The sequence below is a fragment of the Anoplophora glabripennis genome, unplaced genomic scaffold (assembly GCF_000390285.2).
Source record: "Anoplophora glabripennis isolate ALB-LARVAE unplaced genomic scaffold, Agla_2.0 scaffold133, whole genome shotgun sequence".
Taxonomy (NCBI): Eukaryota; Metazoa; Arthropoda; class Insecta; order Coleoptera; family Cerambycidae; genus Anoplophora; species Anoplophora glabripennis.
In genome coordinates, this window is record NW_019416244.1 from 558,466 (window position 1) to 614,281 (window position 55,816).

Sequence of the window (55,816 nt, forward strand, 5' to 3'; positions counted from 1 at the left end):
TAGTGGAACAAAAATTTTTTTTCTAGAAATTTTGGTGGGGGGTGCTTTGCCCCCGGGCCCCCATAATTATTATCGAGGATTTCATATTATCATCCAAAGCAGCTTCAAAAATTATAGATCCAGCCAAAAAATTTTCAAAATTTATTGAAAAATACAAAAGTTACAGCAAAAAAAACATTTTTAATTCTCAACTTCAAGAGCTAATAACTCTACAGGGTGAGCCCGGAGGAAAAAATTTTATATGAACTTGTGACATTATTTTCTCATTATCTATCCATATCCGAGAGATTGCCCACCATTTCCGGGACACCCTGTATTTCGACCTACGTTTATATGAACTTTTTTTCACAAAATAACTTCGGCAACCACGCCCTAAAATATTTCGAACTTATTTACAAACACCATGTATATTAAAAGTACAATTATTCAAATTTGAATAGTTAACAACACGAACTTTATTCAAATTTACTTGTTCTTTCTGAAAACTATTATAATTCTCTATCTGCATTCCTGAATTATCTTGAGGTGCCACTAGTTCTTGCTGATGAAATATACTTTTTGAAATTTGTAACTTATTGGCGATACTTTCCTCGATATACCCTTCAGCCACACTAGTTGACTGCCATCTTCCATGTCTTTAAAGTGTTTGAGTATCAGCAGTATCAGCTCCAATGTCAGCGAGAAAGGCGGCAGATGTCCTCCTCAAGCAATAACCAGTGTAACTGGTTGCATCTGGAAGTTGTAAATATTGTGCAAGTCTTTGGGGAACTTTTGCAAAACTGTTGATGCCAACTGACTGTATTGTACACTTACCGTGATTCTAGTAAATGAAACATCTATTGTGTTTTACATGTTTAGGCTTCAATTGTAAATACTTATGATAAATTTCATAGCCGTTGCACTCTGATCTAGCGGTAAATACAAATCTTTTATACCTATCTATCACTATTTACTTATAATTACCTACTAACACAAAATGCGAAAAAATAATAAACTTCAACAAATCTCGTAAAAAACGTAGTTTTACTAAACTCATATAGTTTTTCAATTCGAGCAAGCATAGCGAGTGTTTAATATACTATTGACGTAATATGTTTGCCAAAGTGTGGTATGGTCCCGCGCGGTTTGTTGAACTCGGCATGGCCACGTACATGCATATTTATAAACCCTGACCGTAGTATATAGACGCGTACAGAAGAAATATTTTATACGTTTTATTTTTCCCTTATTTCGTTATCCGAAAGGGTCCTGTAAGGCCCGATTATCGTCCCAAAATGCGTGAGTGGATGGAATCCGCTGAAACTTTTCGACTGTACGTATTTTCCATTTGGACTAAATCCAATTTTTAGGCGTCCATTATTCAAATACGTAGATTTATAGTCGACGCGGGGATATAAATCCACCGAAAATACGAGAAAATGGTTTGACTCGATTCTAATTTATTACCGCAACGCTTGGGTGCCAACCAAATTGTTACAAAACTCGATGTAAACTCACAAAGACACGATCGAGTCCATTTCAGTTTACTACCGACTCTTTTCAGCCGAATTTATAAGTTATTGGGTTTATTCTCCCCTACAAATTGTCACAAATAAATTTCGAGTCCGACGTTAATTATTGGTGAACTTTATTTGCAGGCATGGCCGTAGGGAAGGGTTATTTAAAAGGTAATAATACTGCAATATATTTACAACTTGTTTATTAGTACTGAAAAAATAGCAGGACATAGGAATTATTAAAATTATAGTTAATATAGTCACTGTTTTAGAAAATATAAGCCAATCACTTATAGTAATTATTAATTACGTTCAGATGCCTATCAAATATTTTTTTAATCAAATTAACATGGCTTTTTTTAAACAATTGCTTTAAAATTTAACAGTTTTCGATTATTCCAAATGCTTCAATACACATGCAATTTTCGACCATCTTGTTGAGATTGCTTGCCACGACCTATTGAAACGACATTTTAGGTTAGGTTTCATGTTATATTTACATTTGCAGAAAAAATACGAGCTTCCTTTGAGACTGTTTTGTAACAATAATTTTACATTTAATGAATAAAAGCTCTGGCAATAATGATGAGTTATAAAAAGACCTTAGTCTTAGCTTATCCGTAACATTGCTCTAATCTTAACCTTAGGTACTCTTAATCAGGTATTTTTACTTTGTTTATAAAAATTTGATTAACCTAATAATAAGAACTATTCATTCAAAGACAGTCTTTTGCGTATACGTATTTATCGTAGTATTTAGTATAAGTAGCTATAAGATAAGAACTTTCAGGGTCAGTTCTTAATACTTCCTTAATCTAGGTTATTATTTTTATAAACGTGCATATTGGAATCTGTAGGTTTGACTTTTTAGGGCAAAAGCTACGACTAAGTTAGGACTAAATTAAAACTAAGACTTTTTTATTAATTCGCGATAAGGTTTATAGAACCTATCTACTTTAATAAAGCATAATTTATAAAGAAACAATATTTAGGGATAAAAAGAGCTGACTTTAGCACAGTTAAGTACTTTTTTCTCGAAAATAATGAACTTTCATAATATTTTTTGTATAAAACAAAATTTTACATTATAGCATGTGTCCTACCCACCACAAAAATCTCAAAAAATATATATTCTGAATTGTTCCTATAGGAAAGATTGTAACTAATGACATCTACAAGATAGCTGAAAACTAACACCTCGTCAAAAACTTAACTGTAGGACAGCAAGCATCAATGCAATATATTATTTTTTTTTGGTCGAATTTGATTCATTATTGACACTCTGTATCTAGAAAACAAAAGACGACAATATAGTTTTTTCCCAAAAAGACTTAATTTCCATCTTTATTGGACAGAGTTTGCATGTTAAGTGTAGTCAGGTTATGTTAGCTTATTGTAGAATATTCTAATAATATTATATCTTCATATACAAAAGATACGTTTAACTGAAACGATTGGTTATGAAATTCATGGACTTTTAAATGAACCTCAAATCATGACTGCACGATCGCATTTTTATGGTTGTGCTTTCCATAATTCCGTCCCAAAAACCTTCTTTATCCCCTTTGACAGTCGATACATCAGCATTACAGAATTATCCCATAACCGCTAGAATTTTTCACGGAGCCGATTTAGCATCAAAATTTAACATTAATGTAAACGATAAGCCGCAAGAGTGGCCGCACGTGCCTGATCCTACGTCGAGCTAATGTCTCCCAATTCCCAATGCCAGAGCCGGATGTGATCATAGAAGCTCCTTATATACGAACATACATATATGTAGCAGTCTTAAAAGCATAAGGATTTTATGAATTTGTAAAATATATTTCACTAAAAACCATTTGACTACTAACCATTACAAACTTCTAAAATGTATGTTTACAGGATGTTTGAAAAAAAGCGTGAATAAATTGTTAAGTGATCTATACCGACTCCAGAAATTGTATCGATTGTTTTAAGCAATCACATTTATGTAAAGTCAGGGTGCAACTAAATTTTGACCAAAAAAATTCCCTGATATTTATAAACTCTCCTAGACCCTAAAAATTGACAGTTTGTGAAGACAAAGCTTGATACCAGTAATAATTTTCAATAATCAAAATTTCCTATTTTTTTTTATTCAATATCAGATAAAGGTGTAATCTGCATAAGGAGATTTTGGAAAAAGTTTGCAAAAACTCAAGCTAAAAATAAAAGCTCCACGATTAAAAAGAATAAATACAAAACTGGCATTTTCCATTTCAATGTTGTATATTTGTGTTAATGTATAAGTTGTTATATGTGTATTGTATTTGGAAATTGGCTGAAATTGTAAGTTGTTGGTATTGTGTTACTGACCAAAAGTCTATATAGTACTTAGGTCCGAAAATCAATTCCTTCCTACTTATAGCGACCTAATTGTAAGTCAGTTCTGCTGATGATGGATGCAAAGTAGTATGAGTAAAATATTGGAATAAAAACAGTAACTTTTGTAATTTGTTTAAAGAAAAATCGGATGATTAATTCGAAATTTGCTTTATTTGGTCAAAATAAATGAGAGCTATTAGAAATTGCCCAAGAAATTATCTTTTTTTAATGTAGGTATTACATTAGTAATTTTGGCAAATTAAAATAATGCCATTTTCTTCTAAATTAAAAATTGACCAATATTATTAAGGTGGCTCTCATTTAGTATTCAGACAAGTAAAAATTACTATAACCAACATTTTTCTCGAAAATGTTGGTTATAATAACTTAATTTTTCCGTATGGTGGCCATGTGGGATTTTGTTTATAGAGAAATAATTATTAATGTGATGTCAAAATACACGATATTTAAAGAAGAGGCTCAAGGTTAGGTTAGATTCAAGAATGTTTTCAATGGAACTGCAAATAACGAAATTACAACTGATTTTTAAAAATAGATATTTTCAATTTGTTCTGAATGAAATCCAAATGAATAGGAAATAAATGTTTTCCTTTTGTGTTAAATGTGTTAAAAATATTAAGTTTGCTACGCCAATTTAAACATTTCTGTATATCTAATAGTTTCCAAGATCTCTGTCATGCAGTGATATTCAAAACGAAATTGTGACGTACATTAAAAATTAATTCAATAAAATTTAAAAAAAAACTGAAATAAGAATATTAATAGCATCAAATAATTCTTAATGGCAGTCAACCAACAACTTGTAAATGATGGCCAATTACAACTGAAATGTGAGAGAATTGATATTTTCCTGACATTTCTAGATCTATGAAGTTTCATTATAATTCCTGTTTTTCTATATTGATTATGTAGGTACCCTGAAAAATGGGAGAAATCTATAACGCCGATAATACGCATTAAAAAAAATTGTACTTTTTAAAATGCATTTTAAATAAGATGGGCATTTACAAATGCAATCGTCATTAATTATTACACTGAATTTTACTTTAAAATTTAAACAAACTATAATTTTTATTTTATCATTTCATCGGTAGAATCGAGTCCTGCCCTGGACAATCAGGAGCAATTGATTAAGACCATAAGAAGTGCATGAAAGGCATCGGTTGTGTGTTCGAGTGTTTCAGTTGAATGGGATTGTGGGAATTAGCGACACATTAGCCCTCCATTAGGACCGATGTCGCTGCCCTTTTGGGGGATAGGTTACGGCTTTTTGTCCCCGCACCGCTCAGTCCATGATTGATGTCGTCTAATTCGCCCCTTGTTGTTTGTATCCTGCCAAATTCGTGGATTCACGAGTCATAACGAGGCATTTAAAAACGCCGGTAAATGTGTTTTTGAAAACATTGAACATTTAAATATTTTGTATCTACCTACTATTAGAATGCTCCTGAACTAACTTAATTTTTGGCCATTTCTCTCTAACAAACCAATTTTTTTATAAAAACTTTATTTGAATAATTCCTGTTCAATACTAATCAGTTTTAATATTCATAGAATCATTTTTATTTTTAATAACGTTTGTATTAAATTAATAAGTAGTATGTAATTCAAATAGGACAAACATTTTATGTTAATTTCGACAAAGCTACTAATTATTTTTCGAGGTAAATTAAATTAATATATGTATTCTAACATCCAGAAATTGTCGGTAGAGATATTTAAATTTTGAATAAACCATTAAAAATATTTTATATCTCTACTTACATAACATTATAATGCAGAAAATTTCATATTATCAGTGACAGTAACAAGAATCACTTCTTGTTATAGTCACTGATATTATCTAAATTATCCAGCCACATTTTATCCAAGAAAGTATAATTTATCTACAGTTTTGAATATCAATACCGGTTAATTAGCTGCAACGTAAAAAGGAGACTATTTCAGGGAATTTACTTGTGTTGGACAAAGAAATATGAGTTCTAACATGTGCTGTCCTTTTTTGCTGTAGTAGGCACATTCTTCCGTAGTTCAATATTCAATGTTCAGTGGATCTGTCAGTGGGGAAACGTGCGTGCTTGTCTAACCTAAGAAATTTAAATGTTATGTTTTTAAATATAAAATGAAACAAATCACTTAGTGTTTTATCTGTATTACTAATATTACTATATTAAGCAGCAAAAAGTGTATTGTAAGAATCTGTTGTGATACCTGTGTCAATATCTGCATACAGAAATATATTAAAACGCCCCCCAATAAAACCATGTCTACATTCAATTTCACGTGGAATAGTGACAATAAAACACCCAAAGGAAAAGTGTTTGCCAGAAAACGCAAGCCAACAGATGAAGCAACTAAAACTACAAGTAAACCCTCACTCCTAACGGGTATTAAAAATAATAACCCTAATAAAAATGATTCTACACCGTTCCGAATTACGAAAACTTCTGCTAATACAAATGCAAATTTAAAATCTAAAGACATTTTGTCAATAGATGCAACGGCACATCAGAAAATTAAATCCTCAAAAAATTTAATAAACACTAAGAAGACTTCACCTTTTACCCCAAGATTTCAAGAAAAAACCTTTGAGGGTTCTGCAAAATTAGTAAAAAGGAAACGAAAGAAAGATAAAACTGCAGCAAAAACAGATGCTGAAGAAGGCACCATCAACAACCCGAAGCAAAACCAAACCGTTCAAACTACACAACGCAGTCAAACGCATTCCTTATTTGCTGTTGGACACAAAGACGTTTATATAAACACTAATATAAAAGGAAAGTCTATTGTTGAGAAAGTATTTAGCACTGGGAAAAAATTTGGTGACCTAGAGATTCACAAGTATTTAGTGTCAAATCTCGAAAAAATTCATTATACTAGTCTGACGAATGTACAGGAAAAGTCTATACCTGAAATTATGTCAGGTAAAAATGTACTGGTGAGTAAAGTTAGAAAATATTAACCTTTGACCTATATTTAAAAATAATTATTTATAGATTCGTTCCCAGACTGGTTCGGGAAAAACTTTAGCCTACGCTGTACCCATAATAGATGCCCTACAAAGTATAAATCCACGAATTCAGAGAAATAACGGTGTACAAGCCATTGTAGTGGTGCCCACTAGGGAACTAGCTTTACAAACTCATGAACTATTTGGGAAAATAAATGTAAGTGTAGCGGTTGGAAATCAGTTTCTTTGTACATTTCTTTGCCTTTCAGACGTTTCAATGGATTGTTGTGGGACATTTGTGTGGTGGCGAGAATCGAAACACGGAAAAAACAAGACTTAGGAAAGGTATACATGTTTTAATAGCAACGCCAGGAAGATTGTTGGATCATATACTACATACAGCAGCTTTTAAGACAAATAATATTAGGTGCTTAGTTCTCGATGAAGCAGATCGACTTTTGGATATGGGTTTTAAGCGAGACATTATTAGGTGAGGTTACATGTATTTTAATTACTTAATTTGATAGTTGTTTTTTTAAAAAAAATTTTGTTTTGGTTTAAAACCCCTGTACATATTTTTTTATAGAATTGTAGAAGAACTGGATAAAGCAAAGACTAATTCTGAATATGACCCAATATCTTTATTGAAAGGTAAAACGGGCGGTGCCAAATCAGAAGTTACAATAAGATCTGAAGAAACTTTTCCCCTTCGAGACCCGTCAAGCAATTCCCGCCAGACAGTTTTGCTCTCGGCAACGTTAACCAAAGGCATTGCTGAATTAGCAGATTTTGCGATGAAGGATCACATTTATGTCGACGCACTAGATGAATCCGCTACGGTAAATCCAGAACATATGGTGATACCAAACACAGTAAAACAAAAGTTCATTGTAACGCACGTTAAACATAGGCTTTTTACACTTTCAGCTTTACTGATCAGTAAGGCTCAGCAATCGTCAAAGGTGTTCGTTTTCATGGCTACTAGTCAAATGGTGGACTACCATTATGAGTTGTTTACGAGATGCTTGGTGAAAATGCCAAAAAATAGAGGGAAGTTAAAAAGCGGGGACATAGTTTTGTTAGACGATGTCGTGCAAGAAAGTGACGATGATGACGAAGTGGTATTGGATATTGAATTTTTCAAATTACACGGCTCGATGGACCAAGCATCCAGGAAAGATGTTTTTACGAGATTTAGAAGTGCCAAGAAAGGAGTTTTGCTGTGTACGGTAAGTGATTAACTCTATTTTGGTAGTAGTTTTTGATACACATTTATTGTTGTGTAGAGGATGTCACAAAGGAAAAAAACGAATGACCCAAATATTTTTTATTAAAAATACCTTAAATGTGGGAGTTTTAAACTTTTGGCGATGAGAAGCGGCATGAGTCTGGTTATCAATTAAGCAGCATTGTATGAAAATTTTAATATTCCCTATTCATCACCTTTCCATACATATTCGAAACAATATCTCGTCAAAACGCTAAATACTAAAATACGGTCGGAGATTGTTCGTATTTATTATTGCCGCTGCAACATGCCGCTATAAATCCTACACATATGTATTTGAAAACTGTAACTTTCTTAAAACTTTTGGTGGTAATTTATGAAAATTCATATAAGCGATTTTTTATCGAAATTGTTAGTTTTTAAGATATAGCAACATTTCTGAAAAAACTTTTATTAATTTATAGAATATATACCACAAATAAATATTAACCAATAAAATTAACTCAAAATGGAATGATAAATTATAAACTGACAAGTTGACACAAAGACAGTTTTTTCCAAAGCCATTTCGTGCGGCCAAAAATATTAAAAATTAATTTTTCCAGAAATGTTGTTAGGTATATCTTAAAAATTAACAACTTTAGGTATAGATCATACTTCATAAAAGTTGAAGTGGACTGATATGTGAATAAAATAGAACAATAAAATACATGGTGTCCCATTTGAAAAATTTTTGAAAATCAAATTTGAACTTTCTAAAAATGATCGTATTACAAAAAAATGCCCTGTATAAATTATCGATATTAACTAATATAAGAGTCTTTGCCTAACATTTGTCTAAAACTCTATCAAATATTTTTGCTCCACAAAAAACATCATTTTATCAGATATTAAATAAAAAATACTGTTTTTCAAAAATTACGTTTTGGGGCATGCTTTCTTAGATCCCCTAAATTATTTTAATTATTTCAAAATAAATAAGGATTTATGTATTAACAAGTAGAACAACATAAGATAATAAAATTTGAAAAAAATTCCCCTAGAATTTTTTTGCAATATTTCGTTCATATGTTTAGGAACGCTATTTTTTTATCCTACAAATCGGTACACCCTGTGTGTAAAAAAGTTTGTTTATTGATACCACTTACATAAAATCTTTTCATCTTGACATTTTATTTTGACATTTCATAAAATCTACACAAATCAAGGAAATTAAATTTACATTACGTTCAAACAATGCCAAATTAGAAATATTTCAGTTACTGTAATAATAATTATTGTTACCAGTACTTTTAATATTGGTTTTTATCAGTATCTGATATTTTTGTAGCAATCTGTACCATATAAATATAAAATGAGAAATGACCAGAGACGAAATTATAAATTGTACCCTACATCAACTATTATTTTTTTTGTAAGACACATTTATTTAAACATTCATTATCTATATTTGATTTAGATTGATGAATCTTAAACTAATAATGTAACTAATCGAGTAACTAATAACTAAGAGAAAAAAATTGACTGAATTGGTATATAAACCCTTCAGCCAGTAGAACTTTACTGGAAGGCATTGTCTTTAAGAAACTCAGAGTTTCGATGTTATCAGATAGTTGAATAAATTAAAATTCAACTATTCAACTCGTAAAAAAAATTTAGACATTTTTTGTTCAAGGTACAATTTTTTGTAAGCTGTCAATAGTGAAAAAATCATTTTCAGAAATTTTCATTTTTTTCAAAGCCGTGTCTTGACTGTTTCTTAATCTTGAGGCTATGACTATTTAGTCAAATACAGAATCAATTCTTATAGGCGTGAATAATTTCAATTAATTCATCAACAGAGTGGTTCTTCACTGCAATTAAGTCCAATATATTTCAAATTTACACTTGAGTGACTTCCCACAACATATAGGTCACTGTTGAAACTGTCAAATTACTAAGGAAAATAGATTACAGGAAAATCTTTTGATTTACAGATATTTTGACTTCCTGTCACTAAAATCGATATTACAGACGTCATTGTTCTCCTAATTCCCCTACTTTAATATTATATTAGGTATTGAATTCCAATGAAAATATGAAATAAATAACTAGATTATGTTTATATAACATTTTTAAATGTCATTTCTCTTATGCAAAAGATTCAATTGCCAAATTTTTCGACAGATGTATTTTTTTACATTTTTACATTGTAACGTCATTGCGCAACATTTTTAACGATTCCCACCGACTGGAAGCCTCCAGCATTTAACTGGCCTGAGTCCACTTAAACTTTTCTGGAGATAAGATCGATTTTTTATTTACACACACACGCTCAATAAAAACTCATTAAAAGCTATCAAGTGGTCGTTCGAAGTGACAAAAGAAACCACCGTAATTACCGGACATGTGTTCCTTTGATGGCCCAACGAGATCGAGTCACCTGCGGCGCGGTTAATGTTCGTTTTCTCTTGTAAAGGAAGTGTTGAGAGCATTCTTCTGCGCCGAATGATACACATTTGATGGGTTCGCATTAGTAGTCCGGCAGCTCGACCCGATATATATTCCTCTAACACTTAAATCCAACTACCGATCAAAATAATAGAGCGTTTCGTATGTAAACTTACTCGAGAATATATGTTACACAAAAAAATAACGGATTGACAACATATCACGATCAAATTCGGAACAATCGTTTTGTATTTGAGACCAACTGATAAACTGTATAAACCGAATTGAAATTATATTTGTATGATACTTTATTACTATAATGTTAAAAGAAAGATAAAAAATGATTTTTATTTGTATTAGGTAAGAATTAAAAAAAACCTTGTCCTAACCAAAAATTTGCACAGCAAACTCATTCAACATGCAAAGCAATTTGTATTTAAAAGACAAAATTTTGAAAAACTTGAAATCCTTGGATCATGTTCTCTGGTTTGTATACATAGGACTATAAGCAGAAAAGAAATAGTTTAAATTTTAAATATATCAGCTATCTAAAATATTTCAAAATTCCCGCTTTAATGAATAGTTCTCGGAGCAGTCGATTGAGACGTTACAGGTTATGGTTTTAGTTGTTAGCATTGCAATTCTATTCTAGTGTATTTAATCCATGATTTTAGGGCGTATTTCTCAAAATAATTATATTATTTATGAAATTTTATTTTGACTAAACTATGTTTTTCTAAACTAGTCTGCTTAACATTCTATACACTTTTACATACTTGTTAACCATTTCTGTATAAGTCTAATTCTTCGGGAATGGAGAACCGAGCAATTTATTTTTGCTGTGGGAAACAGAAAAATTTGTATCGTTTAATCTCTGTTATCTCCATAAACTTTTTTCCCTGTGTTCCCGTTTTTGACTGTCTTGAAGCTTTTTGAAAACTTTTTGCAAGTATTTGTGGTGTCCACTGAACAAAAAAAAAAAAAGCAGCAAAATTTTTATGAAAAATTAGTCTACAGAAAAAATTGCTAAATTATCATTGTATTAAGTATAAGTGAAGTGGTAGATTATAGCATAATTACATCAAAATACTGAAAAGAAAATAAAAAATACATCTGAAGATGTGTTACTTACTGGCTTTTTTAAATACGAGGTATGTGAATGTTAAAGTAATATGAATAAAAAATATTCTCAAACTAGTATTCTATTTAAAATATAGAAAAAAGTAGTCACGAGAAAAGTTAAATGGCGATAATCACATCTCAATATCTTGATTAGTTTAAGAGATGCAGAGGGATGCGTTTCATTTAATAAATAATAATTAATAATAATATTAATAATCGTTCTCTATAATGCCCCATAACTTTCTTGTTTGTAAAATTATTTTATTTTTGTAAAGAGGTGCTTTTCATAGTTTACGTAAAGTTCAGACACAATGTTTTTCAATCACTTTCGATTTTTCAGTTATAATACAAACTTATACAGGGTGTTTCAGTCTTAATGTCATTAATTTTAAGGGATGTTAGAAAAAATGTGTAGAATACGAATACGTGATTAACTTTAACACCTATTCTTAACGTTTTTACTGTTTTATAATTGAATAGGAGTTTTTGGTATTACATATATTCAAGTAGGTAATTATTCAGTTTGTAGTACGTATACCTTATTGTGTGACTTATTACTTTTCAGAATTGTGTGGTACCTACTTATTTAAAATGACAAATACGGCTAAAAAACTCACTCATTCGTCCTTAAAGTCTTAATAAAGTTGAAATCCGTTGCACTTTGCTCTTGAAAGCAATTGCAAAACTGGACGAGACGACGACTAGGAAATCAGCTGTTTCGCTACAATGTCCGATCGCTCTGTATTCCTCCGGCTTGCGCGGGGCACCGAGTTAACGGGAGTTAAGGGGTAATTTGCTTATTTTTTAACGGCTAAATTTTTTTCGATTTTCTGTCTTGTAACGGTATGCTACAATTACATTTAGTACCTGCCCCAATAAGTATATTTTGCTTACTGGGAATTTATGAGCCATATAAATTATACTTTGAATTATCCGAGATTATCCCAAATTTATTTAGCAAATGAGATTAGAATAAGTAGGCTGTAAACATAAATTAGTTGTTGTTTATTAGGGTACATAAGCACAAACCGAGCAGGTAATGACCCGGATAAGTGTTAATTAGGATATGGTAATAAAAGTAGGTACCTGGGGACAAGGATAAAAACCGAAACATTTCGAGGCACGAACAAGAAATCTTGAAGTTTAGTTCCTGCTCGGTTGTGTCTCGTGTTACCAGCGAAATCAGTAGAATAAAGTTTTCCATGCTACTTACAGTTTTTCTCCTCACTTGAAGACCAAACCACTATAGTCTTTATTAAGCTATCCGAATATGTACGTGGTCAAAATTAATGATATTATGACGGAAACACCCTGTATATATATTGTTGAATGGATCACCTTATATATTTTTTCAATTTCTGAAATCATTCTGAAAACGCGTCTACTCGATGAGCACGTGTTATCATATTGACACAGACACAACTGTCTGAAGCACGAACATGCTTCGATTTAATCTTTTTCGACAGCGTTGCCAAACTTATGAGCGTTGCCGGACTTATGCCGATTTTTCGAGAGCGTTGCCTGACTTATGCCGACCCCTGTATGAGCAAAAATGATTTTTTTCTAAAATTCAACTGCCAGCCTAAAGATTCGGTGGTTCGGACGCTAAACCGTGCGATTGTCGACGAACAGCTGGATATCACCGTCTTCGGCGGCCACTTAAGAAACCCAATAGCGCTAATAGTTGCTGGTTAATTAACCGAGCGGGCTGAATGGCGGCTCGCTCGCACCGAATCCGAATCTCCCGTTTGGAGATGCCGATGGTGATTATACGCGCCGCAGAAAGTGTAATATCATTGCGTCTAATTCAGGTGCTAACTGGTATTTATCTAGATGAAGGAGAGGTAGCCGAGGAATTTACATTCACGACGATTATGGTATGGGCCTGTATTGTTTGGGTGTTGTAATGATAAACGCTGAGATCTGCTATACACATTTATAGATACGCCTTTGAAAAAAAGATGACAAGAGCAGATCCAGTAGTAATGGGATCTATCAACTTTTTAATACGTACAATAAAAAAGTTATTCTCATTAGAATGTACTTGAGTACAACGTATATTTTTATTTTGGAAGAGAGGAGTTATCGCATTTACTTTAATGATTTAAAAATACACACTGAAAACTGTCCACTGTAAAACCTGGCCTCGCACGGTGCAAAGTGATAAAAAAGGACAAAAACTTTCGCAAGGAAAGGAATAAAAAGAATTTTATAGCACCTATTTTATATCAGCAAATTCAACTGCTTTTGCCGGTATTATTATTATTAATCAATAAAATTAATGTGTGGGTTTAATTAATAAAATAATTTGATATATCTGATGTTATATCACCTGTTCAAAAGTTTGTCCACCGACGTGTAAACACATTTGAGCCCATCTTACTCAGTTTCTACGAACTAACACAAATGTCCTGCTTTACCATAAATTAAAACGATATCCATCAACTCCGAGTTAATTTACACGCAAGCCATTTTTGACACTAACTACTAAAAAACTATTGTAAACACTATCGAAACGACGATCGTAAAATCGGATTTCAGTATTAAAACTCCTCATATCAAATTAGAACAAAATTCCTTAACGTATCTCCGAGATATGCCTGAAAATCGTATTTATTTTTTCAACATCAACACCCTGTATCTCGAAAACAAAGCTTTTAAGTAAATTTATTATGTTGTTTCTGATATATGAATCGTAATATTTTTAATTTCTACATTTCTTGTTACTTCTTCCTTTCAATGTAACGTTCCTACTCTGTAACTGTGTTTTATACAGGGTGGTTCAGAACTTATCCAAAAAAAAATTTAGGATGGACAGGGGACTCTTACAAATACGATTTTGAAAAGAAATAATCCAAAAGGGCAGTTCGAAAATCATTCAAAAATACACTAGTTTTACTTAATAAAATAATTTGACATACCTGATATTGCAACAACTGTTCAAAATTTTGTCCACCGACGTGTAAATACATTTGGACCCGTCTTACACAATTTCTACAAACTAACACAAAAAATGTTGTGTTGCTTCACCATAAATTAAAACGATATTCATCAACTCCGAGTTACTATACACGCAAGCCATTTTTGACACTAACTACTAAAAAACTATTGTAAACACCATCGCAACGACGATTGTAAAATCGGATTTCAGTATTCCGAGTCGCTGAGGCCACGTGGCTCTCCACGCGTATTGCGACTGACGTTAGAGACTACAGTTGTCCAGCGATGTAATGCTTGAAAGTACTATAACTTCATTAATCTTTTCTCGGAAACTATAAGGATTTTGACTCCATTTCTCATGCCGCATCTATTCCCAAATTTTTTTGGATATGTTGTGAATCACCCTGTACAGCGATGATTGAAATAGTACAATACTTCAGTCATAGGGTACTAAAGTTTCCAAAATCCAATTACTGCCATCGAAGCATTCTTGTCCTGTATGTCAAATTTGGATTTCATTGGACAACACTTAGACAACAAAAGTTACACAGGGTATGCAATTTAAAAAAAAACAGCACGTGTTTCAATGAAAAGTGAATTTTCATGTAAATTAATACACAATGAATAAAAAAATCCAAAGACCATTTCAATTCTTATTTTGGGAGGGAGAGGTTAATCGTTATTGTGTGTCACATTTATCCAGCAATTTCCGCTTTAACGTGTTAAATTAGAAATCTCTTGATCCTCTAAACAACCATTTCTTCTTGTAATCCTCGATTTGTGAGTAATTATTAATTATTTTAGTGGAAGTGGAATTTATAAAATGAGTTTTCATTAATTAAATATCGCTTTCAGTTTTCAAAAACTGTTCTAAAAAGGTTTTGCATTTAACATTGTTTGACTAATTGTAATTTGCTATATTAATGGCACCGTGTTGCATACTACACAATTTCATGTTACATAATTTATTGTTCTAATTTAAAGCTTTTTAGAATAAAATTCATTCATTATGTTGCAAAATACAAACATTGCTACACTTATGCCAGACTAATGAACGCAATTACAATAATAACGTATACCAGTAACACATTTTTAAAATACGAGACATATCCGCAAAGTAAGAGTACTCAATTTTTTAAAACTCGAAGCGGCAGTATATTTATGAAAAGTTTACATATTCAGAAAGCTACATAAAACACTATTTTTCAACGTATCGCCTTCAACTGCAATGCTCTGTGAGCCGAAGGATGAGCTTTCTGAAAAATCTCCCGCCGCCTCTCTCATTGTTTAACGGTAAAGTGGACCTCATCCTCGGTAGAAATCCTTTTTCCATCCATAAACACCAGAGAAGAGAAAACATGAAAATTAGAAGGTTGCGATCCCAAAATTAGATGCCATGAGTTTGCGGGTCGAACCAATGGTTTTGAATTTTTTCACTGATTGTGAAGACGAATGTCACCACTGCACGGATTGTCTTTTAGCCTCAGGGGTGTAGTGGGTCAAATACGTTTCGTCGCCAGTCAAGGAATTGTTCTTCAGTTCGAAGCGCTCGCAGCTGGCGGGATTCGGAATAGCGGCATTCATTTCAACACGCCACTACAACAACACTTCTCAGTTGACGTGTTCTGTTCGCAACATCTTGGCCTTGGACGCAGTCTTGTCAACTTTGACGAAGACAAAAGCACAGAGCATCAGAGTCTCAGTACCCTTACTTTGTGGATGTGCCTCGTATTAAAAAGTGTTTAAATTTTAGAATGTAATTGGAATTGGTACTATTTAATAAGTATTAAGTAACTAAACTTCTCAAAAATTGGCAAATAAACTAGAACCAGTCCTTTTATCTCAAGCAAGTTATTAAAGTTTCAACATAAAATAATGTAATGTATAATAAACGATTGGAGGCGAGGGTGTGTTCGTTTTTTCTCGCTTTGAAGCTCGATACATATTACTAAATTACAAAATAACTGTGATCGGGTAATTAATTACCATCAAAACTTAAAATCCACAATAAATCTTAATACCCTCATTTAAGTACACAATTTCGATTAAAAGGATAATAAATCATATAATAACAGCGTATTATGAGCAGTCGAATTACAGTGGCCGTAATAACCACCACGGAGTGGAGCTTTGATGCTATTCAATCGTATAGAAAAAGTAATAACGATCTAATGACTCTAATGGAGGCGATTTTTAAATTGGGTGCCCCCAGAGAGCATGCAAACTGGAATAATTATTGTAGATCAAACCATGATACGAGTTACGGGCCAAAAGTAGCCGAGGAAATAATTGGATTTGTTATAAATGAAGTTTAATTTTCTGACGTTTAATAAATTATAACACTCGTGTAATTATACTTAAACAAATTCTCATTCGATTAAATAACAAGGTGTTCTATCAAAATGGAACGACTCATGGGCGTTTCTAATAAAACGCCTGAAAATTCTTGCCAAGGTGTTAAGCAATAAGATTGACTTTACTATACAGTACGCGCCTAAAGTATGGAATAAATTCAGTAAAAACGAAACAAATTTTTTTTGGGAAAAATCCTCGAACAGGTCGATTTTTAATTTAAAAATACATATTTTGGCATAAAAGGCGATTTTCAACCGTCATTTGTTTTCGAGTAACGACGTCATCGACATTTTTTTAAATAGCACCCCCCTATTCTTTTTCTTGATTCTGAAAGATCGTTTCATTGTCGATCCGACAGTATTAAAATGTTGCCATCTTACATAGGAAAGTTTTAGAGTAAATGATGATTGAATGTTAGAAAAACGTAAATTTTATTCATTAAAAAAATAACAATTCCTATGTCAAGCAAATACAATTAGTTTTCTACCTAAATTAAGTGTTCGAATTACCACCCACCGACTTGACAATACACAACTCTGTGTAGAAATTCTTCTTGCACATTATGAATTATTTCTGAGGTAACTCTGTGTATTTCATCTATAATACAATTTTGGAGTTCTTCTAAATTCTGTGGTCTATTAACATACACTTTGGACTTTAAGTAGCCCCATAAGAAATAGTCCAGGGGTGTAAGATCTGGGGATTTCGCGGGCCATTCCATCGGTCCTCGTCTGCCGATCCAGCTCCTAGGAAAACAATTGTCTAGAAATTCTCGAACAGGGTGCGCATAGTGCGGAGGTGCACCGTCTTTCTGAAACCATATGGTGTCATCAGGAATATCAGGGTCATTATCGTTAGGAAAAAATACTGCAAGCGCTGGAACAAGGTCATTTTGTAAAAACTATAAATATCTTTCTCCTGTAAGCGTTCCTTCAAAGAAGAAAGGCCCTACTATTCTGTTGTCAACTATTCCAGCCCACACATTTAATTTCTGTGGGTGTTGGGTCTGCCATTCAATGAGGATTTTCCCGACTCCAATACCTGCAAGTTTGACGGTTCACTGTACCATTGAGACAAAACGTGGCCTCGTCTGAAAAAAGAATTTGCCGGTGTAAATCTCTATTTACTTGACATAAATCCATCATAATTTCACAAAAGTGTAAGCGGCGATTGGGATCTTCTTCATTGAGTTCCTGCACAAGTTGAATTTTGTAGGGATGATATTTTTCCTTCTTCTGGATACGTAGCACTGTGGTTTGACTAATTTCATTGTTTAATTCAACCAATCGTGAAGTATTATGAGGATTATCTACCATACTTATCAAAATGTTCTGTTTGTGATCTTCACTAACGCTTGGACGTCCAGGTTTTGGAATATCTACAACATTGCCANTGCTGAAACCATATGGTGTCATCAGGAATATCAGGGTCATTATCGTTAGGAAAAAATACTGCAAGCGCTGGAACAAGGTCATTTTGTAAAAACTATAAATATCTTTCTCCTGTAAGCGTTCATTCAAAGAAGAAAGGCCCTACTATTATGTTGTCAACTATTCCAGCCCACACATTTAATTTCTGTGGGTGTTGGTTGGGTATGTGTCTCTGCCATCCAATGAGGATTTTCCCGACTCCAATACCTGCAAGTTTGACGGTTCACTGTACCATTGAGACAAAACGTGGCTTCGCCTGAAAAAAGTATTTGCCGGTGTAAATCTCTATTTACTTGACATAAATCCATCATAATTTCACAAAAGTGTAAGCGGCTGTCGGAATCGTCTTCATTGAGTTCCTGCACAAGTTGAATTTTGTAGGGATGATATTTTTCCTTCTTCAGGATACGTAGCACTGTGGTCTGACTAATTTCATTGTTTAAAGCAACCAATCATGAAGTATTATGAGGATTATCTACCATACTTATCAAAATGTTCTGTTTGTGATCTTCACTAACGCTTGGACGTCCAGGTTTTGGAATATCTACAACATTGCCAGTTTCTCTATTTAGATTCTATCTTACTGACTGTTGATTGGCTGATACGGAGATCTGGATGTTTTTCATTAAATAAATCGCAAACTTCCTGTAGCGTTCTAGTCTTATCCCGGCATCCGATAAGAATTAAAATTTAAATTCTTTGTGTGATAGTTAAATGTGCCATATTACTTTAAATTCAGCAATAATTTTTATATTATACAATAGTTAGAAAGTCGGTATGACAGTGACACTTTGTAAAGATTTACACCTACGTGATCCATTAAAAATCGACCTGTTCGAGGATTTTTCCCAAAAAAAATTTGTTTTTATTGAATTTATTCCATACTTTAGGCGCGTACGGTATAGTATTTTTGTTTCCCAAATAATAGAAGTCCCAACAGATCCTCATGAAATAGTATAGGATAACGATGATCAAGATAATTCGTTGTTTCAAAATATGAACGACATTGGAATGTAAACAAAAAACAACCACTTCTAAAGTCATGGACCATTATATTTCACTCATTTGGTTTTACATAATTAACTCTTCGGTAGTTTAGCGCACTTAAAAAGAAACAAATTAAATGTCATTCGAATAAACACTTGAGTAAAAGTTAACGTTTGTCCGTCTTTATTTTTGTTGACCACTTGAAGATCCCAAGATATTATTTTAGATAAAGCTGCCTAAAAATTAAAAAAAACAACTTAATAACCATAACAAATTTTTTATAGACCTTATCTCTGTATTCCTTAGTATTTGGAAAGTGATTTAAATAACGAATTGTATAAGTATGATGGTACCCACAGTTGAAAAAAGTTATTTATTTGCTTACTAGAAAAATATGCACTGAATGGAAAAACTACTTTATTAATTCATTATTCTAGGACGTCGCTGCTAGAGGCATTGACGTCCCAACAGCAGACTGCATCGTCCAGTACACAGGACCTCAGAGCGACGAGGATTATATCCACAGGGTCGGCAGGACGGGACGAGCAGGAAAATCGGGGTTCTCCTTCATATTCCTCACTCACGAAGAGCAAGACTTTGTTACCAGGCTGCAAGAGCACAAAGTATTGTATGTAATCCACGTGCTTTATCTTCTCGTATTTATCCTTAATTATTTTCATTCAGTTTGCAGCAACATGATCCGGATGACTTCTTGAACCACCTCAGCGTTTTAATGGAAGAACCTGATCACCAGAACGCTGCCACTGCTCTCCAAAGACGTTACGAGAACGCTTTATCGAATGATAAGGACCTTCACAAGTTGGCATGTCTTGGTGAGTACGTGAATGTAATATATGGTAATTTCAGTATGAAATAGCTCGTAGAAGACAAGTTATTTAACGAATTGCGCACAGAAATTTTGTTTTTAAACAATGAAGAGAAGCAAAAAAAAAATCTTTTAAATTTCTTTTGCAATGACATCCAACATTTGAATGATTTGTACACAAAGGAATTTTCATCAACATTGTCATCGACACATCAGGATGTTGGATGCTCCAGCAAAGCTAGTGCTTGTCATCGCAATAAAGACGAGCCTCGTTTAACCTTTATTGGCAGCAAGCACAATAGGTATTGAAAATCCGAGAGCACACTACACCGCATAATCGCAGTACATATATTCAAATATCCAACAGCGTTATTAATCACGTGATAGAATAAAATAATGACATGAACCGAAATGGTCTAACAGACGTTCTAATATTATTATTATTGTTATTATTATGTCACCTGAGGACAGTCGTTTACACATGTTTATAAAGTTATTACACTTTACATTTCCCTTTGTATTGCAACAATGATCTTTATTTAAATTGATTTAATAACAATCATTGATCTTAGCCAATTAGAATATAATGTTAAACTATTTTAAAGTTTAAGAATATAAAAAATTTCCTTCGAATTACCTACTGAGGATATTAAAATAATAAAAAAAAAACTCTACTAAAGTTGCGCATAACAAAACCTAGTACATATTTATAAGGTCAATGTTGTGATATTCTGAAGATGGTCGTTAAAGAAGAGTTGAACATCAAAGGATATTTCCAATTTTTTAAAATTTTTCTGAGCATCGATTTTGTAATTAAATTGAATTTTATCAATTTTTTTTAATATGAGACAACATTGCACTTTTTTTCATATGATGAGCGTAAAGAAGGATGGACAATGCAGGTCAATCGCAATGTCGTTAATGAATGAAATAAATAGCAGAGACCCCAATATCGAACCTTCAGTTACACTCGATAAGTTTAAAAACTTTTGATATATTTCCTATGTTTTGAACAAATTGATTTCTACTACACAAATACGATTGAAGAAAATCAACTAACCGTAAACAAAAACCAAAAGAACAATGTAAGTAATTAAAATTACTCCGTGATCAAAACAGTCAAATACTTTACAAAAAAAAAAAAATCAGTAATAACATCAATTTGACTGTCTTCATCCGTACCCTCAGTCAAATATTCTGGACTGCAGATTAAATTTGAAACGGTTGAATGTTTAATCTGCGAATAGAAAGCTTTATGCAATTACAATTTTAATTTTATCAACATATCAGAAAATTAAGCGGTTTTAACAGATATATTAAACATACCTTGATGTTAAGGTCAAACCACGGCCCTGGGTATTTTTATAGAGACTAAGAGTATTTTTTATTTACATTGTAAAAGTTTACGCCACCACATTTTTTTCCACATGAAATATATAGGGTGTGGCGTGATCTATAAAAATTAAACTACAGCTTCCTGATGATATTTGTAATAGAAAACTCTATACGAAAAAGTTCTATCTTCGCGTTTTTTTCACGCCCCATGTGCAAATACAATCCTACAGTGCGTTCAGTGGCTGCGAGATACGGGAAGTGTTATTCCTCGAGAAGAAGGACGTGGTCAGCAAGTGTACCTTGTGTTAAAGGAGTAGTGTTGGAAAGTCTTGACGAAGACCCCACAATTAGTACTCGACGACTCGCACAGCAAGTAGGAACCTCATCTCGTACCGTACACCGCATCTTAAGGCGCCAGCTGTTGCACCCCTATCATCTGCAACCAGTTCAACAGATTTTACCCTCGGATTGTGATCAACGAATGCGTTTTTGCAGATGGTTTTTAGGGCAATGTGCCAATCAAGTAGACTTTCCTGCTTATGTTTGTGTAACAGATGAGGCGAAATTTACCCGTGATGGAGTGAATATCCATAATATGCACATATGAGCCGATGAAAAACCTCACGCGATTAGGAAAACTCATTTTCAACATCGGTTCTCGGTAAATGTTTGGGCTGGCATAATAGGCGATGTACTTGTGGGTCCCTATTTCTTTGAAGGACGACTAAATGGACCAACATATGCTGACTTTTTGGAGAATCTGTTGTCTGAATTATTGGACGATGTGGCATTACAAGTTCGGGCGCGCATGTTTTGTCTTCAAGATGGGTCTCCTCCACACAGTACTCGAGAAGTAACGACACTTTTGAATTAAATGTTTCCTCAGCGATGGGTTGGACGCTTTGGTTCTGTGCCGTGACCACCTCGGTCACCCGATCTAACTTCAATGGACTTTTATCTTTGGAGTCACTTGAAATCATTGGTTTACAGTACTCCAATTGCTACTGTGGAAGAATGGCGAAACCGTATACTTGAAGCTGCGGACACAATTAGGGGAATACCTGGAATTTGGGTAAATATTAGCCAAAATTGGNTCATATGATGAACGTAAAGAAGGGATGGACAATACAGGTCAGTCGCAATGTCGTTAATGAATGAAATACATAGCAGAGGCCTCAGTATCGAACCTTGAGCTACACCCGACAATTTTAAAAACGTTTGATATATTTTCTAAGTTTTGAACAAATTGTTTTCTACTACAGAACGACGATTGAAGAAAATCAACTAACCGTAAACGAGTAATGACATCAATTTGACTGTCTTCATCGATACCCTCAGTCAAATATTATGAACTGCAAATTAAGTTTGAAACTGTTGAATGTTTAAGCTGCGGATAGATAGATAGATAGCTGCTTCATGCAATTACAATTTTATCAACATATCAGAAAATTAAGCGGTTAGATATATTAAACATACCCCGTAATCCCCACCCGATACAATGCATTTATGTCAACGTTTTTTCCAACTCTCGAAACAGTTTGAATAGTCCCTCAACGCTTTCGTCGATTCGGCTATTTTCTCGATCGAGTCGAAACGGTGTCCACGGAGGGGTCTTTTGAATTTACGAAATAGCCAGAAGTCACTCGGTGCTAAGTAAGGTGAAAACGGTGGTTGCTGGACGATATGAGTTGAAAGAGCACAAGATCTTTGATTTCTGCCTTCTTTAACGTCTCAACAAAATCATACATAGTGAAAATCGATAAACTCACTTTCATATGTTTACAAAAACACGAGTAGCTCTGTATCAATTGAATATATTGACTTGAAACTGTGGTCAGGTATCAAGGAGAGTACTACCAACCTACAAAAAAATGCTTTCATAATACCCGCGAATTTTAAATAATTCACATTATTTTTTGGACAGAGTATAAAATAGCGGCGTGCATAATATGCGAACGCAGTCTTTTTCGAAAACTAGCACATTCTGTCTGTCGGTAAACTTCGGTTCAAAGTTTTCGAATGTTTTTGAGACATCTTCAATTATCAGATTAAGTTATTTATTTTTTATCAGAGTAGAGGTTATCCGACTTTCCGTGAACGGAATTAAATAAATTAGCAAACTCGTTAGCGGTATCTTGGAGTTTATCTGTGACGATGTTAACTAATAACAGATTTAGAAGTTGAGAATTTTTTTTTTTTTTTTCTATAAGCAAAATCCAAAAACCCTTCAGATTAAAGGATGCATTTCTTTCAAGTGAGTGCAAGTAACAGGGCCATGTGGCCTGAGCCAGTGCATACAATAGTATTTTGATCCATTGAATCCGAATCTAAAATCGGAATTCCCGGATTAGTTCGTGTTTTGACCCTAACATCAATAAACTAATCAATGACTGGAAAAACATTGGAATTCATAATCTCGCTGCATCATAACTCCATAAGCCTATAGTCCCATAACTCCGTTAGCCCATAATCCTGTAGCCTGTTATTTAGTTAATCGATTTTTTGATGTTAAGGTCCAACCACGGCTCTGGGTAATTTTTATAGAGACTAAGAGTATTTTTTATTTATATCAGTGTAAAACTTTACACCACCATATTTTTTTCCACATGAAATATACAGGGTGTGGCGTGGATAATCTATAAAAATTAAATTACAGCTTCCTGATAATATTTGTAATAGAAAACTCTATACGAAAAACTTCTATCTTCGCGTTTTTTTCACCCCCCATGTGCAAATACAATCCTACAGTGCGTTCAGTGGCTGCGAGATACGGGAAGTGTTATTCCTCGAGAAGAAGGACGTGGTCAGCAAGTGTACCTTAATGTTGAAGGAGTAGTGTTGGAAAGTCTTGACGAAGACCCCATAATCAGTACTCGACGACTCGACAGCAAGTACGAACCTCATCTCGTACCGTACACCGCATCTTAAGGCGCCAGCTGTTGCACCCCTGTCATCTGCAACCAGTTCAACAGATTTTACCCTCGGATTGTGATCAACGAATGCGTTTTTGCAGATGGTTTTTACGGCAATGTGCCAATCAAATAGACTTTCCTGCTTATGTTTGTGTAACAGATGAGGCGAAATTTACCCGTGATGAAGTAAATATCCATAATATGCATGTATGGGCCGATGAAAAGCCTCATGCGATTAGGGAAACTCATTTTCAACATCAGTTCTCGGTAAATGTTTGGGCTAGCATAATAGGCTATGTACTTGTGGGTCCCTATTTCTTTGAAGGACGACTAAATGGACCAACATATGTTGACTTTTTAGAGAATCTGTTGTCTGAATTATTGGACGATGTGGCATTACAAGTTCGGGCACGCATATTTTGTCTTCAAGGTGGGTCTCCTCCACACAGTACTCGAGAAGTAACGACACTTTTGAATGAAATGTTTCCTCAGCGATGGATTGGTCGCTTTGGTTCTGTGCCGTGACCACCTCGGTCACCCGATCTAACCCCTATGGACTTTTATCTTTGGAGTCACTTGAAATCATTGGTTTACAATACTCCAATTGCTACGGTGGAAGAATTGCGAAACCGTATACTTGAAGCTGCGGACACAATTAGGGGAATACCTGGAATTTGGGTAAATATTAGCCAAAATTGAGTAGCTAATAACGTTTTCCACTAAACGGACAGTTGAGTTTATGTCCTGTTTGTGTTTTCTAAAACCTGAAAAACAAAAATAAAACTGAAACAAACCCAAAACTCTTGTTTCCATCAAGCGGACTACATTTTGTTCGAGTTTTGTTTTTGTTTTCAGTCCTTTTCCACTGGTTGTCGCGAAGAAGTTAGAACACATTTTTCCAATAACCAACCAACATGTTTAGAGAAGATTTTTGTATTCTTAGTTATAGCTGGTTTATACTGAAGTCCTTGGAAAAAAAGTAAGTGTCTACAGAGTGTCCCACCTCGAACTCCATCGATGGATGTCTGGGAAACCGCTCTAACGATTTTTTTGAAATTGTGATGGTGTGATACGGACCGTGGGGCCCACCAAGTTAAAATATTTTCAAGATCATTATACTTCCGGTTATACCGGAAGTCGATACTAACTTTCTTATTTTAAATGGAACCCCCTGCATATTATTGCATTTTTGGAAACATCAGCCATTTTTAAATTGAAAACATATAGCACACTCCATACTTGGGATTGACCGTTTCCGAGATATTTCGATTTTTAAACAAAAATTGACAGATGCAGACTGCCAGCAAAATTTAGTTTTCCCGGTTTATTTTTTTGTGCAAATTGGACATTTTGTAGAGGAAGACCTACTTTATCGAATTTGACATGAAAATTTTCCAGTTTTTATACAGAGTGGTCAAAAAATTTTTATCGAATATGAAGTTCAGAATATGTGTAAAACTCGAAATTTTTTAATGGAAACGCCAAATATTTTTTTGCAATAATATACAAGGGGTTCCATTTATAAATAAGACAGTTAGTATCAACTTCCGGTATAACCGGAAATACGATGACCTTGAAAATATTTTAGCTTGGTAGGCTCCACGGTCCGTATCCCACCATTACAATTTCAAAAAAATCCTTCGAGCAGTTTCCCAGATATCCATCGATGGAGTTCGTGGTATATGTACGGTTAAAGTGTGTACTTGGTTAGTTAGTTACTTTGTATCCTAGCCAAGTAAACACTTTAACCGTACACATATATATTTTTTAATAGCTATAATTCATTAATGATTAAAATATTGTTTTTGGGAAGAAGAAAACGCCAACATAGACATTGGGTTGGATCACTTAAATAGAAAACACAACACGACCGTTTCAACTAAACAGACTTGAGTTTCAAAACACGTCGAAACCTTTTGATGTGACCGCTTTCAAGCGGGACCCGAAAAACAAAACTCCAACTGTCGCAAAACACGCCAGTCTTCAAAAAGTTTGCGAAAAGTTACAGTTCTGTTTTATTCAACACAAGTTTGTGTTTTGTTTTTGTTTTGTCCGTTTAGTGGAAAACCGCCCTAAGACTTTTCTATTACAAATATCGTTAGGAACCATCCTGTATTTTTGACATCTGAATTTTACCGAGTATGTTTCCAAACTGCCTTGATCCCCATCTAATGAAATCTATTGTTTCCGCGACAATTTTGATGACTTGTCCTTTGACGGATAGGCTATTATATCGTCACAGAAACCTTCACATAGACAAACGCCAAGCCTCCACTTACTCTGCTCCACTCGACTTCCATAATACCGGTCATTTTTGTACCATAAATCAAACCGCGATTAATTAAGCGTTCCTCGGATTCCGTACGATCATCATCAATTATTGCACTTAACGGTATTATTTAGCGATATATATTTATCATTTCCGAGAGTGATTAGCCATCATATATTTGCCACCGGGACGTGGGGGTTACTGATCGCCCTCAATGGACACAGAAAGGCACTCGGGGTTGTCAGCGTCGCGGAGCTCAATGGACGCCCGTCAGTTCCGGTGGCTGGATGCCGATGGCGGCACCTTCCCATCGCCGGCCCGCTCTCATTGTGCATCTAAACTCAGTTTTGTATGAGCTGAATGCATCGTTTTACACCGACTATCGATCATCGAGGTGTGGGGCATTTCTTTAAGATGGTCCGGGACTGGCAAAGTGGCGGTTATAATTTTTATCACGCCTGGAAAGGGAACTACGTGTTTTGATGATAAATTTCACTCCCAACAGTCCGTACGATTTCATTCCAATTTTTCATCAGTGAAGATTTTTTTTAGCTTATACTTCTTGGTCTCGTTTCTACAACACCTACTCGTCCAAGATGCGTTCCATTTTCGACTTCAAGAACGTCAATTTGGGACACTACGTCGCCAGTTTTGGATTGAAAGAGACTCCCACTGAAGTCGCGGGGATAATAAGGGGACAAATGGCCAAGGTGGAACGGCCTAGATTGAACAGGAAACTGGCAATACATGAGTGAGTATTTTTTTTCTGTTAGTTACATGTTTTTATTGGTATTGATGCAATTCCACGCTCTTTAAAAGATGTTGATGAGCGAACCTTTATGATTTATGCCATTTGGTGGATGTTTTTTTCTCCAATTCGAAAACTTTTAAGTTATATTCTCAATAAAATCAGTTCAACACAATTTTCTTCCAAGTATTATGTTATATACACTTGTTTGATGAATTCTGGAAACGATTGTAAAGTGAAGATGTAATGTAATCTACTAATTAGACTTCCTCTCAATACCTAACATTAAAGGAATGAATGAAGGAATGGAATGGAGGATAGGAATTGATGATATTGAAATTGCAAACTGGAAAACAAGAGCAATTTTCCTCTGTACCATTAAATTGCAGTGCCACTTTGTCAACATTCAATATCATCGAATATCAACTTGATCTTGATTATCTCTGTTTTACTACAAAAATCTAAAGTGGGTGCAGCTTAAATATGTGACTCATCATATTTAGGACATAAATATCAACTTGATTCAAATCATAGCTAACCAAGGAATGTTTGGGAAATTTACAAATCTAGAAATTTGAACTATTATTTGTTTACTTTATTCCAAATGAAATTTTTGATAATAACCTTCTGGTGTGGGAGAAACATCTACAGTCATTTTTATTAATTCATCACGTAACCTACAAAAAATTACGTATATTGTCAACATTTTGAATGCAACCACTAAAAACTATGGAAAATACCTTTGTAGCATGATAATCATGGTTCGAGGCTTCTGTTTAAAATTTGTTTACTTCTTGTCTAGTACAAACTCTGGATTTATTTGCTTTATATCCCACAGATTTTTTCTTTAAAGATATTAATTTCAAAAATTTGATATCAATACTCCACGTAGTTTAATTTTTCTGCTAATAATCCGGGCGAATTAGACCAAACATGCCTGTTTCAAAAATCGGGCCTAACTCGAATTTTATGAGCTTAAAATTAAGTAAAAAAATATGCAGAATAAAATCCCAAATTTGTGTATTTGTGGAGGTCGAGCGTCATATTGTTTATAACAAAAGAAAAAATAATAATTGCTCTTTTTTCAGTTTTTCACTTATATCTCCGAAAATAAGCCTCTTAATCGACGTGAGGTATACTTATCTATTTTGTTCCTGAGGAAATTTGCTACAAGGATAGGCTTTTGCGAAAGCTCGCAAAATGTTTTTTACATTGCACAATTAGCGGTGAAAAAAAAATGTGCAAAATTTTCAGCATTAAATAAAAAAACGAATTTTACTGAAATTGGATGAAACTACAGAAAAAGATAACTGTTGAAGTGTTCAACAAATACCCGCAATCCGAACCACCAACTTCAAAATGGCGGTCTACTGCAAAGTTATAGAGTCGAAAATGCGAGCGCGTAGATATATCTTCTGCCCAAGTCAAGATATCGAAATTCGGTAAAAAAAAAAAAAAGGATAAAAAAGTTATTAACAAAAAAAAACAAAAAAAAAGCTAACTAGGGTCCTTAACTCTGCGGTTTTTTAATATACAGATTTCAGATTACAATTACATCAAATAGTGCTTAAAAAACCATGAATTTAAAAAAAGAAGTGTCTCAATCCGACCAATAGGTGCCGAGACAATTTTTTTCTTAAAAACGGTATTCTGGCTGTTCTATTTAATATTTTGTAATAAACTTGGGCTCGTTGTAAAGTAGAAGACTTCCTTTATACGCTGTATTTTTTTGAATGGATTCGGCTAAGAAATGACCATGTAAACGTTCATTAAAGGCAGAGTGATACGCGCGGCGGCCCGTGCGGCTGAGCGGTAGCCAGGAGAGGGGAGCGCTGTGACGTCATAGTGCCCATGCTGCGCTCGGCTTCTCAACTCAACTTATTTTTTTCCACTCTTTCGAATGGTGTAAGAAAAAGTATGTGAAAGTTGTCGCCAGACACCGAAAAATACATTTTTATTGACTTTTCACGTTTTCTTTTGTAACTTCATTATGCTTTCGATATTTTAAAAAGTAAGGTCTTTTTACGTATTTAAAATATATAATTTTTCAAGTTAATGGTTTACGTTGTAGAGCGCGTGATTTGAACTTAAAAATCTGAAATTTACGCAAACGCGAGACAATGTAATTACCTTTCCATTCTTTTTTACCGAATTTCGATATCTTGACTTGGACAGAAAATATACGCGCTCGCATTTTCGACTTTATAATTTTGCAGTAGGCCGCTATTTTGAGATTGGGGGTCTGGATTGAGGGTATTTGTTGAAAACCCCAATAGTTTTCTTTTCCTGTAGTTTCATCTAATTTCAGTCAAATTCATTCTTTTTATTTTGCAATGTAAAAAAATGTATGCAAGTTTTCGCTAAAGCCTGTCCTGTAGCAAATTTCTTCAGGAACAAAACCGGTAAGTATACCTCATGTCGATTAGTGGCTTATTTTCGGAGATATAAGCGAAAAACTGAAAAAAGAGCAATTATTTTTTTTTCTTTTGTTATAAACAATATAACGCTCGACCTCTATAAATACACAAATTTGGCCTTTTATTCTGTGTATTTTTTACTTAATTTTAAGCCCATAAAATTTGAGTTAGGCCCGATTTTTGAAAAAAAAAACCTAATTCGCCCGCACTATAAGTAAGCTAACAGAACATATTCATTTATTACCATTACTTTTTCATTACATTTCTTGCCTTTTCCTGAATTTCATTGGTAATAAAGTCATCTCTAGCGGCAGCAGATGCTTCTTTAATAACGAATGTAATATTTTCTTCGTCACTTTCATTGCTATTCATCTTTAAACGACTTAGACAAAAACTTCCGCTGACAGACAACTGCGATACACATCTATTTTGTTTTTAATGCAAGTTTCGACGTAAGAGTTCGATAAAGTTACTTTATTAAGCTCTTATGTCACTTTATCAAGCTCTCACCCCCTTTCCGATCTAGATTAGCATGATGCACTTTCCAAACTAAAAAGAATTCGGAATAAGACATTTTCTAGAGCGGTAGCACAAAAAAATATTTTTCATTAGTTTTTGCTAAACATGTAGTTATGTGTATACAGCGTGATGATGAAGTTTGGAACAGAATTCATAACTTTTATACTAAGTAATTTAAAAAAAAAACGCCGAGACAGGTTGATTTTGTTCTCGAGAGGGGCATTTTTTAATATGATTCAGTTGAATACAGGGTGGCCCAGAAAAACTGAACGGCCAATAAATTTGTTTTATCTTATGGAACACCCTATATATTTTTTCATATTGGGATAAAGCTTTCTCTTGCGAATACAGTGATTATTTGCATTTGTTTCATTTCCAAGTACAATTTCTTTTATGTAATTAAATAATTTTTTGAAATGAATGTCATTTTCTCGCCATATCTCGCTTGTTATTTGAGATAGACCCATCAAACCTTACATCACTGTATTCGTAAGAGAAAGCTTTATCCAAATATGAAAACATGTACAGGGTGTTCTATAAGATAAAACATATTTATTAGCCGTCCAGCTTTTCTGGGTCGCCTTATATACAACTGAATCGTCTTAAAAGATGCCACTCCCGAGAACAAAATCGACCTGTCTCGGCGTTTTTTTAAAAATCACTCTGTATAAAAGTTATGAATATTGTTCCAAACTTTATCATCACGCTGTATTTATTTCTTCTTTTATTTAATATTTTCACCGATGTTTTGATCCATCATTCGAATATTCGGTGCGGTGGCACCACTTGGACTCTTTCTAATACCAAAAGAAGTATGAAATGAGGACCTCTATAATTAAATCATGTATTTGTCATACTGCGTCGGAGACAATGGCGGATTTTGCAAATTGTCCGTGAAAAATGGGCTCGACAAAGTTCCAATGCGAACGTAAAAAACGGCGGCGTTATTTATGCGTTTAGAAAAGCGCTTTGTGGGCTGGCCATGTGGCGGCCCCGGAGCATTAAGCGGAGCGATCCGGTTTAACGCGATAATGACCCCTGCATCAATCAAAATTCGCGCGGCGCTGCCGACCAGACCCGTGAATAAATTAGCAAGGGATTTACCTAAGGCGCGGGGGTCACGGAAATATGGAACTAAAAAAAAAGCTGGTGTTCAATGCGGCAATCAAGTTATACAGTGTGGTCGGTGTTTGTTGGATGATGTTAAAAATTATGAAATTCCTCAAACAGTGTTATATTTTCAGTAGCTGTCACTCAAATTTACGATACAAAATTTTTATTTGCGTATTCACACCGCCAGATGACGCTTTGATATTTTTTTTTGTCTCCCAGAAACATAACCTTTTATTGTTTTTATTGCCTCTGGAAAAAACTTTTCATTTTTAAACTTCTTTCTGTTTAGTTTTTTTTTATATTTTCAACTGTTTTCGAGATACGAGGGCGGGTCAATAAGGCCGTGACTTTTTGAATGAAACACAGGTTTTTATATAAAGTTATTTTATTTTTCAACATAGTCTCCTTTGAGTTCTATACCAACGTTTCTCCAATTTTTTTATCCCTTCCGAAAAATATGATTTGTCGAGGTCATCAAAATAGGCATTTGTTTGTGAGATAATTTCGTCGTTGGAGTAAAATCTCTTTCCGCCGAGACATTTCTTCAAGTTTGGGAACAAGAAATAGTCACTCGGGGCTGAATCTGGAGAATAGGGCGGATGAGGGAACAATTCGTAGCCCAATTAATGGATTTTTGCCATGGAAACTGCACATGTGTGCACCCTTGCATTGTCCTGGTGGAAAAGAACATTTTTCTTGGCCAAATGCGGTCGTTTTTTTTTTTCAATTCCTCATTGAATCGACCCAATAAGTTGGTATAATATTCGTCATTGATTGTTTTCTCCTTTTGAAGGTAGTCAATGTGGATTATAACTCGTGCATCCCAAGAAACGGTCGCCATGACTTTATTGGCTGACAAACCCACCTTTGCCTTCTTTGGCGCCGATTCACCCCGAGAAACCTACTGTTTTGACTGCTGTTTGGTCTCCGGTGTGTTGTGGTGGATCCACGTTTCGTCCACGGTTACAAAACGGCGCAAAAACTCGTCCATATTGCGGTTGAACAACGCCAAACATTCCTGCGAAATTGTCACACGGTTGTGTTTGTGGTCGATTGTGAGCAAACGCGGCACCCATCTTGCGGAAAGCTTTCTCATACCCAAGTGTTCATTCAACATTGAAACCACTGAGCCATGTGAGATGCCTATGGCTTCCACAATCTCTCTCACTTTCAATCTCAGATCGGCTAAAACCATATCGTGAATTTTTTCAATTGTTTCGGATGTAGAGACCTCAACTGGGCGTCCAGAACGTTCGGCATCTTCCGTGCTTGTACGGCCACATCGAAATTCACTTTTTTCCATTTTCTTCTCAAAACTCGCGGTAGTCTGCTATCAACGGCTGCCAAACACCAACTAAATGACGCAGCTTGTTCACATTTAGACAGAAGTCAACTGACAGTTGCCTGTTGACAGGAGCAGTGTTGCTATTTCAATTAAGAGGCGGGAAATTCAAAAAGTCACGGACTTATTGACCCCCCCCTCGTATGAGGTTGACTTTCTTATCCTTGGCCTTGGCTTACAAAATAAAAATATCGTTTTGCAGAGTAAATCTTTGTGAGACAATTTACAACCATATTTGATGAGTAGCTTAATATTTAATTCACATCAATGGTGTTTATAAATCCCAATCATTCTGTAAAATAACTTTAAATACTTTTTCAAGGAAATATTTCTATTAACTATTAACCTTTTTCCGTTTTTGATATATTAAAGTATGTTATATCTTAAATGTCATTGCTACTATATGCCTACTGATACAAAGCACTAGCGATCTACTAATCATAGAACAATGAAAGCACAACTAGTGTACGAATTAAACTTTTTAGCTACTGATATTGTGGGAAACAACTGTGTGGCTAGAGATACCGTACAGTATTGAATACCTGCAGTATTTAATAAACAACTAAAATCGTTCGTAGTAGAGTACTTGCTTGTCACAATATAATTAGTTTGTTTCGCCTAGTGCAACACTTCTCATACTTTCATAACATAGTCTTTCCAAAGTCAGTTGAACATGTATAAAAACGCCTAGCAATAAAATTTAATCAGTTTCATAGGCGTCCTTAAAAAAGTTTTCTGCTAAACGTAAAAAATTATAATAATTTTTATATACTTAATGTGTAGAAAATTTCTATTATATGTTCATTTGGCCAACAACATATTTTAATTATGTCCTCAAGCAATTTTATTATATTGATGGTAAATTTCGTTTTGTTCCGTTTCAAAAGGTCTCCAAAATGCCATGTTGTAAACAAAATATTTCTCTTATTTCTCCCTTTTGCGATGAATGATTAATAGAAGGTGCCTGTAATAAATTAAAATTACCTGAATCACACCAAATTCCGCATTGCTGCACTGCACTGCTAGGCAATTTGTCAACCACTTGTCAGCAGCTGAGGTTTATTACCCAGTTCGGCTGTCTGTTTACGCCGTTTGCCCGCGCGCGCATTCTTCAACTGGGCGACCAGACCTGTATATGGATATGGCTAAGTAAATATGGGAAAAAGTTTTTCAAATATTTCAATACCGAGTTGCTGCGTCAGCGACCGAACCTGGTACATACTGCCAACCTCTTGATTCATCAATTGAGATCGGAAAGACTACACCTGCAGATTATTACTTCGCGTTCTTTGACGGTAGGTACAAAAAAATCCTTTTGTCGGTGGGCCTTAGGTAGTAGTGACAATTAATATATGACACACCTTGTGGGTATAATCTTACACAAAACATGCAGATAGACATTCAAATAGCTAAATTTTCGGTCGTTCAAAATCCGTCTGTTTGGTGATTCTGCTGACTAAAGATCTTAGCTGTTTTCTAGGTATTACGGTTGTAATTCAACGCTGGTCGAGACCTGTAGTCTTCAGAGTAGTTGTTTCCTACAATATCGTTAGTTACTACGATTTTGTTGAGCTATTATGTTTCCATTTGCTGTAAAAAATGCCTTTCCAGAATATGAACAATATTCCGCTACTTTTCCACAATGGAACACATGTTACGTCCCTAGCTACACTTCTTGTAACTTTTATCGTCGTTTAATGAATTCATAATAAACCGAATCGAATATTAAACCATCTTGTTTCACCCGGATCCCATTATTCCCTCGATTGCTCCTCTATTATTAGGCCTAATTTGGTGGACTGCCAAATTTTTTTCATTATTCTGTACGAAACATTAATCTTGAAGCAGTTACACCTGCACTCAATTCACAATTTTAGACGGAAATAAAAATTTGTATATCAAGCTGTTAAACAGTATTAATGGTGGTAATTTAAAGATAATAGATTTGACAGGTATATTTGTAATCTAGAGAATGATTGTCTTAGCACAATCATTATACAACCACACAAACAAGAAGTGGTCTGTTTGTTCGGTCAAACCATGTTTTTGTTAAAATTTTTGGAGAAAATGTCCCCAAATCTTAAAAAAAATAGGTTTCGGAAGATTTTAACCCCCTGATGGAGCTAGTCCATATACTGGATTCCTTAACTCTACGCATGGGCGTCACCAAGAGGGGGCAGGGGGGGAAAGCAGCTCCCCCCCTAGAGATTCGAAAAAAATACACACATTTTCTTAAGCTGAGAAAATATTAGTTTGGAAATTTTTAATAAAATATTTTATTTACTTCAACTTTAATTTTAAAAATTAAAACACTACTGTATTTAAAAAAAAAACAATTTAGTATAAATATTTGTTGACAAAAGAATTTAAAAATTTAGCTCTGGAATTTAAAATTAAAAAAATAAGAATAAAAACCTGGCTGAGAAATGCTATGGTACAAAATCATCTCAATAGCTTAGCAATGATGAGTATAGACAGAAAACTTATTTTTGACAACCATTAAGATTTTATTAATAAAGTGGTCGATACATTTTCAAAAAATCCGAGATTATGTTTTACCTAATTTTCGTAAAATTTCTAATTTTTTTTAGTCATTTATGTATATATTTTTTGTTTTTTTTTTGTATTAAAAAGGTTTTATTAAAAATATTTAAAAAAAAAATAATTCACTGTAGGTACGTACCTATTTCTACTTATAATTTATATTTTTCCCATCATCTCTCTTATCTTGCCCCCCCCCCTCCCTGCCCATTGTCTGACGACGCCCCTTGACTTTACGCCTATATTTTCGAACCCGATGAACACGAATTTGAAGTCAGTTTAGCATCAGCCTCCACTATTTTCGAGAAAATGCACTCAGTTTATGCAAAAGGGCGTTTCACGAAAATACCAGAGAGGTATGCTCTTTAGTGTTCAATGTTTTTTTTTTTTACTTTAACGCTTCCGCGTCCAGCGAACTACTTTGTCTTCAAAACATCCATATAATGTGTCGTAATAATACTAAGTCATCTCCGGCGACCATTGATTCCACAACATGGGCTCGCAACGGAGACGTCGAAATAGGCATACGAGCCTCACATTGGGCGTCATGTCATTATAATACATGATATGTATCGGGGATTTCGCACTCCATGGTATCAGAACGTGGGTCTCGAATGCCTATTTCGACGTCTCCGTTGCGAGCCCATGTTGTGGAATCAATGGTAGCCGAAGATGACTTAGTATTATTACGACATGGCGCCCAATGTGGGGCTCGAACTCCAAGGGAGGCATCGACTGCCACCTACTCCCCACGTTCTGGTGCCATGGAGTGCGAAATCTTCGATAACGGCACGGTTACATCACGACATGGCGCCCAACGTGGGGCCCGAATGCCTATTTCGACGTCTCCGTTGCGAGCCCATGTTGTAAAATCAATGATCGCCGAAGATGACTCAGCATTATCACGACATGGCGCCCAACGTGGGGCTCGAATACCATTTTCGACGTCTCCGTTGGGAGCCCATGTTGTGGAATCAATGGTCGCCTAAGATGACACAGTTATATCACGACAAATGGGTTTAGTTTTCTCTTTTTACCTCTAACCTTATACTCCTTTTTCAACATCCCACTTACTCTGACACCTTTAAAGATTTATGTATTTAAAAAACAATTGAAAAACCAACTTTTTTGCAGGTACGCCTATTGATTTTTTTTTAATTGTCGAATACCTACACCGCGAAAAAAAATTATTTTCAACTCCGTGTAAGTAAGCCTCACAAAAAAATTGTATGGAGTAAATAAATTATTTTTCACTGATCTATCACTCTGAAATTTTCTGTAGATACGTAAAAGTAATACGCCCCAATAAGGACTGTCGACAAGAACAACTCGAATTGTTTCGCATTCCTCTCCTAAAGATTTCACCTTCATTACCCGGTATTGCTCTACAAAACGATCTTTACCTAAAAAAAAACGGTAGCAGCGCCTCGTAATAGGCGTTCTTCCCACAGGCCGGCGGTATTTTTCATGTGTTCCAGGCCGGTTACACAGCGGCGCGCTTTTTTCCCGACAGCACATACCAGCGCACCATTCAGTAATCATACAAATGTAATTAATGAATCTCGGTGATTAATAGCCGTCGTTCGCGCCGCAGAAGAGTGGCCGCCTCATTAGATTTATTACTTTTTATACATTTTTATGCTGTACGCGCTCATATCCAATTTAGGGCTGGAAACAATGGCTCGTAGGTCGGCAGCAGGCCCTCATTATCCGCAATGGACTTCATGCAGTTAATATTTGAAAGTGTTCTGTTTTCTGTTAAAATGGCACGTGCAATTAACGAAAGTACAGTTAAAATGTTAAGTCCTGACACACTTGTGTTGGGTTTTAGTCTTTATAGAGTTTATTTATCATTTCCTAGATTTATTTGATTCCTTACACTTTTTAAAAAACTATTTTTTTACAATTTACAATGTAAATATTCTTAAACATCTGTAATTCTAACCTCCAAATACGTCAATATGTGTAGTTGCGTGTTTTGACACTATGGCGCTGTAATTTATTTTCAGATCAGATTGCAGTATTTGGTCTAGGTCTAGGGACTTTATACGTCAGATACCTTTAAATGAACAACATATTTACTAATTTTAAACTCCCCCCATCTTATTAGTCAAAAGGAAACATTAGATGTATTACTAAACATTCAATTTAATATAAAATTACGATAAATAAGGTCTAACAACGAATTTAATGCTTTCAAAATTTCCTCTATGTTTTTAGTCAGAAAGAGGATTTATAAAGAGCAGATAGGGCTTTTCAAAACTGAATAATTTTTTATGGATGAAATTAACGGTTTTTGAATCAATCTGTCAGGTAGAAAACCAGTTGGTGGTAGAATACGATTAGTTTAGAAACAAGCTTTTACTATAGACAACGGAATTTTCAAAGGGAATTTTCTTTTGGTTATTTCACCTCGCCCTATTACTACTATTATGGCTAAACACCAACGCAAGGAGACGAGCAACCCCCAACCTGGAAATTTTTGCCGAATCCCCACTTTGTCGTAGGGTAGGAATTTTTTACTTGCCTAACATTGTTTAGACAAGGGACCAACATCCTTTCCGAGTGATGGTTTGTTTTTCTATACAAATCTCGACTAAATTTATATAGCTTCTGTGAATACACCAACATACAGGCCATTGGAAGATGGACGAGCATCGCGAGCCTTCTCTGGATCATCAGTGAGCACCCATCAAAGTACTAATTAGCCGCGATGAGCGTTGCTACTTGGATTTTATTTATGTTAAGAGCAAAACGTCATATTTTAATACCTTTTGATATTAAAAATTGGTACATTTTTGCTTAAACAACGAAAACTAACAAAATCGTATTGACTTACCAATTCAAAATAATGTTTAGCTTGTAACAAGTGCTACCTGTTAAATTGGTTAAATCAGAAACACGTATTCTTGCCACGGCTGAAATTAAAAATCAGTTTGATGCAAAACCGATTTCCATCGGTATTTTTCTAAAAACACCCATATGAATATTGTGACGTAATTGTTATTGAGTGGCTGATCAGTGACTAATCCTTAATTACTGCGTCACAATATTCCTTATCGACTGTGACACTTGTCACCACCATAACCAATACAGAAATCACAATATAATCTATAAGGACCCTGTTAGTTTCTTACCCAATTACGAATTGCTGTGTTTTCCTAACATTCTTTGATTATAGCGGATGTATTACTAATAATGGGCCTAAGAGAAGGGGCGAAATCCTTGAAACAAAATGACTATCAAAAGCAAAAAAAACGAAAATATAATTTCAACTTTGACACCCTGTATCTTTTTTCAGGGCCACATTTTTCTAAGACATATTTTGCCCTTGGACTTTTGTCCATTATTAATGGCCCACCCAGTATAACAAAAAAAAATTGATTTTAGTGGATCATACAATATGGATGTCCCCTTTACATACAGGGTCGGAAACTCCCCATGGTTCATCGGCCGTTACGTGAGAGCGATAAAGTAAGTCATAGAAATCCATGCGGTAGAGAAGGATGGCTATAATGAAGGCGTCTCATAATCACCGCCCGTTTCGCCCTTCCACAAATAAGATCCACTTCCACTTGTAATTCAGCGACCGGTGGTCATTTTTGTTTTCGTCGTTTGCCTTTTCTATAATAGATGTCACTACTTATACAATTTCGACTTCGTATTCCGATATGTTAATACAATCCGTTAACAGAGGGCAACACAAATTGTCTAAGGTGAGGCGCAGCCCTAGAAAAAGTGATGCCAGATCTACAGGTTTTTTTGGAATTGGGGAAATAGGGAATTTTGCTTTATTTCTTGGGATTTTTAAGTCATTTTAAAAAGTATACAAAAGTATACTTAAATAACAACTAAATGAACTTTAAATGCAGCTGAGCACTAAACTCCATTTGAATAACTTCTCAGTAGGGGAAACAAGGTCACTAGATCTACAAACAGAGGTATCTACTAGCTACTGTAAAAAGTTTTCTTTGTTACGCGTTGTGCTGTACTCTGTTAACGGATGGTATTAACATATCGGAATACCGAAGTTGAAATTGTATAAGTAGTGACATCTATTAAAGAAAAGCCGAACGACGAAAACAAAGATGACCATCGGTCGCTGAATTACAAGTGGAAGTGGATCTTATTTGTGGAAGGGCGAAATGGGCGGTGACTATGAGACGCCTTCATTATAGTCATCCTTCTCTATCGCACGATTTCTATGACTTACTTTATCGCTCTCACGTAACGGCCGATGAACCATGGGGACTTTCCGACCCTGTATATGTAAATCTTGTAGTAATATTATTTGCTAGCTCGTCCAGCTCATTTTACAGGAAATAAAACATTAAAAAAATATGTAATAAAATATGGAGTAAAAACCGTCATTAGAATCTCAAGAAAACTGCTGTTCTGTATTCTACGGTCTAACTTCCAGTAAAAATCTTATTTTGTCAAATAATTTAAATATGTATATAAAACAGATTCTAAAATTTTACGAATTTGTCGAAACCAGTTTAATCAAAATAATTTGGTAGTATTAATTTTTATCAAATTTGATTAAAATTTTATTGTGGGTAGATATATGTCTGGTGGTTCTACTAGTGGATGATTTTAACCGATGTTTACCAAACATATCCGCTTTCATTTTATTGCCGGACGAAACTTTAGTTCGCAGAGTAGTTATTTCTCACAATACCATTAGAAAATTTATATTTTGACATAGACCTATGTATTATTTTATGAATTTTTTAAATTTTGTTCGATTACCACCATAGAAGTAAACAAGCTACAGGTTACGTTTTTTCATTGGGTGGGTTTTAGAAGTTATCCGCTTGTCTATATCCGAAAACAATGAATTATAAATTACACTCCTTTGGCTACTTTATAGCGCAGATGGTTTTATTTTGTTTCGGGCCGGCCGTTTTCATATTAATGATAGATATAATTGAGTTTTATCCACATTAAGCCAGAGTCCATTAGCAGCACAGAGTTATACTTTAGAGTTAATTATAATGACTGATATCAATAACACTGTGTGTTCCTCGCAGGGACGACCAACCCAAGAGGCCGGCGCAGAAGAGGAAAATCAAGTCCGTCAGTCTGACCACGTCGGAGTACGCCAGCGGGTTGGCGCCTAACAAGAAGAGGAAGAAGAAGAAAGACGTGAATTGAGATTGGTTATGTTGATATTAATATTTTCTTAATAAAGTGTATATTGTTTTTAAGGATTTTGTTAATTATTTGGACACGCAGAGCAATTAGAGCAAATTTTGAAAATAAAAATTAATTTGAAGAGCCTGTCAGAATTACGCAGTACTTGAATTTGATTGACAATATTCGAGCATGCGCTATGCTTACTGCTTTATACTCGGCAAGTGTTTTCGTCGCATATAATTAAAAAGTTGGAAAAGGGGTAAAATGCAATGGTCGAGTCTAGGAATATTTAATAATTCAAATCTTCACGTCTCCTTCTAATTCATGTAACTATCGACCCTAACCGAAACACAATTAATTAATGAGGAAAATTCACGAAATATAAAAACTCGTATATTCTTTAATAAAACTTAGTCATCTTCTTCCTTTGCTTCCATATTTGTTAGTATACCGACTTAAATGGATTTTCTTCTGCTTCTTCTTCTTTTCCTATTGGTTGGTTCTGATAAGGCTCATGGTACCGCGGCCTTAATAGACCTATTGTTCGTCCCACTAGTTAGTCCTATTCAGCAAGTAATTTTGTCTTTTTAACAAAGTCCGAAAGCTTCCTTGCTGACATTTCTCTCAGTTCCTTGGATTCCAAATAGAGTGTCCCCAGGAGTGTCATTCTACTACATACAAAACCCGAGCACTCGCTTAGGATCTGTGTTTTCTGCGACCATAGTGCTATAAAAATTCCTAGGTCTTACTATCGATGTGTACATCCAGAATGACATCTTTGGCTTCAGCTTCTCCCAATAACGCGACGACAACGGCATACACACAATGTCTGCTTCGCCTTACTCACCACTTTTTCCAGTGTGCATTCCAGGTAAGCTTATCATCCAGTATTACTCCTAGATGTTTTACTTCCCTGGAAAGCCGAATACATCTCTCCCCTGTTATAGGTTCAGAGAGTCCAATCAAATTTCTTCTCCTGGTGAAGGGTACTACGACCGTTTTGTCAGGGGTTACTGACAGTGCCTGCCCCTTACACCAGTCATCTATCCATTTCAATGCCCCTTTCATGAGTTCACGGATGAAGTAATTTTGATAGAAACACTGGGTTTGAATTAAAAATTATAAATTTTTTATTGATTCTTACAGTATAAAATCCACGGCCTTCAAGGCACATGCGCACACTTCTGTCGAAATTTCCATGACCATTTTCCATAAATGCGGCTGAATTTCGCTGATACAGCGCACAATTTCCTCCTTCAAGGCTTGAGTGGTCGTGGGGTTACCTTAAAATCCAACGACGTTAAATTGCATAATCTGGGAGGCCAATTCTGATCACCTAGACGGGAAATTACAGGACCAGGAAATTGTTTCTCGATATGTAGGGCATACCACATGTCTACATGGGAAAGTCATTAACTGTTATTGCCTAAACAGCCTCATTCTCGAAGAAGAATGGTCCGATGATGCCTCCAGTCCAAAATCCACACCAAACAATGACACGTTGTGAATGCATTTGCTTCTCAACAATCACTGTTGAATTTTCTGAGCCCCAAATGCGACAATTTTGTCGATTAACGAAATCTTCAACATGAAAATGAACCTTATCGCTGAAGATGATTTTCTTCGAAAAATCAGCATCCACTTGTTCCATAATTCATCCAATGAACTCTCTTCGCTCTGCGTTTTCCGTACGCTTCAGTTCTTGAGTCGGTTGAACTTTATAAGTATGAAGATGCAAATCTTTCATGAGAATACGTTGTAGAGAGCTTCTCGAAATGTCCAATCACTATTCCGACCATATTTTGTACGAAAATTGCGAACTGTAGTTGCCAAACCCTCATTTTTTTTAAAATATTGTTCAAACTTGAAAATGGGTTCTTCTTTCGTGTAGCACTCCATATTTAATAACACTGTGAACTGTAATGCTGTCGTTTTTTTTTCCGTTGGCACACTTTACCTCACAAATGGCGCAAAATTCAAGTCTTGCGTGAATTTTGGGACATCTGATACTTAGGAAAAATAGAAATAAAAATTTAAAATGAATATGAATGATTGATGATAATAGAGAACTTGTTGAAAACCGCTGACTTTATTTCACAGTAAGTATAACATAAATAAATTATACAGAACTCTTAAACTGCAAATTTTTATATGGAATAAAAAAAAATTATAACTAGTAATAATATATTTTTTAATTATTCCACAATATTTTTAAATAACTTCATAAGAATCAATTAACTATTTCCATATACAATAATATCGAACTTTTACTGTATGGAAACCTTACTAAATATATACATCAAGTATTTGTTTAACTTTTGCTATATTTCTTAAAAATTTCTTAGATTTACATGTTCAATTAGCCACCTTTCCTTGATATTTCTAACAAATGTGCCCACGCCCTTGGCTTTTACAGTATTAACTTATAAAGCAGGTACTTCCGTTTATTTATTATTTTATACTTTGTACCCAATTGCTTATAAAATTTTTGCCGCACGTGCACTATTTGCGCAGAGAATATGCTTTTAACCTTTCTACCATTTTACGATTCGTGTAAATCACCTTGAATACATCATAGTTCACTACAAATTGTTTAGACCTTTTTAAGATCGAATAATGTTTTGGCATCACGGCGCCATCTATGTGACTGTGTTAGTAGTAAAAGTTATATCACAAGATTTAAACCACTGACCATGTTTACAAAACTAAAGAGAATTGTGAGGGGAGTTTTTACTGGGATACCTTAACCTTTAACCGAACTTAACATAATCTAATACGATCTAACCTAACCCATATTTCATTCACCTCATTTAATAGTCTCGCTGTATGTTTATTTATTAAGAAATGAGACCAGCAATAAAAAGAAAAATAAGTAAGAATTCTAAAATTGTAAGAAAATTTATATAAAATTTGTCCTGCACTACTAGTATGGAAAATTGTAATCATTATTTTGTATGTACATCTTGGTATCTTGATGACGTATTATTTCTGTGACATTTTAGATTTTAACCCGCAATTCCTCAATCGTGTTAATTTCTGCTTTGAAAATTAACGTTTTTAATTTTCATTTGTCCTCAGTAAGTCACGGGAGCGTGATTGTTTTCATTTATGTAATCACGAATTTTTCATCGGAAATAATGGTACGCATCATGTCAAAACCACAAATATTTAACATATTTTTTTAAAAAATTCTGGTACATTATGAGATGCTGCTGCAGTGTTTTTCCAGCGTTCACCGTAAATTAACATGTCAACAAGTTCATTATTCTCATTCATGCCAGTTTATAGTATCACTAACTTATTCTAATTACAGGCATGTTGGAACATTTGCCTAATCTCTGACAATGACAGTAAACTTAGTTTTCAGACACCACCGACACGTCCAATTTGTATGTGTATGTATGTATGTATGTATGTATTACTGTAGACTCGTCAGCAAGTAAGGCGTTAAAGGATGAAATACATGGATAATGCTTTTTTTGTACTTAACAAACACCTGCTAAAAGGAATATGCCACTTTTAATGACACCCTGTATAGTTTACTAATCGCCTTTATAGCAAATTATTTCCTGGCCTAAAAACCAAGTTTACGTATACTAATTATGCTTACGATATTAAAAAAAAAACAGGTGGCCCTAATAACCGTAGAGATTTCTTATTTGGATTTCCGTAATTAGGAGTGATGATCCTTACAATCTCGGGCCAGCGGCGGCAGTTAATGCGTTTTATTAAGGCGTGACTAATTGAAAAACAAAAGGCCATTAATTTTACCGACTAACAGTCTCTTAAGTGTTAATCTATTTTACCTAAATTAATAATTTATAACGTGAGAAAATCCAATACCCGATTCTGCCGACGTCACTGTTACCGCCCGTCTGAGAAAATTGCAATTACGAGGAAACCAGTTTGTTAAACGCTCCTGTTTATTTTAAATAATTTTATTTATCTCCCATTATTTTACTGCAGATGGAAAACTCTCATACAAACTCAACTTTTACATTGAAATTTGGAAATTAAAGGATGAAATTGACCGTCAACATCCAATCCGTTTGATCTTGGCGGAGTGTCAAGTCGCTCTACTAATGCTCAATTAGATGATGGTCACGTGGTCACAAGTAAGTATATGGTGATCACACATGCATGTAGATCCAGGCTAAGTTTTTTATCCTTAGGAAACACATGAAATGAAATTTTTAAATTGTCTTGTTTAGCACTATAAAAATTATTAATTCAAATTGCAACACTATACCTCACGCCTGGCATTTTTACGTGGTAAATTAATAATTTATATTGAACACTACACCATTAACTTATTAAAAACTATTATTAATAACTAATTAGTTATTGAAAAATACTCACACAACTATGAAAGATTTACTTAAATAGAAAAATGTAAAATTATTTGTTAAGTCGTATGTAAACAAACATGATTCCTAAATGTGAGGAATCTTGTGACGTAGTATGAGTTAAGCCACGCTCATAATTTCTGCCGTCTTCTTTACAGACCTTGGTAGCTATTGAATAAGTTATGTTGCTTCCAATATTTATCACCGCATTTGTCTCTATCTCAAAGTTACAGAATGTTGATGGTTATACAAACGAAGAAATTTATTTTAGGTCTGGAAATTGGAGTTGTTAGACCCCTCGAATAGCTTCAAATTGTAGTTAGAACTGTTAGTTTAAATCTTTTTGTATAGATGGCGTGGCGATAGTAAAAAATTTTTTGTTCCCTGGAATGTGAAAATACAGTCCATCTGAAAGATCGTTAAATTTTGAATAATTTTTATAATATAAAGTTTTTCCTTTTTTACTGGTTTTCGAAATATGTCGACTTTAATATGCAATGTATGATATAACAAGAAAATCTATTATTTTATCACACCGAGACAAAATATTATTTTATAATATTGTTATAATGACTTTATTCACACCACGTACTAACTAACAAAAAATAAATTATAAAAAAACAAATGATCAACTACATAAAAAAAATTGTACAATGGTAAATCGTATAACTAGTATATAGTTATATTGAAATACGCAAACTGATAAAACTGTCATTATTAGAAAACTAATATGTATCATTTGTCATTGTTTTATTTTAAACAAATGACATGAGCCACCTATGACTACATTTTTTAATAACATTTGATAAAATACTGTTCGTCTCTGCTCCTTATAAGATTTAACATTGTACAATTTTTTTTCAGTAGTTGATATTCGTTTTTTTATAATTTATTGTTTGCTAGTTAGTATGTGATGTGAATAAAGCCATTATAGCAATATTTTAAAAGAATATTTTGTCTCAGTGTGATTTAAATAAAATAAAAGATTTTCCTGTTACATCATAGGTACATTGCATATTGAAGTCGAGATATTTCGAAAACAAGTAAATATAAGGAAAAACTTTATATTACAAAAATTATTCAAAATTTAACTATCTTTCAGATGGACTGTATTTCTACGTTCCAGGGAACAAAACATTTGTTAGTATCGCCACTCCATCTATACAGAAAGATTTGAACTAACAGTTCTAAGTACAATTTGATGTTATTCAAGAGACGTAACACCCCCAATTTCCGGAACTAAAATAAATTTCTTCATTTCGGAGATATTGGCAGCGGGAGTGTCAAATGGCACACCCTGTATATTCACAAAAAAATATTTAATTTTAATTTACTATAAATTTACTTTCAGTAAAAGTGTAAAGTATTATCTTATAAACTTAGGGGTAAATAAAGACTAAAATTTTTTGTATTTGTCATTAGACCAGTGCGCGCACATAAGTGAGGTTAAGTACGACAAACGAAAACTCCCGTTCGCTCCGCAGCACACTGTGTCTTTCCTCCCCCTAAGATTACGGAGACAGGCATCCGGAACAAGCACAATAATAGCATTAATGAAGTAGGTTATTTGAAGCTAATGGATGAGCACATTAACGTAGTTAGCGGGTTACAAAGGCGGGCGCGGCCCTACGAGGGGGTGGTCTTGTTTTCGTAGAGACATGTTGCCGCTTTGATGTGATATCTCGGTTAGTTAGGCCGCATCTTAGACCGCCTGGTGTGTGTGTGTGCGCTTCCGAACCCCCCGATAATGCCATTACGGCGATATACCCGCCATTCTAATAGGGTAAGCACAGAGCCCCAAATTAGGTTACGCCTCTAACAGAGAGACAATACCTCCGCATTTATATAAGCTGAATCTAAGCGTAGGGCCCCAAGCTGCTGGCGAAGGAAGATTTTCGATTTTCCATCATTTTACTTGGGGTCCTCATAAGCCAAATTTGGTTAAAAAGTAAGTACTTTAAAGATTAATTTCTTTAGTTACAGAAAACTGAAATTTCGTTTCGTTTCGTGCTTTTAAATATAATATTATGTTTATCAATTTTTCCAGTTTTTTTTCCGAATTGTTCAGTCTCTAATTATTATACAGTTAATCGCGTTATCCATGAATGAAATAAAATAGGTATTTGTTTAACTAGGCAGTAAAGTACAAGATTTTGTTACATTTAGCAATTGTGTTGGTAGTGCCAATAATGGGCAATAGTAGTCGCTTAAATATGAATCTGCAATACAGTAGATTTAATCACAACGAAATACCAATACAAGTATTTCACTCTACCGGCAAATCTTAAGCTGGGATTATTTATTTCTATCGAAATCAAGAGAATCAATATTTGCCTTTACATTTGCTGGAAAAATAGTTCTGCTGCTCAAAGCTCAAAGTTCCAAAAACTTCTTCTGCACAGAACAACCGAAATTAAAAAAAAAATACGATATTCTAGATTGCCAGTCTAGCTTTAGGTCACAATATAGTACTACTACTGCATTATTACATATAACAGACGATATTGCGAAGGCTACTGATGAAGGAAGAGTGACTTGTCTTGTTTTGTTGGATTACAGTAAGGCATTTGATACCTTGAATCAGGATATTCTCATCAGTAAGTTAAAATTTTATGGATTTGATGATTCATGCGCATCTCTAATCAACAGTTTCTTACATGATCGTGTCAAAAAGTAATTTCTGACTCAAAGGTGTCTGACGCCTTACCAATAAATTTTGGCGTGCCTCAAGGTTTCATACTTAGCCCCTTATCATTTTCTATATACATCTCGGACTTCAATCAGGTATAAAATATATGTAATATTCATCATTACGCTGATGATTCTGAAGTATACTTCAACTTTTTTATTGAAGACTTACAGTTCGCTAACGAAGCAATCAACAACGATTTAAATTCCTTATTAAACATTTCAGTTGCTCATAAATTAAAATTAAATCCTAAGAAATCTAATATCACCTTTTTTGGTCCCAGAATTAAAAGAAATTTAATAAAATAATCTCTAGACATTAAAATAGCAAATGAGTCTATAAAAATTAGTAATGAATTGAAAAACTTAGGTCTATGGTTTGATGAAAGTTTGAGGTTTTCCAATCATATAAACTATTTATGTCAAGTATCTTATAGTATTTTAAAACAGCTGTACCCTAATCGAAACCTACTGAACCCGGAATTAAAACTAAACCTCTGTAATGCTTTAATATTCTCAAAAATCTCATACTGCGACACTGTCTATGGACTCGCACTTTTAGAAACTGATTCCACACCTTTACAGACAATTCAGAATTCGCTTTTGGTATAAAAAATTTTGATAGTAGTATTACTAACAAGAGTCTTTTGTATATTATAAAAAGGATACCAAACAAGCACTGCATACTCTAATCTAGAACGTACATACGCAAAATACAAAGTTTGAATAGCATTTATGTCTGTGAATTGCTTACAGTTTCTTAATATAAATTTATAAAATTTTAATGCTTCATTTATTTTAAGGACTAAATGATCAGTAAAAGAAAATTTTGCGTCAAACAATACACCCAAATCCTTGCAAGACTCACCGGAATAATACATATCTGGAAAAACTTAAGATCTTGCATTTGAAAGGGTTAAGATGTAATCTATTTTCAACACACCAGGATTGTATATTGTCAAGTTCTTTCTGCAAATTATTACAATCTTCAAGACTAGTTACGGATGAAAATATTTTTAAATCATCTGCATACAATAACTTACTACAGCTGACTACTTCATTTATATCATTAATGAACAAAACGAACAGTAACGCACCAAGTGTAAAACCCTGAGGTACTCCAGAGGTTGCTACATAAAATCAATAAAATCGTTAGAAAAAACAAAGTTTGCTAGTTTGTAAGTTTATAAAGTAAAATCTTGTGATCTATCCTTTCAAAAGCCTTTAAAAAGTCTGTATAAAGCACATCAGCTACCTGTCCTCTATTATCTGAAACTTGGGTGACATATTCAGCAAAGACAGCTAAATTGGTAACAGTTGACCCACCACTAACAAATCCACGCTGGTATGGAGAAATTAGGTTATGAATAGAAAGATAGATACGATTATACAGAACTATTTCGAAGACCTTGGAAAAATTAGAAATAAAAGCAGTTAAACTGTCACCTCGCCCTATTTATTGACACTATGTATTAAAAAGACAAAAAATTATTATTATTATTATTATTATTATTATTATTATTATTTTTAGTTTCTTCACAGCCTTTTGTTATTGGTAGCTGGTTAGTCTCGTCTTACATCCCGGGTAGCTTCCTGCTTCCTTAGGGTTATAATACTCTTCTTAATATGACTCCTGTTCCGTATAATGCTATCTCCTGAATTCTCCCAATCCACTGGTCCCCTGGAATCATTTCTATACTTTTCTTCAGACTGTCGGGAATTGTTCCTAGAGCACCAGTTATAACCGGCACTATTTCCGTTTTCATACCCCACATTCGTGAACACTCAATGGCTAAATCCTTATATTTTAGTTTCTTTTCTGCTTCTTTTTTTGTAACATTATTGTCGTTAGGTACTGCTACGTCAATTATTAAGCAAGTTTTACTTTTCTTATTCTTAATCACTATATCAGGTTTGTTAACTCTTATTTCTCTGTCTGTGTGAATCTGTTGATTGTAAATTATCGTGACTTCATCATTAGTTATAACTGGTGTGGGTGTATGTTGGTACCATGTATTCACTGTAGGGAATCCTTTTTCTTTGCAAATAGTGAAATGTATGTAACTGCATATTTTATCGTGTCTACTAATGTACTGTTGTTCTGCCAGAATTTGACACCCCGCTATTATATGGTCTACTGTTTCCGCCTGTTGTCTACATAATCTACACATATCATCCTGTCTAATCTTTAATATCTGTTTTTCATAATTCCTCGTTCTTAAGGCTTGGTCTTGTGCGGCTGTTATCAGAGCTTCTGTTTCTCCTTTTACATTTCCTCTCGTCAACCAGGCAAACGTTTCTCTCTTATCTACACCTTCTTTAGCAATTCTCTTTAAATACTGTCCATGGAGACTTTTTTGCTCCCAGCTTTGTTTCATGTTTTTTTCTATCAAGTCCTTGATGTTGCAAGCCTCTATTTCTATTTCGTCTGCCATGTATTTCTTTATTATTTGTTTTGCTTGTTTGATCACNATTATTAATAATAATAATTGTTAATTAGTCTTAAATATTTTACGCAATCAATTTTTGAAGAAATACTATGACAATGGAAAACAACCCTACTATTATGGACTTTTTTAGGATTTTCCGAATTGAACGGATCTTAAGCTCATAACTAATAGCTCGTGGAGGTGACTAACGAAAAAGCCAGCGGCTCTGGAAGACAATGGGCGAGTAATGACGTTCCGAGAGTCCGGCCGCTGCGGAACGGCGAACGGCAGCCGAGGAGCTATTAGGTCCCCATCAGGCCGGAATGGCCACTCACGGCAGCCATAATTAATTAATGTCGACGCACACAAAACGCACCGCGCCGCCGGTAGTGAAGAATTAGAGTGCGCGCCCCGGGAAACCAAGGCAGTCCGAGAGAAAAACTCTTAATTATGGTGCATTACTTAACGGACGATAATCGTCAGATGGAGTAGATTAAATTCCTCGCGATAGGCAAGTAGCCGGTTGAAATAGGGCCGTTCCTATTTTTCCTTATTGCAAAAGATTTGCGGAAACGCTTTTTTTATTCGTTTTGTGCAAAACAAAGTACAAATTATTTAATTTCGATTTACGCGTTATAGTTGTTACGATCTCAACTGGAAGCGCATAAAAACATAAATTCAAGGAATCCATAGACGTCCAGAAAAATGTAGTCCTGTCTCGTCTAGATATACTATATTTAGCTTTATTACCATATAATTATCATACGATTGTCAAGTTTTTTATGTTTAAAACCGCATTGTAATAAAACATGTCGTAAAGTATCTAAAGATTTATAATTATAATCAGGATAATCGCTTCATTTATCTCGAATCATGTTTAAAGTAGGAACTTTATTTTCTTTATACATATTATAAATTGTGCGCCGCATTACATCTGGTAAAATCGTCAATCTTCTTTAATTTTGTATTTTTCCGTTTCCTCTTTGTACCGTGATCAATCCTTCTTTAATTACGCGATAAATTGGCCTTTTTTGAATATCTTAGTTAATTCGTTAATCCGTTTCCTAACTTTTTTATCACGTTGTTCACTATTTTTAATTTTCAAACATTAATATATATTTAATATAATACGTTGACTTTTTACATGTAAATCTTTGGTTTTAAACTCTGAGTTTGTTTCGACACTTTCGACAAAAACCGTTCCACTATTTTGGGATTTTCCCAAGTTATTTCGTTATCCTCCACTTCAAAGAGTCTTCAGAGAGCCACGATAAATTACTAGATTATTACATATAACATTTATTTTAATAACTTACCCTTTACTGGTTACGATATAAACAAATAATAGTATCAACTGGCAAAGCGGCAAAGCTAAGTGAACCCGTGTACCATACAAAAAAATTATATACGACCTAGTGGACCAATACAGGTTTGCTTTGGTGGCCAGCGCGCCGCCGTCAATTCTACATCAGGCGAACTAGTTTACCAATACCGGACTCGACGAATTGCTATTCGAGTATGAATTACGAGACACACCCCATGGTCAAAGCTTAAGAATAAATTTCAGGAGAAGTGCATACAGTCCTGTGCTTTAAGATTTACATGTTCCAATTGACATCGTAACAAATATAATGAAAGTTTACGTATTAGATCAGTTTTTCCAACAACTGTATATATCTTTAAGACTGACAGGTTTTGCTATTTAGGATAGACGTAAACAAAAATGAAAACGTATTTACTTACAAATATAGTAACCCGCTAATTAATTTTTACCATCATTAATAGCATAGGAACTCCAAACTGGTTTAATCATTCATAATGTCTGTTTGATTTTACCGTTTCTATCAGAACAATATAATACAGGGAGTAAGAAGTATGACTGCCATAACTTCAGCATGAGATAGATTAATCATAAATGAACAAAAAAGCTGTATATTATAGGGGCGTAAAATTAACAGTTTTCTAAATACAGCGAGTAATAATATTGGGGAGTTTCATCACTTGAGCGCTACACAGTGCTACACAGCTGATGCATACTACATGTGCACGAGGCAGACTTGTCCTACGGAAAAAATGGAAAAATGGAAAATGGTAAACAACTATTATTGCGAAACATTTAGTAACTTTCAAGACAGTTTTTAAATAAATAAAATAAAATGTATCGATTTTGTAGTACGAAGATAGTGCTGTGCTTAAATTTTAACTCGAATTTTAGTAATTATGAATCTCTTTAAACAGAAACTTAACTTTTAATCAAATTATGAATTTGAAAAATATGTAATTAATGTACCCAAAGATTCACGTCGTCCAAATAATCATACGTATTAAAAATAATTTAGGCTCTTACCTAAAATCAAAATTCAGTAATTTTTAAACGCACAAGTACAAAACAAACCACCACCACCATTTTCGATGCACGCACGACACCTTCGAATCCAATTGNAAGTATTACAATTTGCTAGGCATAGTTGTATTTAGTACTAAATTCGAGTAAATAATAGGTATTAAAATAAATATATGGGTACTGTAGCAGATATTGGCCATTTTGCTTGGCCTTGACGACCGGCCGGCGAAGTGTTGGCATAATATTGCAGACTGTGCATTTAGGCTTTTATAAACTATAAATGAGATCACTCTAAAAATGCTTAAAGATGTATTAGTCAGTCAGTACGTTACTGTATCGATAGACAGACCTAACTTGAGCTGTATGCTTTATACCTTAAAACCGATTTAACTAAAGTAGTTGTTTTGAACTCGGTGATGTTATTGCAACCCTTGTCACCTTACAGTTGAGTTTATTACCCGTCATATAAGGTTTTTTGTTTATTTTAATGGATTCTATCGTCTGTTAAAATTAAGTCAGTCAAACTTCTAACACCCTGTATAAACAAAATATCTTAAATCCCCATGAATAGCGCTGTTCAACCGTTATATAAATACTATAAAATATAGTTCTAAAATAGACTTGGAAGACAATAGAGCGTGCTTTATGTTTTTATCGGGAGCAAAAGGACAAGTGAACAGATCACCATATTTGCGGAACAGCTCCGTGACTAGAATCTGAACACTGTTCGAACTGGTTCCTAATATTTACCTGTTCTGTAACAACTTTAAAGGGCTCATTCAATAATGTTAATTTTATAACTTGTATTTACATTTTCCATAAGCAGTTAACCCCCTAAATATATTGTGAAAAAATCAGGTTTATAGCTTTAATATTAACCAGGTTAACAAATAACTTCTAATTCGTAAAATATTTGAAATGGTTTGCCGATCATCTGTGACGTCACACCACTCGACTGGCTCGACCAGACACCTCAATGCGCTATTAGCCATTGTGTCAAGTTATTTATTTGTGGTATAGTTTATCTTTTTTTTCCGTATATTGGTAAAAGGAGAAAAGTAAAATATACGCATTAGTGTTATTACGCACTTCAGCTGAAGACTCTGATGCAACAAAGGGATAAGTCCAGTTTTACCTTTTAAATAATATTTCTGTAGATCTATCTAGGCAGTGATTTCATCTTTAATCCGACTCACCATTTTTAGCAGTCAACACAAAAAGAAGTACGCCGTTTGTCAATTCTTCGTATAAAATTGTGTGTGCCGCGTTATCCCACAGCAGTCAATACTGCACAGTTTTAAGCATTCTTCTACTGCAGCAAATTCTAGACTTTCATTGATGTTTGATGCGTGACGTCAATTGGGTTTCATTTGGCGTGCACGAGATATTCTTCTGCTGCAGCAAATTTTAGACTTTCATTGGTGTTTGGTTCGTGACGTCAATTGAGCTGTGTTCATTCGGATCCGGATAATTATATCGGCACAGGCAAATAGACGAACGCGCGGGAGAAGTCAAACGATGCCTTTTCGTTAATTTAATTATGATTGTAATTAATGTATTAGAGATTTTGCCAACATCAGCATGGAGAAATGCGGAAACTGGTTAAAATCGAAAAATCTCGAATTCGAAGAAACAATGCTTAAAATCGAATTACTGAAAATCACGGAGAGAGAAAAAAGCCAATACAATAAGTATGCAGTGGATGAAATGGCTGCAGCTCATGGGATTACAGTACTTCGCTTGCCACCCTACCACTGTGAACTAAATCCCATTGAGTTAATCTGGGCCCGAATAAAAAAATGGAGTAGTACGAAAGAATACGACATTTAAATTGCAAGATGTAAAATTACTCTTGCACGAAGACATTAATCTGGTTACAGCAGAAACATGGAGTAAATGCATTATGCATGTCCACAAAGAGGAACAACACATGTGGGATCTCGACACGACAGTTGATGTATTGGTTGATCTACTGATAATGCCCCTTGGTGATGACAACAGCTCTAGTGATGACAGTGATAATAATAGAGCTAGTGACCAGTAATGTATACGTGCACAGTGTAGTGTATAGGTACTACGTATAATAAGTATAAAGTATTCTACAATAAGTTAGGTGTAAGTGGGTGATGGTGGGCCATCACCGTCCGAAAAAACGGTACTCAACAATTGTGGAGGGGATGACAGATGAATCTATAAGCTTTTTGAAGTAAATATTTACTGTGAACTTATTTTTTATGATTTTCTGTTCTTTGACCCCTTCTCAACTAGTACGCCTATGGAATCTTGTCTCCTGCACCCCTCACCTACCTTACTAGTCTTAGTGCTGCACTTATTGTTATTATATATAACTTATATCAAAAATTGAGACAAGTTGACCAAAATTGCGATTTAAAGCCCATTTAATTGGACTACTACCCGAATTTAAATTTGCCCAAACTGGACCTCGTTAGAACTAAATGTAACTGAACGTAAATATTTACTGTGGTGCCCCCTGTACTTTACTCGTCTAGACTAGCTTTAACTACTTCCTTTTTTTCGAATCGAGACGTGGACTCGTTTGTACTACCATAATCAGAACAGCACATTACGGTGTTGCTTATTGTTAATATTTTCTCGGAAATAACAGATCCCAAAACAGATATTACTTTCCACATTAGTGATAAAGTACGTTCATTATGTCTACACTTTGGTCGATTATTGTAGAGGCAACAATAGTCACCTAGTTAATCGCATTTAACTCGCGAAGTGGTATTTAGGATTTCTTTTAGATACAGAAATCTCAGGTCATGCGATTTAAATATTAATCTATTGTGGTAGACTGGGTGCGCAATTATTCAAATAAATAAGGGGAATTGTAAAATCTCGAATGCCTTAATGATAATGGATTACGCTACCTAAGGGTGAAAAAGTCGTACAAAAGAAGTACATACAATAGTACAGGGTGTTTTGTTAACAAGTTGTATTGGTACATGTAATATAGTAATTGTGTTAAATTTTCTAGCTTAAAAAAATTTGCCGAGAAATTTGATTTTAGTGTTTTTATTACGAGTAAATTTCGGATTTTTTTACTGGCTTTTAATAGGTATTTAATCAGTAATACCAATTTTAGTAACATTCTGAAGTTTTGACACTTGTTTTTATTTTATAAGTTATAGATAAGACTATTTAGTTTGTGTTCGGTTGTTATCATTTATGAGACTGAGTTTTGTATTCAAATATAGTAATATCGGTAACGTTAAATCACCGATGAATGATGTAGTTACCTGGATGTGTATCTATTGACATGTTTTGAGTGTGGGTGACACATAACCTACATAATGTGTTATATTACTGGCAGGGAGCAACCTACTAATCTGTGGATACCAAAGCAAGATTAATGTGGGTACAAAGCGATGATTTACAGGTATGACAGTAGGTCTGACTAGCAGTGACAATATACTACAATTTTTTAGGTCATATATAGTACCCGCACTCGAAATACGTGCGTAGATAGACGTCCAAATATCTGAACGGTCGTTTCACCTAAGGCATACTGAGCGAAAA

At 34.4% G+C, this 55,816-nt stretch overlaps 1 protein-coding gene across 1 annotated transcript; it reads left to right on the forward strand.

Annotated features, from left to right (window-relative positions):
- The first annotated feature begins 5,933 nt into the window (after nt 1-5,933).
- Nucleotides 5,934-40,515, forward strand: LOC108904441 (probable ATP-dependent RNA helicase CG8611). Its single transcript, XM_018707003.1, has 8 exons — nt 5,934-6,801; nt 6,860-7,030; nt 7,083-7,303; nt 7,400-8,042; nt 19,743-19,933; nt 19,990-20,138; nt 27,200-27,398; nt 40,361-40,515. Exons 1-8 carry the CDS (start codon nt 6,127-6,129, stop codon nt 40,482-40,484), a joined length of 2,373 nt encoding a protein of 790 aa, XP_018562519.1. The 5' UTR covers nt 5,934-6,126; the 3' UTR covers nt 40,485-40,515.
- Nucleotides 40,516-55,816: the final 15,301 nt, after the last annotated feature.

Excerpts from the sequence above, each read along its gene's own strand:
- LOC108904441 (XM_018707003.1), top strand. The coding sequence starts at position 6,127 with ATGTCTACATTCAATTTCACGTGGAATAGTGACAATAAAACACCCAAA. Across the intron at positions 8,043-19,742 it reads AAGGAGTTTTGCTGTGTACG|GACGTCGCTGCTAGAGGCAT; the intron begins GTAAGTGATTAA and ends TCATTATTCTAG. Across the intron at positions 19,934-19,989 it reads CTGCAAGAGCACAAAGTATT|TTTGCAGCAACATGATCCGG; the intron begins GTATGTAATCCA and ends ATTTTCATTCAG.